Source organism: Oncorhynchus mykiss, chromosome 6, assembly GCF_013265735.2.
Source record: "Oncorhynchus mykiss isolate Arlee chromosome 6, USDA_OmykA_1.1, whole genome shotgun sequence".
NCBI lineage: Eukaryota > Metazoa > Chordata > Actinopteri > Salmoniformes > Salmonidae > Oncorhynchus > Oncorhynchus mykiss.
Genome location: NC_048570.1, coordinates 98,575,736 through 98,647,824, shown reverse-complemented (window position 1 = coordinate 98,647,824; position 72,089 = coordinate 98,575,736). Strand labels below are relative to the sequence as shown.

Genomic DNA, 72,089 nt, shown 5'->3' with positions numbered 1-72,089 from the left:
GGACGCTGGACTCGGCGAACTGAGATGAGAACAGCGGAGGCTGGTACCCGAGGCTACTCTGAAAAGGAGATAGCCCAGTCGCAGACGAAGGAAGCGAGTTGTGGGCGTATTCTGCCCAGGGGAGCTGTTCTGACCAAGACGCAGGGTTGCGAAAAGAAAGACTGCGTAAGATGCGACCAATAGTCTGATTGGCCCGTTCTGCTTGACCGTTAGACTGGGGGTGAAAGCCGGAAGAGAGACTGACGGAAGCCCCAATCAAACGGCAAAACTCCCTCCAAAATTGAGACGTGAATTGCGGACCTCTGTCCGAAACGACGTCTGACGGAAGGCCATGAATTCTGAAAACATTCTCGATGATGATTTGTGCCGTCTCTTTAGCAGAAGGAAGCTTAGCAAGGGGAATAAAATGAGCCGCCTTAGAGAACCTATCGACAACCGTAAGAATAACAGTCTTCCCCGCTGACGAAGGCAGTCCGGTGACAAAATCTAAGGCGATGTGAGACCACGGTCGAGAGGGAATGGGAAGCGGCCTGAGACGGCCGGCAGGAGGGGAGTTACCGGACTTAGTCTGCGCGCAGACCGAACAAGCAGCCACGAAACGACGCGTGTCATGCTCCCGGGTGGGCCACCAAAAACGCTGGCGAATGGAAGCAAGCGTACCCCGAACGCCAGGGTGGCCGGCTAACTTGGCAGAGTGAGCCCACTGAAGAACGGCCAGACGAGTAGGAACGGGAACGAAAAGAAGGTTCCTAGGACAAGCGCGCGGCGACGGAGTGTGAGTGAGTGCTTGCTTTACCTGCCTCTCAATTCCCCAGACAGTCAACCCGACAACACGCCCCTCAGGGAGAATCCCCTCAGGGTCAGTGGAGGCTACTGAAGAACTGAAGAGACGAGATAAAGCATCAGGCTTGGTGTTCTTAGAGCCCGGACGATAAGAAATCACGAACTCGAAACGAGCGAAAAACAGCGCCCAGCGCGCCTGACGCGCATTAAGTCGTTTGGCAGAACGGATGTACTCAATGGTACATACCTATACCCTATGGTCAGTCCAAACGACAAAAGGAACGGTCGCCCCCTCCAACCACTGCCATTCGCCTAGGGCTAAGCGGATGGCGAGCAGTTCGCGGTTTCCCACATCATAGTTACGTTCCGACGGCGACAGGCGATGAGAAAAATACGCGCAAGGGTGGACCTTGTCGTCAGAGAGGGAGCGCTGAGAAAGAATGGCTCCCACGCCCACCTCTGACGCGTCAACCTCGACAACGAACTGTCTAGAGACGTCAGGTGTAACAAGGATAGGTGCGGATGTAAAACGATTCTTGAGGAGATCAAAAGCTCCCTGGGCGGAAACGGACCACTTAAAGCACGTCTTGACAGAAGTAAGGGCTGTGAGAGGAGCTGCCACCTGACCGAAATTACGGATGAAACGACGATAGAAGTTCGCGAAGCCGAGAAAGCGCTGCAGCTCGACGCGTGACTTAGGGACGGGCCAATCAATGACAGCTTGGACCTTAGCGGGATCCATCTTAATGCCTTCAGCGGAAATAACAGAACCGAGAAATGTGACGGAGGAGGCATGAAAAGTGCACTTCTCAGCCTTCACAAAAAGACAATTCTCTAAAAGGCGCTGGAGGACACGTCGAACGTGCTGAACATGAATCTGGAGTGACAGTGAAAAAATCAGGATATCGTCAAGGTAAACGAAAACAAAGATGTTCAGCATGTCTCTCAGGACATCATTGACTAATGCCTGAAAGACAGCTGGAGCGTTAGCGAGGCCGAAAGGAAGAACCCGGTATTCAAAGTGCCCTAACGGAGTGTTAAACGCCGTCTTCCACTCGTCCCCCTCCCTGATGCGCACGAGATGGTAAGCGTTACGAAGGTCCAACTTAGTGAAAAACCTGGCTCCCTGCAGGATCTCGAAGGCTGAAGACATAAGAGGAAGCGGATAACGATTCTTCACTGTTATGTCATTCAGCCCTCGATAATCTATGCAGGGGCGCAGGGACCCGTCCTTCTTCTTAACAAAAAAAAACCCCGCTCCGGCGGGAGAGGAGGAGGGGACTATGGTACCGGCGGCAAGAGCTACAGACAAATAATCTTCGAGAGCCTTACGTTCGGGAGCCGACAGAGAGTATAGTCTACCCCGGGGGGGAGTGGTTCCCGGAAGGAGATCAATACTACAATCATACGACCGGTGTGGAGGAAGAGAGGTGGCCCTGGACCGACTGAACACCGTGCGCAGATCGTGATATTCCTCCGGCACCCCTGTCAAATCACCAGGCTCCTCCTGTGAAGAAGAGACAGAGGAAACAGGAGGGACAGCAGACATTAAACATTTCACATGACAAGAGACGTTCCAGGAGAGGATAGAATTACTAGACCAATTAATAGAAGGATTATGACAAACTAGCCAGGGATGGCCCAAAACAACTGGTGTAAAAGGTGAACGAAAAATTAAAAAAGAAATGGTTTCGCTATGATTACCAGAGACAGTGAGGGTTAAAGGTAGCGTCTCACGCTGAATCCTGGGGAGAGGACTACCATCCAAGGCGAACAAGGCCGTGGGCTCCCTTAACTGTCTGAGAGGAATGTCATGTTCCCGAGCCCAGGTCTCGTCCATAAAACAGCCCTCCGCCCCAGAGTCTATCAAGGCACTGCAGGAAGCTGACGAACCGGTCCAGCGTAGATGGACCGACAAGGTAGTGCAGGATCTTGAAGGAGAGACAGGAGTAGTAGCGCTCACCAGTAGCCCTCCGCTTACTGATGAGCTCTGGCTTTTACTGGACATGAAGTGACAAAATGACCAGCGGAACCGCAATAGAGACAGAGGCGGTTGGTGATTCTCCGTTCCCTCTCTTTAGTCGAGATGCGGATACCTCCCAGCTGCATAGGCTCAGCACCCGAGCCGGCAGAGGAAGATGGTAGTGATGCGGAGAGGGGGGCAACGGAGAACGCAAGCTCCTTTCCACGAGCTCGGTGACGAAGATCAACCCGTCGCTCAATGCGAATAGCGAGTTCAATCAAGGAATCCACGCTGGAAGGAACCTCCCGGGAGAGAATCTCATCCTTTACCTCTGCGCGGAGACCCTCCAGAAAACGAGCGAGCAAAGCCGGCTCGTTCCAGCCACTGGAGGCAGCAAGAATGCGAAACTCAATAGAGTAGTCTGTTATGGATCGATTACCTTGACATAGGGAAGACAGGACCCTGGAAGCCTCCTCCCCAAAAACAGATCGATCAAAAACCCGTATCATCTCCTCCTTAAAGTCCTGATACTGGTTAGTACACTCAGCCCTTGCCTCCCAGATTGCCGTGCCCCACTCACGAGCCCGTCCAGTAAGGAGAGATATGACGTAGGCGATACGAGCAGTGCTCCTGGAGTAAGTGTTGGGCTGGAGAGAAAACACAATATCACACTGGGTGAGGAACGAGCGGCATTCAGTGGGCTCCCCAGAGTAACACGGCGGGTTATTGATTCTGGGCTCCGGAGATTCGAAAGCCCTGGAAGTGGCCGGTGGATCGAGGCGGAGATGGTGAACCTGTTCTGTGAGGTTGGAGACTTGGGTGGCCAGGGTCTCAACGGCATGTCGAGCAGCAGACAATTCCTGCTCGTGTCTGCCTAGCATCGCTCCCTGGATCTCGACGGCTGAGTGGAGAGGATCCGAAGTCGCTGGGTCCATTCTTGGTCGGATTCTTCTGTCAGGTGCGTGAATGAGGACCCAAAAGCGAATTAACAAAACAGAGTTTCTTTAATGACGAAACACACGTAGGCTCAGATGGACAGGCAGATTCCGACAGGACAGGACAAGGTTAGATGAACAGGCAGATTCCGACAGGACAGGACAAGGTTGCAGCAAACACGACGATAGTCTGGTTCAGGCATGAGTAACACAAACGAGAATCCGACAAAGACAGAAGCAGAAACAGAGAGAGATATAGAGACCTAATCAGAGGGAAAAAGGGAACAGGTGGGAAAAGGGGTGTACGAGGTAGTTAGGGAAGACAAGGAACAGCTGGGGGAAAGAGGGGAAGAAAAGATAACCTAATACGACCAGCAGAGGGAGACAGGGTGAAGAGAAAGAACAGGAACAAGACACAACATGACAATACATGACACTTCCATGGAAGTTCCTGTATTAAATAGACCTACTGTCAGGCTGATGGTGGTTCCATGGCTGGTAATGTATTAAACTGACCTACTGTCAGGCTGATGGAGATTCCATGGAAGGTCCTGTATTAAATAGACCTACTGTCAGGCTGATGGTGGTTCCATGGCTGGTAATGTATTAAATTGACCTACTGTCAGGCTGATGGAGCTTCCATGGCTGGTCCTGTATTAAATAGACCTACTGTCAGGCTGATGGAGCTTCCATGGCTGGTCCTGTATTAAATAGACCTACTGTCAGGCTGATGGAGGTTCCATGGCTGGTCCTGTATTAAATAGACCTACTGTCAGGCTGATGGAGCTTCCATGGCTGGTCCTGTATTAAATAGACCTACTGTCAGGCTGATGGAGGTTCCATGGCTGGTCCTGTATTAAATAGACCTACTGTCAGGCTGATGGAGCTTCCATGGCTGGTCCTGTATTAAATAGACCTACTGTCAGGCTGATGGAGCTTCCATGGCTGGTCCTGTATTAAATAGACCTACTGTCAGGCTGATGGAGCTTCCATGGCTGGTCCTGTATTAAATAGACCTACTGTCAGGCTGATGGAGTATCCATGGAAGGTCCTGTATTAAATAGACCTACTGTCATGATGATGGAGATTCCATGGAAGGTCCTGTATTAAATATATCTACTGTCAGGCTGATGGAGATTCCATGGAAGGTCCTGTATTAAATAGACCTACTGTCAGGCTGATGGAGCTTCCATGGCTGGTCCTGTATTAAATAGACCTACTGTCAGGCTGATGGAGGTTCCATGGCTGGTCCTGTATTAAATAGACCTACTGTCAGGCTGATGGAGCTTCCATGGCTGGTCCTGTATTAAATAGACCTACTGTCAGGCTGATGGAGATTCCATGGAAGGTCCTGTATTAAATAGACCTACTGTCATGCTGATGGAGATTCCATGGAAGGTCCTGTATTAAATATACCTACTGTCAGGCTGATGGAGATTCCATGGCTGGTAATGTATTAAATAGACCTACTGTCAGGCTGATGGAGCTTCCATGGATGGTCCTGTATTAAATAGACCTACTGTCAGGCTGATGGAGCTTCCATGGCTGGTCCTGTATTAAATAGACCTACTGTCAGGCTGATGGAGGTTCCATGGCTGGTCCTGTATTAAATAGACCTACTGTCAGGCTGATGGAGCTTCCATGGCTGGTCCTGTATTAAATAGACCTACTGTCAGGCTGATGGAGGTTCCATGGCTGGTCCTGTATTAAATAGACCTACTGTCAGGCTGATGGAGGTTCCATGGCTGGTCCTGTATTAAATAGACCTACTGTCAGGCTGATGGAGCTTCCATGGCTGGTCCTGTATTAAATAGACCTACTGTCAGGCTGATGGAGGTTCCATGGCTGGTCCTGTATTAAATAGACCTACTGTCAGGCTGATGGAGGTTCCATGGCTGGTCCTGTATTAAATAGACCTACTGTCAGGCTGATGGAGCTTCCATGGCTGGTCCTGTATTAAATAGACCTACTGTCAGGCTGATGGAGCTTCAAGCTACAGATGGACTTTCCAAAATAATGTGACCGTTCCTCAATATTTTATTATTTGTTTACCATAATTATGCATTAATTTATTATCATTATTGTTTGTTGTTATTTGCTAGAGAAAAACATCCATACTAAGTTACCCAGCAGGTAAACCAATCGTTACCACAGCCAATCGTAACCACAGCCAATCGTTACCACAGCCAATCGTAACCACAGCCAATCGTTACCACAGCCAATCGTTACCACAGCCAATCGTAACCACAGCCAATCGTAACCACAGCAAATCGTTACCACAGCCAATCGTTACCACAGCCAATCGTTACCACAGCCAATCGTTACCACAGCCAATCGTTACCACAGCCAATCGTTACCACAGCCAATCGTTACCACAACCAATCGTTACCACAGCCAATCGTTACCACAGCCAATCGTTACCACAGCCAATCGTAACCACAGCCAATCGTAACCACAACCAATCGTTACCACAACCAATCGTAACCACAGCCAATCGTTACCACAGCCAATCGTAACCACAGCCAATCGTAACCACAGCCAATCGTTACCACAGCCAATCGTTACCACAACCAATCCTTACCACAGCCAATCGTTACCACAGCCAATCGTTACCACAGCCAATCGTTACCACAGCCAATCGTTACCACAGCCAATCGTAAGCACAGCCAATCGTAACAACAGCCAATCGTAACCACAGCCAATCGTTACCACAGCCAATCGTAACCACAACCAATCGTTACCACAGCCAATCGTAACCACAGCCAATCGTTACCACAACCAATCGTAACCACAGCCAATCTTAACCACAGCAAATCGTTACCACAGCCAATTGTTAACACAGCCAATAGCAACCACAACCAATCGTTACCGCAGCCAATCGTTACCGCAGCCAATCGTTACCACAGCCAATCGTTACCACAGCCAATCGTAACCACAACCAATCGTTACCACAGCCAATCGTAATCACAACCAATCGTAACCACAGCCAATCGTTACCACAACCAATCGTAACCACAGCCAATCGTTACCACAGCCAATCGTAACCACAGCCAATCGTTACCACAACCAATCGTTACCACAGCCAATCGTAACCACAGCCAATCGTAACCACAGCCAATCGTAACCACAGCCAATCGTTACCACGGCCAATCGTTACCAGGGCCAATCGTTACCACGGCCAATCGTTACCACAGCCAATCGTTACCACAGCCAATCGTTACCACAGCCAATCGTAACCACAGCCAATCGTAACCACAGCCAATCGTAACCACAGCCAATCGTAACCACAGCCAATCGTTACCACAGCCAATCGTTACCACAGCCAATCGTTACCACAGCCAATCGTAACCACAACCAATCGTTACCACAGCCAATCGTAACCACAACCAATCGTTACCACAGCCAATCGTAACCACAACCAATCGTAACCACAGCCAATCGTTACCACAGCCAATCGTTACCACAGCCAATCGTTACCACAGCCAATCGTTACCGCAGCCAATCGTTACCGCAGCCAATCGTAACCGCAGCCAATCGTAACCACAGCCAATCGTAACCGCAGCCAATCGTTACCACAGCCAATCATAACCACAGCTAATCGTAACCACAGCCAATCGTTACCACAGCCAATCGTTACCACAGCTAATCATAACCACAGCCAATCGTAACCACAGCTAATCGTTACCACAAACAATCGCTACCACAGCTAATCGTTACCACAGCCAATCGTTACCACAGCCAATCGTAACCACAGCTAATCGTTACCACAGCTAATCGTAACCACAGCCAATCGTAACCACAGCTAATCGTAACCACAGCCAATCATTACCACAGCCAATCGTTACCACAGCTAATCGTAACCACAGCCAATCATTACCACAGCCAATCGTTACCACAGCCAATCGTTGCCACAGCCAATCATTACCACAGCCAATCGTTACCACAGCCAATCGTTGCCACAGCTAATCGTTACCACAGCTAATCGTAACCACAGCTAATCGTAACCACAGCCAATCGTAACCACAGCTAATCGTAACCACAGCCAATCGTAACCACAGCTTATCGTAACCACAGCTAATCGTAACCACAGCTAATCGTAACCACAGCTAATCGTTACCACAGCCAATCGTAACCACAGCTAATCGTAACCACAGCCAATCGTAACCACAGCTAATCGTAACCATAGCCAATCGTAACCACAGCCAATCGTAACCACAGCTAATCGTAACCACAGCCAATCGTAACCACAGCCAATCGTAACCATAGCCAATTGTAACCACAGCCAATCGTAACCACAGCCAATCGTAACCACAGCCAATCGTAACCACAGCCAATCGTAACCACAGCCAATTGTAACCACAGCCAATCGTAACCACAGCCAATCAAGACCAGCGTTATAATAATCCCACCTGAATCATATCTCAACTGTACTGGGATTCCATCCGTCTGACCAACCTTCCATGTGATGTTCCATCATCTGAATATAAACACTCAGGTCAGAGACATTCGGAAAACGGTTGACTTTGTTGACGTTTTGTACAAGTTCTGTATAAGTGCTACTGCTAACATTTAGGGGTCATTTTCATGATTGTTGTTGTTGTTGTTGTTGTTGTTGTTTTACCATGAATGTGAAATATGCCATATTTCTGTTGATTTTGAAGGATATGAATAACTTTGAACTGTCATATTTGATGAATATAAAACATGTGAAAAACCTGTTAATGCTGGAGCAGCACTATGGCTGGTCCTGTTAACCTGTTAATGTTGGAGCAGCACTATGGCTGGTCCTGTTAACCTGTTAATGTTGGAGCAGCACTATGGCTGGTCCTGTTAACCTGTTAATGTTGGAGCAGCACTATGGCTGGTCCTGTTAACCTGTTAATGTTGTCATTTCATCATTTGCAAAGAAAAGATAAAACATTTGAAGTTGAAAAAGTATATTTATACTCATTCATTATAATTATTAAGTTGTGTTTTCACAAAACTATATTTTCTTGTGACCTTTGAGCATACTACTGTCCATCTGACCTTCTGGAGGTACTGATGAGGAGTTTACCAAGACACACATCTGACCTTCAGGAGGTACTGATGAGGAGTTTACCAAGACACACATCTGACCTTCAGGAGGTACTGATCAGGAGTTAACCATCACACATCAGACCTTCAGGAGGTACTGATGAGGAGTTAACCAGACACACATCTGACCTTCAGGAGGTACTGATCAGGAGTTAACCATCACACATCTGACCTTCTGGAGGTACTGATCTGTCCCAATACCCTCACAACCATATGTTCCAACCTGTCCCAATACCCTCACAACCATATGTTCCAATCTGTCCCAATACCCTCACAACCATATGTTTCAATCTGTCCCAATACCCTCACAACCATATGTTTCAATCTGTCCCAATACCAACAGTTTCAATCTGTCCCAATACCAACAGTTTCATTTTGTCCCAATACCGTCACAACCATATGTTTCAATCTGTCCCAATACCAACAGCTTCAATCTGTCCCAATACCCTCACAACCATATGTTTCAATCTGTCCCAATACCAACAGTTTAAATCTGTCCCAATACCCTCACAACCATATGTTCCAATCTGTCCCAATACCCTCACAACCATATGTTTCAATCAGTCCCAATACCAACAGCTTCAATCTGTCCCAATACCCTCACAACCATATGTTTCAATCTGTCCCAATACCGTCACAACCATATGTTCCAATCTGTCCCAATACCCTCACAACCATATGTTTCAATCTGTCCCAATACCAACAGCTTCAATCTGTCCCAATACCCTCACAACCATATGTTTCAATCTGTCCCAATACCGTCACAACCATATGTTCCAATCTGTCCCAATACCCTCACAACCATATGTTTCAATCTGTCCCAATACCCTCACAACCATATGTTCCAATCTGTCCCAATACCAACAGCTTCAATCTGTCCCAATACCCTCACAACCATATGTTCCAATCTGTCCCAATACCCTCACAACCATATGTTTCAATCTGTCCCAATACCAACCGTTTCAATCTGTCCCAATGCCCTCACAACCATATGTTCCAATCTGTCCCAATACCCTCACAACCATATGTTTCAATCTGTCCCAATACCAACCGTTTCAATCTGTCCCAATACCCTCACAACCATATGTTCCAATCTGTCCCAATACCCTCACAACCATATGTTCCAATCTGTCCCAATACCCTCACAACCATATGTTTCAATCTGTCCCAATACCAACCGTTTCAATCTGTCTCAATGCCCTCACAACCATATGTTTCAATAGTCCAGCAAAGTTAAGGTATATTCTCCTTTAAGGTGGTGGCAGCTCACTTCATTTTAACAGTGCACCCTATTCCCTATATAGTGCACTACTTTTGACCAGAGCCTTATGGAATAGGGTGCCATTTGGGATGCAAGACGAGTCATGCCTAGCAGTGTGCACCGTGTTCAGTCTTGCATGCTGGAGAAACAGGTTGCCGAAAGAGATTAGGCACTTTGCCATAATGATCTGGCTCTACTATTGTTTAATAAACCTTTTCCCATAGTTCAGTGGTCTCACGTCACAGCCCAATAGTTCATTTGGTTCTGGGTGGTGAAACAGTTCAGTGAAGCAGCACTTTTCTGTTCGGGGGGGGGGGGGGGGGGGGGGGTTTAGCCTCAAAGAGCAGCCAGACCTGTGGCAGCTGGCCGCAGCACAGACAGTGATAACTGGTCACAGATCATAGATCTGATCCCAGTCTAGGTCCAGATGGCTATTAGAAACACCTCCCCTGCTTCCCAAATGGGTTTGAATGTAGTCGACCTGGAGCCATTTCCTTTAGGTTAATCACCTGTTCTAACTTCCCAAAGGGGTTTGAATGTAGTCGACCTGGAGCCATTTCCTTTAGGTGAATCACCTGTTCTAACTTCCCAAAGGGTTTTGAATGTAGTCGACCTGGAGCCATTTCCTTTAGGTGAATCACCTGTTCTAACTTCCCAAAGGGTTTTGAATGTAGTCGACCTGGAGCCATTTCCTTTAGGTGAATCACCTGTTCTAACTTCCCAAAGGGGTTTGAATGTAGTCGACCTGGAGCCATTTCCTTTAGGTGAATCACCTGTTCTAACTTCCCAAAGGGGTTTGAATGTAGTCGACCTGGAGCCATTTCCTTTAGGTGAATCACCTGTTCTAACTTCCCAAAGGGTTTTGAATGTAGTCGACCTGGAGCCATTTCCTTTAGGTGAATCACCTGTTCTAACTTCCCAAAGGGTTTTGAATGTAGTCGACCTGGAGCCATTTCCTTTAGGTGAATCACCTGTTCTAACTTCCCAAAGGGGTTTGAATGTAGTCGACCTGGAGCCATTTCCTTTAGGTGAATCACCTGTTCTAACTTCCCAAAGGGGTTTGAATGTAGTCGACCTGGAGCCATTTCCTTTAGGTGAATCACCTGTTCTAACTTCCCAAAGGGTTTTGAATGTAGTCGACCTGGAGCCATTTCCTTTAGGTGAATCACCTGTTCTAACTTCCCAAAGGGGTTTGAATGTAGTCGACCTGGAGCCATTTCCTTCAGGTTAATCACCTGTTCTAATTTCCCAAAGGGGTTTTGAATGTAGTCGACCTGGAGCCATTTCCTTTAGGTGAATCACCTGTTCTAACTTCCCAAAGGGTTTTGAATGTAGTCGACCTGGAGCCATTTCCTTTAGGTGAATCACCTGTTCTAACTTCACACTCTCTTCCGTCAGCACCGTGTCCACACAGGTGAAAGTTATTATATTATATTATTACATACTTCTAGGCTAACAGAGGAGTTGAACTGAGAATGTAATATCACCAGTACCATGTTCCTCCCACAACTCTGGTTAGGTCTACAATATAATGTACTGGCATATCAGACTGACTGGTTAGGTCTACAATATAATGATGTACTGGCAGATCAGACAGACTGGTTAGGTCTACAATATAATGATGTACTGGCAGATCAGACTGACTGGTTAGGTCTACAATATAATGATGTACTGGCAGATCAAACAGACTGGTTAGGTCTATAATATAATGATGTACTGGCAGATCAGACAGACTGGTTAGGTCTACAATATAATGATGTACTGGCAGATCAGACTGACTGGTTAGGTCTATAATATAATGATGTACTGGCAGATCAGACAGACTGGTTAGGTCTACAATATAATGATGTACTGGCAGATCAGACAGACTGGTTAGGTCTACAATATAATGATGTACTGGCAGATCAGACTGACTGGTTAGGTCTACAATATAATGATGTACTGGCAGATCAGACTGACTGGTTAGGTCTACAATATAATGATGTACTGGCAGATCAGACAGACTGGTTAGGTCTACAATATAATGATGTACTGGCAGATCAGACTGACTGGTTAGGTCTACAATATAATGATGTACTGGCAGATCAGACAGACTGGTTAGGTCTATAATATAATGATGTACTGGCAGATCAAACTGACTGGTTAGGTCTACAATATAATGATGTACTGGCAGATCAGACTGACTGGTTAGGTCTACAATATAATGATGTACTGGCAGATCAGACTGACTGGTTAGGTCTACAATATAATGATGTACTGGCAGATCAGACAGACTGACTGGTTAGGTCTATAATATAATGATGTACTGGCAGATCAGACAGACTGACTGGTTAGGTCTACAATATAATGATGTACTGGCAGATCAGACTGACTGGTTAGGTCTATAATATAATGATGTACTGGCAGATCAGACAGACTGGTTAGGTCTACAATATAATGATGTACTGGCAGATCAGACTGACTGGTTAGGTCTACAATATAATGATGTACTGGCAGATCAGACTGACTGGTTAGGTCTACAATATAATGATGTACTGGCAGATCAGACAGACTGGTTAGGTCTATAATATAATGATGTACTGGCAGATCAAACTGACTGGTTAGGTCTACAATATAATGATGTACTGGCAGATCAGACTGACTGGTTAGGTCTACAATATAATGATGTACTGGCAGATCAGACAGACTGACTGGTTAGGTCTACAATATAATGATGTACTGGCAGATCAGACAGACTGACTGGTTAGGTCTACAATATAATGATGTACTGGCAGATCAGACAGACTGACTGGTTAGGTCTACAATATAATGATGTACTGGCAGATCAGACTGACTGGTTAGGTCTATAATATAATGATGTACTGGCAGATCAGACAGACTGGTTAGGTCTACAATATAATGATGTACTGGCAGATCAGACTGACTGGTTAGGTCTACAATATAATGATGTACTGGCAGATCAGACTGACTGGTTAGGTCTACAATATAATGATGTACTGGCAGATCAGACTGACTGGTTAGGTCTATAATATAATGATGTACTGGCAGATCAGACAGACTGGTTAGGTCTACAATATAATGATGTACTGGCAGATCAGACTGACTGGTTAGGTCTACAATATAATGATGTACTGGCAGATCAGACTGACTGGTTAGGTCTATAATATAATGATGTACTGGCAGATCAGACAGACTGGTTAGGTCTACAATATAATGATGTACTGGCAGATCAGACTGACTGGTTAGGTCTATAATATAATGATGTACTGGCAGATCAGACAGACTGACTGGTTAGGTCTACAATATAATGATGTACTGGCAGATCAGACAGACTGACTGGTTAGGTCTACAATATAATGATGTACTGGCAGATCAGACTGACTGGTTAGGTCTACAATATAATGATGTACTGGCAGATCAGACTGACTGGTTAGGTCTATAATATAATGATGTACTGGCAGATCAGACTGACTGGTTAGGTCTACAATATAATGATGTACTGGCAGATCAGACTGACTGGTTAGGTCTACAATATAATGATGTACTGGCAGATCAAACAGACTGGTTAGGTCTATAATATAATGATGTACTGGCAGATCAAACAGACTGACTGGTTAGGTCTACAATATAATGATGTACTGGCAGATCAAACAGACTGGTTAGGTCTACAATATAATGATGTACTGGCAGATCAGACAGACTGGTTAGGTCTACAATATAATGATGTACTGGCAGATCAGACTGACTGGTTAGGTCTACAATATAATGATGTACTGGCAGATCAGACTGACTGGTTAGGTCTATAATATAATGATGTACTGGCAGATCAGACTGACTGGTTAGGTCTACAATATAATGATGTACTGGCAGATCAGACTGACTGGTTAGGTCTACAATATAATGATGTACTGGCAGATCAGACTGACTGGTTAGGTCTACAATATAATGATGTACTGGCAGATCAGACTGACTGGTTAGGTCTACAATATAATGATGTACTGGCAGATCAAACAGACTGGTTAGGTCTACAATATAATGATGTACTGGCAGATCAGACTGACTGGTTAGGTCTACAATATAATGATGTACTGGCAGATCAAACAGACTGGTTAGGTCTACAATATAATGATGTACTGGCAGATCAGACAGACTGGTTAGGTCTATAATATAATGATGTACTGGCATATCAAACAGACTGACTGGTTAGGTCTACAATATAATGATGTACTGGCAGATCAGACTGACTGGTTAGGTCTACAATATAATGATGTACTGGCAGATCAGACTGACTGGTTAGGTCTACAATATAATGATGTACTGGCAGATCAGACAGACTGGTTAGGTCTATAATATAATGATGTACTGGCAGATCAGACTGACTGGTTAGGTCTACAATATAATGATGTACTGGCAGATCAGACTGACTGGTTAGGTCTACAATATAATGATGTACTGGCATATCAAACAGACTGGTTAGGTCTACAATATAATGATGTACTGGCAGATCAGACAGACTGGTTAGGTCTACAATATAATGATGTACTGGCAGATCAAACAGACTGACTGGTTAGGTCTACAATATAATGATGTACTGGCAGATCAAACAGACTGGTTAGGTCTACAATATAATGATGTACTGGCAGATCAGACTGACTGGTTAGGTCTACAATATAATGATGTACTGGCAGATCAGACAGACTGGTTAGGTCTACAATATAATGATGTACTGGCAGATCAGACTGACTGGTTAGGTCTACAATGTAATGATGTACTGGCAGATCAGACAGACTGGTTAGGTCTACAATATAATGATGTACTGGCAGATCAGACTGACTGGTTAGGTCTACAATGTAATGATGTACTGGCAGATCAGACAGACTGGTTAGGTCTACAATATAATGATGTACTGGCAGATCAGACAGACTGGTTAGGTCTACAATATAATGATGTACTGGCAGATCAAACAGACTGACTGGTTAGGTCTACAATATAATGATGTACTGGCATATCAGACTGACTGACTGGTTAGGTCTACAATATAATGATGTACTGGCAGATCAGACTGACTGGTTAGGTCTACAATATAATGATGTACTGGCAGATCAGACAGACTGGTTAGGTCTATAATATAATGATGTACTGGCAGATCAGACTGACTGGTTAGGTCTATAATATAATGATGTACTGGCATATCAAACAGACTGGTTAGGTCTACAATATAATGATGTACTGGCAGATCAGACAGACTGGTTAGGTCTATAATATAATGATGTACTGGCAGATCAAACAGACTGGTTAGGTCTACAATATAATGATGTACTGGCAGATCAGACTGACTGGTTAGGTCTACAATATAATGATGTACTGGCAGATCAGACAGACTGGTTAGGTCTACAATATAATGATGTACTGGCAGATCAGACTGACTGGTTAGGTCTACAATATAATGATGTACTGGCAGATCAGACAGACTGGTTAGGTCTACAATATAATGATGTACTGGCAGATCAGACTGACTGGTTAGGTCTACAATATAATGATGTACTGGCAGATCAGACTGACTGGTTAGGTCTATAATATAATGATGTACTGGCAGATCAGACTGACTGGTTAGGTCTACAATATAATGATGTACTGGCAGATCAGACAGACTGGTTAGGTCTACAATATAATGATGTACTGGCAGATCAGACTGACTGGTTAGGTCTATAATATAATGATGTACTGGCAGATCAGACTGACTGGTTAGGTCTATAATATAATGATGTACTGGCATATCAAACAGACTGACTGGTTAGGTCTACAATATAATGATGTACTGGCAGATCAAACAGACTGACTGGTTAGGTCTACAATATAATGATGTACTGGCATATCAAACAGACTGACTGGTTAGGTCTACAATATAATGATATACTGGCATATCAAACAGACTGGTTAGGTCTATAATATAATGATGTACTGGCAGATCAGACTGACTGGTTAGGTCTACAATATAATGATGTACTGGCAGATCAAACAGACTGGTTAGGTCTACAATATAATGTACTGGCATATCAGACAGACTGGTTAGGTCTATAATATAATGATGTACTGGCATATCAAACAGACTGGTTAGGTCTATAATATAATGATGTACTGGCATATCAAACAGACTGGTTAGGTCTATAATATAATGATGTACTGGCATATCAAACAGACTGGTTAGGTCTACAATATAATGATGTACTGGCATATCAAACAGACTGGTTAGGTCTACAATATAATGATGTACTGGCAGATCAGACTGACTGGTTAGGTCTACAATATAATGATGTACTGGCAGATCAGACTGACTGGTTAGGTCTATAATATAATGATGTACTGGCAGATCAGACTGACTGGTTAGGTCTACAATATAATGATGTACTGGCAGATCAGACTGACTGGTTAGGTCTACAATATAATGATGTACTGGCAGATCAGACAGACTGGTTAGGTCTACAATATAATGATGTACTGGCAGATCAGACTGACTGGTTAGGTCTACAATATAATGATGTACTGGCAGATCAGACTGACTGGTTAGGTCTACAATATAATGATGTACTGGCAGATCAGACAGACTGGTTAGGTCTACAATATAATGATGTACTGGCAGATCAGACAGACTGGTTAGGTCTACAATATAATGATGTACTGGCAGATCAGACTGACTGGTTAGGTCTACAATATAATGATGTACTGGCATATCAGACTGACTGGTTAGGTCTATAATATAATGATGTACTGGCAGATCAGACTGACTGGTTAGGTCTACAATATAATGATGTACTGGCAGATCAGACTGACTGGTTAGGTCTACAATATAATGATGTACTGGCAGATCAGACTGACTGGTTAGGTCTACAATATAATGATGTACTGGCAGATCAAACAGACTGGTTAGGTCTACAATATAATGATGTACTGGCAGATCAGACTGACTGGTTAGGTCTACAATATAATGATGTACTGGCAGATCAGACTGACTGGTTAGGTCTATAATATAATGATGTACTGGCAGATCAGACAGACTGGTTAGGTCTATAATATAATGATGTACTGGCAGATCAGACTGACTGGTTAGGTCTACAATATAATGTACTGGCAGATCAGACTGACTGGTTAGGTCTACAATATAATGATGTACTGGCAGATCAGACTGACTGGTTAGGTCTATAACATAATGATGTACTGGCAGATCAGACTGACTGGTTAGGTCTACAATATAATGATGTACTGGCAGATCAGACTGACTGGTTAGGTCTATAACATAATGATGTACTGGCAGATCAGACAGACTGGTTAGGTCTACAATATAATGATGTACTGGCAGATCAGACTGACTGGTTAGGTCTACAATATAATGATGTACTGGCAGATCAGACTGACTGGTTAGGTCTACAATATAATGATGTACTGGCAGATCAGACTGACTGGTTAGGTCTACAATATAATGATGTACTGGCAGATCAGACAGACTGGTTAGGTCTACAATATAATGATGTACTGGCATATCAGACAGACTGGTTAGGTCTATAATATAATGATGTACTGGCAGATCAGACAGACTGGTTAGGTCTATAATATAATGATGTACTGGCAGATCAGACTGACTGGTTAGGTCTACAATATAATGATGTACTGGCAGATCAAACAGACTGGTTAGGTCTACAATATAATGATGTACTGGCAGATCAGACTGACTGGTTAGGTCTATAATATAATGATGTACTGGCAGATCAAACAGACTGGTTAGGTCTACAATATAATGATGTACTGGCAGATCAGACTGACTGGTTAGGTCTACAATATAATGATGTACTGGCAGATCAGACTGACTGGTTAGGTCTACAATATAATGATGTACTGGCAGATCAGACTGACTGGTTAGGTCTACAATATAATGATGTACTGGCAGATCAGACTGACTGGTTAGGTCTACAATATAATGATGTACTGGCAGATCAAACAGACTGGTTAGGTCTACAATATAATGATGTACTGGCAGATCAGACTGACTGGTTAGGTCTACAATATAATGATGTACTGGCAGATCAGACTGACTGGTTAGGTCTACAATATAATGATGTACTGGCAGATCAAACAGACTGGTTAGGTCTACAATATAATGATGTACTGGCAGATCAAACAGACTGACTGGTTAGGTCTACAATATAATGTACTGGCAGATCAAACAGACTGACTGGTTAGGTCTATAATATAATGATGTACTGGCATATCAGACTGACTGGTTAGGTCTACAATATAATGATGTACTGGCAGATCAAACAGACTGACTGGTTAGGTCTACAATATAATGATGTACTGGCAGATCAGACAGACTGGTTAGGTCTACAATATAATGTACTGGCAGATCAAACAGACTGACTGGTTAGGTCTACAATATAATGATGTACTGGCAGATCAGACAGACTGGTTAGGTCTACAATATAATGTACTGGCAGATCAGACTGACTGGTTAGGTCTACGATATAATGATGTACTGGCAGATCAGACAGACTGGTTAGGTCTACAATATAATGATGTACTGGCAGATCAGACAGACTGGTTAGGTCTACAATATAATGATGTACTGGCAGATCAGACTGACTGGTTAGGTCTACAATATAATGATGTACTGGCAGATCAGACAGACTGGTTAGGTCTACAATATAATGATGTACTGGCAGATCAGACAGACTGGTTAGGTCTACAATATAATGATGTACTGGCAGATCAGACAGACTGGTTAGGTCTACAATATAATGATGTACTGGCAGATCAGACAGACTGGTTAGGTCTACAATATAATGATGTACTGGCAGATCAAACAGACTGGTTAGGTCTACAATATAATGATGTACTGGCAGATCAAACAGACAGACTGGTTAGGTCTACAATGTAATGATGTACTGGCAGATCAGACAGACTGGTTAGGTCTACAATATAATGATGTACTGGCAGATCAAACAGACAGACTGGTTAGGTCTACAATATAATGATGTACTGGCAGATCAGACTGACTGGTTAGGTCTACAATATAATGATGTACTGGCAGATCAGACTGACTGGTTAGGACTACAATATAATGATGTACTGGCAGATCAGACAGACTGGTTAGGTCTACAATATAATGATGTACTGGCAGATCAGACAGACTGGTTAGGTCTACAATATAATGATGTACTGGCAGATCAGACTGACTGGTTAGGTCTACAATATAATGATGTACTGGCAGATCAGACAGACTGGTTAGGTCTACAATATAATGATGTACTGGCAGATCAGACTGACTGGTTAGGTCTACAATATAATGATGTACTGGCAGATCAGACAGACTGGTTAGGTCTACAATATAATGATGTACTGGCAGATCAGACAGACTGGTTAGGTCTACAATATAATGATGTACTGGCAGATCAGACTGACTGGTTAGGTCTACAATATAATGATGTACTGGCAGATCAGACAGACTGGTTAGGTCTACAATATAATGATGTACTGGCAGATCAGACTGACTGGTTAGGTCTACAATATAATGTACTGGCAGATCAGACTGACTGGTTAGGTCTACAATATAATGATGTACTGGCAGATCAAACAGACTGGTTAGGTCTACAATATAATGTACTGGCAGATCAGACAGACTGGTTAGGTCTACAATATAATGATGTACTGGCAGATCAGACAGACTGACTGGTTAGGTCTACAATGTAATGATGTACTGGCATATCAAACAGACTGACTGGTTAGGTCTACAGTATAATGATGTACTGGCATATCAAACAGACTGACTGGTTAGGTCTACAATATAATGATGTACTGGCAGATCAGACAGACTGGTTAGGTCTACAATATAATGATGTACTGGCAGATCAGACTGACTGGTTAGGTCTACAATATAATGATGTACTGGCAGATCAGACAGACTGGTTAGGTCTACAATATAATGATGTACTGGCATATCAAACAGACTGACTGGTTAGGTCTATAATATAATGATGTACTGGCAGATCAGACAGACTGGTTAGGTCTACAATATAATGATGTACTGGCAGATCAGACTGACTGGTTAGGTCTACAATATAATGATGTACTGGCAGATCAGACTGACTGGTTAGGTCTACAATATAATGATGTACTGGCAGATCAGACAGACTGGTTAGGTCTACAATATAATGATGTACTGGCATATCAAACAGACTGACTGGTTAGGTCTACAATATAATGATGTACTGGCAGATCAGACAGACTGGTTAGGTCTACAATATAATGATGTACTGGCAGATCAGACAGACTGGTTAGGTCTACAATATAATGATGTACTGGCAGATCAGACTGACTGGTTAGGTCTACAATATAATGTACTGGCAGATCAGACTGACTGGTTAGGTCTACAATATAATGATGTACTGGCAGATCAGACTGACTGGTTAGGTCTACAATATAATGATGTACTGGCAGATCAAACAGACTGGTTAGGTCTACAATATAATGATGTACTGGCAGATCAAACAGACTGGTTAGGTCTACAATATAATGATGTACTGGCAGATCAGACTGACTGGGTAGGTCTACAATATAATGATGTACTGGCAGATCAGACTGACTGGTTAGGTCTACAATATAATGATGTACTGGCAGATCAGACTGACTGGTTAGGTCTACAATATAATGATGTACTGGCAGATCAGACTGACTGGTTAGGTCTACAATATAATGATGTACTGGCAGATCAGACTGACTGGTTAGGTCTACAATATAATGATGTACTGGCAGATCAGACAGACTGGTTAGGTCTACAATATAATGATGTACTGGCAGATCAGACTGACTGGTTAGGTCTACAATATAATGATGTACTGGCAGATCAGACTGACTGGTTAGGTCTACAATATAATGTACTGGCAGATCAGACAGACTGGTTAGGTCTACAATATAATGTACTGGCAGATCAGACAGACTGGTTAGGTCTACAATATAATGATGTACTGGCAGATCAGACAGACTGGTTAGGTCTACAATATAATGATGTACTGGCAGATCAAACAGACTGGTTAGGTCTACAATATAATGATGTACTGGCAGATCAGACTGACTGGTTAGGTCTACAATATAATGATGTACTGGCAGATCAGACTGACTGGTTAGGTCTATAATATAATGATGTACTGGCAGATCAGACTGACTGGTTAGGTCTACAATATAATGATGTACTGGCAGATCAGACTGACTGGTTAGGTCTACAATATAATGATGTACTGGCAGATCAGACTGACTGGTTAGGTCTATAATATAATGATGTACTGGCAGATCAGACTGACTGGTTAGGTCTACAATATAATGATGTACTGGCAGATCAGACAGACTGGTTAGGTCTACAATATAATGATGTACTGGCAGATCAGACTGACTGGTTAGGTCTACAATATAATGATGTACTGGCAGATCAGACAGACTGGTTAGGTCTACAATATAATGTACTGGCAGATCAGACAGACTGGTTAGGTCTACAATATAATGATGTACTGGCAGATCAGACTGACTGGTTAGGTCTACAATATAATGATGTACTGGCAGATCAGACAGACTGGTTAGGTCTACAATATAATGATGTACTGGCAGATCAGACAGACTGGTTAGGTCTACAATATAATGATGTACTGGCAGATCAGACTGACTGGTTAGGTCTACAATATAATGATGTACTGGCAGATCAGACTGACTGGTTAGGTCTACAATATAATGATGTACTGGCAGATCAGACTGACTGGTTAGGTCTACAATATAATGATGTACTGGCAGATCAGAATGACTGGTTAGGTCTACAATATAATGATGTACTGGCAGATCAGACAGACTGGTTAGGTCTACAATATAATGATGTACTGGCAGATCAGACAGACTGGTTAGGTCTACAATATAATGATGTACTGGCAGATCAGACTGACTGGTTAGGTCTACAATATAATGATGTACTGGCAGATCAGACAGACTGGTTAGGTCTACAATATAATGATGTACTGGCAGATCAAACAGACTGGTTAGGTCTACAATATAATGATGTACTGGCAGATCAGACTGACTGGTTAGGACTACAATATAATGATGTACTGGCAGATCAGACTGACTGGTTAGGTCTACAATATAATGATGTACTGGCAGATCAGACTGACTGGTTAGGTCTACAATATAATGATGTACTGGCAGATCAAACAGACTGGTTAGGTCTACAATATAATGATGTACTGGCAGATCAGACAGACTGGTTAGGTCTACAATATAATGATGTACTGGCAGATCAGACTGACTGGTTAGGTCTACAATATAATGATGTACTGGCAGATCAGACTGACTGGTTAGGTCTATAATATAATGATGTACTGGCAGATCAAACAGACTGACTGGTTAGGTCTACAATATAATGATGTACTGGCAGATCAGACAGACTGGTTAGGTCTATAATATAATGATGTACTGGCAGATCAGACTGACTGGTTAGGTCTACAATATAATGATGTACTGGCAGATCAGACAGACTGGTTAGGTCTACAATATAATGATGTACTGGCAGATCAAACAGACTGGTTAGGTCTATAATATAATGATGTACTGGCAGATCAGACTGACTGGTTAGGTCTACAATATAATGATGTACTGGCAGATCAGACTGACTGGTTAGGTCTATAATATAATGATGTACTGACAGATCAGACTGACTGGTTAGGTCTATAATATAATGATGTACTGGCAGATCAGACTGACTGGTTAGGTCTACAATATAATGATGTACTGGCAGATCAGACTGACTGGTTAGGTCTACAATATAATGATGTACTGGCAGATCAGACTGACTGGTTAGGTCTACAATATAATGATGTACTGGCAGATCAGACTGACTGGTTAGGTCTACAATATAATGATGTACTGGCAGATCAGACTGACTGGTTAGGTCTACAATATAATGATGTACTGGCAGATCAGACTGACTGGTTAGGTCTACAATATAATGATGTACTGGCATATCAAACAGACTGGTTAGGTCTACAATATAATGATGTACTGGCAGATCAGACTGACTGGTTAGGTCTACAATATAATGATGTACTGGCAGATCAGACTGACTGGTTAGGTCTACAATATAATGATGTACTGGCAGATCAGACTGACTGGTTAGGTCTACAATATAATGATGTACTGGCAGATCAGACTGACTGGTTAGGTCTACAATATAATGTACTGGCAGATCAGACAGACTGGTTAGGTCTACAATATAATGATGTACTGGCAGATCAGACAGACTGGTTAGGTCTACAATATAATGATGTACTGGCAGATCAGACTGACTGGTTAGGTCTACAATATAATGATGTACTGGCAGATCAGACAGACTGGTTAGGTCTACAATATAATGATGTACTGGCAGATCAGACAGACTGGTTAGGTCTACAATATAATGATGTACTGGCAGATCAAACAGACTGGTTAGGTCTACAATATAATGATGTACTGGCAGATCAGACTGACTGGTTAGGTCTACAATATAATGATGTACTGGCAGATCAGACAGACTGGTTAGGTCTACAATATAATGATGTACTGGCAGATCAAACAGACTGGTTAGGTCTACAATATAATGTACTGGCAGATCAAACAGACTGGTTAGGTCTACAATATAATGATGTACTGGCAGATCAGACTGACTGGTTAGGTCTACAATGTAATGATGTACTGGCAGATCAGACTGACTGGTTAGGTCTACAATATAATGATGTACTGGCAGATCAGACTGACTGGTTAGGTCTACAATATAATGATGTACTGGCAGATCAGACAGACTGGTTAGGTCTACAATATAATGATGTACTGGCAGATCAGACTGACTGGTTAGGTCTACAATATAATGATGTACTGGCAGATCAGACTGACTGGTTAGGTCTACAATATAATGATGTACTGGCAGATCAGACAGACTGACTGGTTAGGTCTATAATATAATGATGTACTGGCAGATCAGACTGACTGGTTAGGTCTACAATATAATGATGTACTGGCAGATCAGACAGACTGGTTAGGTCTACAATATAATGATGTACTGGCAGATCAGACAGACAGACTGGTTAGGTCTACAATATAATGATGTACTGGCAGATCAGACTGACTGGTTAGGTCTACAATATAATGATGTACTGGCAGATCAGACTGACTGGTTAGGTCTACAATATAATGATGTACTGGCAGATCAGACAGACTGGTTAGGTCTACAATATAATGATGTACTGGCAGATCAGACTGACTGGTTAGGTCTACAATATAATGATGTACTGGCAGATCAGACTGACTGGTTAGGTCTACAATATAATGATGTACTGGCAGATCAGACTGACTGGTTAGGTCTACAATATAATGATGTACTGGCAGATCAGACAGACTGACTGGTTAGGTCTATAATATAATGATGTACTGGCAGATCAGACTGACTGGTTAGGTCTACAATATAATGATGTACTGGCAGATCAGACTGACTGGTTAGGACTACAATATAATGATGTACTGGCAGATCAGACTGACTGGTTAGGTCTACAATATAATGATGTACTGGCAGATCAGACTGACTGGTTAGGTCTACAATATAATGATGTACTGGCAGATCAAACAGACTGGTTAGGTCTACAATATAATGATGTACTGGCAGATCAGACTGACTGGTTAGGTCTACAATATAATGATGTACTGGCAGATCAAACAGACTGACTGGTTAGGTCTACAATATAATGATGTACTGGCATATCAGACTGACTGGTTAGGTCTACAATATAATGATGTACTGGCAGATCAAACAGACTGACTGGTTAGGTCTACAATATAATGATGTACTGGCAGATCAAACAGACTGACTGGTTAGGTCTACAATATAATGATGTACTGGCAGATCAGACTGACTGGTTAGGTCTACAATATAATGATGTACTGGCAGATCAGACTGACTGGTTAGGTCTACAATATAATGATGTACTGGCATATCAGACTGACTGACTGGTTAGGTCTACAATATAATGATGTACTGGCAGATCAGACTGACTGGTTAGGTCTACAATATAATGATGTACTGGCAGATCAGACAGACTGGTTAGGTCTACAATATAATGATGTACTGGCAGATCAGACTGACTGGTTAGGTCTACAATATAATGATGTACTGGCAGATCAGACAGACTGGTTAGGTCTACAATATAATGATGTACTGGCAGATCAGACAGACTGGTTAGGTCTACAATATAATGATGTACTGGCAGATCAAACAGACTGGTTAGGTCTACAATATAATGATGTACTGGCAGATCAGACTGACTGGTTAGGTCTACAATATAATGATGTACTGGCAGATCAGACTGACTGGTTAGGTCTACAATATAATGATGTACTGGCAGATCAAACAGACTGGTTAGGTCTACAATATAATGATGTACTGGCAGATCAGACAGACTGGTTAGGTCTACAATATAATGATGTACTGGCAGATCAGACAGACTGGTTAGGTCTACAATATAATGATGTACTGGCAGATCAGACTGACTGGTTAGGTCTACAATATAATGATGTACTGGCAGATCAGACTGACTGGTTAGGTCTACAATATAATGATGTACTGGCAGATCAGACTGACTGGTTAGGTCTACAATATAATGATGTACTGGCAGATCAGACAGACTGGTTAGGTCTACAATATAATGATGTACTGGCAGATCAGACAGACTGACTGGTTAGGTCTACAATATAATGATGTACTGGCAGATCAGACTGACTGGTTAGGTCTACAATATAATGATGTACTGGCAGATCAGACAGACTGGTTAGGTCTACAATATAATGATGTACTGGCAGATCAGACTGACTGGTTAGGTCTACAATATAATGATGTACTGGCAGATCAGACTGACTGGTTAGGTCTACAATATAATGATGTACTGGCAGATCAGACTGACTGGTTAGGTCTACAATATAATGATGTACTGGCAGATCAGACTGACTGGTTAGGTCTACAATATAATGATGTACTGGCAGATCAGACTGACTGGTTAGGTCTACAATATAATGATGTACTGGCAGATCAGACAGACTGGTTAGGTCTACAATATAATGATGTACTGGCAGATCAGACAGACTGGTTAGGTCTACAATATAATGATGTACTGGCAGATCAGACAGACTGGTTAGGTCTACAATATAATGATGTACTGGCAGATCAGACTGACTGGTTAGGTCTACAATATAATGATGTACTGGCAGATCAAACAGACTGGTTAGGTCTACAATATAATGATGTACTGGCAGATCAGACTGACTGGTTAGGTCTATAATATAATGATGTACTGGCAGATCAGACAGACTGGTTAGGTCTACAATATAATGATGTACTGGCAGATCAGACTGACTGGTTAGGTCTACAATATAATGATGTACTGGCAGATCAGACTGACTGGTTAGGTCTACAATATAATGATGTACTGGCAGATCAGACTGACTGGTTAGGTCTATAATATAATGATGTACTGGCAGATCAGACTGACTGGTTAGGTCTACAATATAATGATGTACTGGCAGATCAGACTGACTGGTTAGGTCTATAATATAATGATGTACTGGCAGATCAGACAGACTGGTTAGGTCTACAATATAATGATGTACTGGCAGATCAGACTGACTGGTTAGGTCTACAATATAATGATGTACTGGCAGATCAGACTGACTGGTTAGGTCTATAATATAATGATGTACTGGCAGATCAGACAGACTGGTTAGGTCTACAATATAATGATGTACTGGCAGATCAAACAGACAGACTGGTTAGGTCTATAATATAATGATGTACTGGCAGATCAGACAGACTGGTTAGGTCTACAATATAATGATGTACTGGCAGATCAAACAGACAGACTGGTTAGGTCTATAATATAATGATGTACTGGCAGATCAGACAGACTGGTTAGGTCTATAATATAATGATGTACTGGCAGATCAAACAGACTGACTGGTTAGGTCTACAATATAATGATGTACTGGCAGATCAGACTGACTGGTTAGGTCTACAATATAATGATGTACTGGCAGATCAGACTGACTGGTTAGGTCTACAATATAATGATGTACTGGCAGATCAGACAGACTGGTTAGGTCTACAATATAATGATGTACTGGCAGATCAGACTGGCTGGTTAGGTCTATAATATAATGATGTACTGGCAGATCAGACTGACTGGTTAGGTCTACAATATAATGATGTACTGGCAGATCAAACAGACTGGTTAGGTCTACAATATAATGATGTACTGGCAGATCAAACAGACTGACTGGTTAGGTCTACAATATAATGATGTACTGGCAGATCAGACTGACTGGTTAGGTCTATAATATAATGATGTACTGGCAGATCAAACAGACTTAAAATCAACTAGAAGACTAAGTCTGTGTCCCAAATGGCACCCTATTCCCTATATAGTGCACTACTTTTAAACAGAGCCCTATGGCACCCTATTCCCTATATAGTGCACTACTTTTAAACAGAGCCCTATGGCACCCTATTCCCTATATAGTGCACTACTTTTAAACAGAGCCCTATGGCACCCTATTCACTATGTAGCGCACTACTTTTAAACAGAACCTTATCCGCCCTGGTCAATAGTAGTACACTATAAAAGGGAATAGGGTCCCATTTGGGACACATCCTGTCGTCCTGGAAATGTGCTTTTGGGGTGACATTAAAAAAAAGATCTAACTCTTATTCAAACACCAAAGTGTCTGTAGGGACACAGAGGTCAGACCTAATACACTCCCTGTTATGAGCACGAGGACCGTAATTTGCTACCTAACGGGCCGAGCCAAGAACCATTTTATTTGCGTGACTCGGCAATCCTTCCCAAGCCTTTCATAACACCAATCATCTGTCTCCCTCCCTTTGTCTAACATATTATATCGTAGCAAGACAGGAGACAAGAGGTAGCCCACCTCATCACTGACCCTGTCGTCAACGCGCCACAAGAGAAACAAGAGAGACATTTATTTGAGACTGAACCCTGTCTTTATTTCCATTTGTCAAAGGCATCGTTTACAGGGAAAGTCTGAATTACCCATACTGAGAACCAGCCTTCTGTTTAGTCAGTCTCCCGATACCTTGTTACAGCGCAGCTTTTGGGACGTCATTGATTTCCTACATTTCACCGGGAAACCAAATGTTTCCCATCATAAACGAAAAGTGCTTGACATACTGTAGCTCGGTACGGTCATTATCGAACACTCATTTAAATTAATAGGCTAAACGAACCACTCATAGACTACCTCCCAAAGGGCACAATGTATAACCAGAGGCCCAAAAGTAGTGCACTATATAGGGTTATAGGGTGCCATTTGGGAATCAGACATACTGTAGGTCAGAGTGAAATATCAATGTTATCCTGTAGTCTTGGTCGCCATGGTTATAATCATATGTCCAATGCCCATGAGCTTGCTAGTGTAAGTCTTGGTTGCCATGGTTATAATAATATGTCCAATGCCCATGAGCTTGCTAGTGTAAGTCTTGGTTGCCATGGTTATAATTATATGTCCAATACCCATGAGCTGGCTAGTGTAACGAACAGTTATTGTCATGAAGGACGTGCTTAGACCTCAGTTCAACTGGTTAATAGCCTCCCTGAATGGTTCGTTCATTTGGGATGATCAAATCAAATCACTTCAACTTCCCACTGAAGATGGCTCCTCTTCCTGTTCGGGTGGCGCTCGGCGGTCGTCGTCACCGGTCTACTAGCTCCCACCGAAGATGGCTCCTCTTCCTGTTCGGGTGGCGCTCGGCGGTCGTCGTCACCGGTCTACTAGCTGCCACCGAAGATGGCTCCTCTTCCTGTTCGGGTGGCGCTCGGCGGTCGTCGTCACCGGTCTACTAGCTGCCACCGAAGATGGCTCCTCTTCCTGTTCGGGTGGCGCTCGGCGGTCGTCGTCACCGGTCTACTAGCTCCCACCGAAGATGGCTCCTCTTCCTGTTCGGGTGGCGCTCGGCGGCCGGTCTACTAGCTCCCACCGAAGATGGCTCCTCTTCCTGTTCGGGTGGCGCTCGGCGGTCGTCGTCACCGGTCTACTAGCTGCCACCGAAGATGGCTCCTCTTCCTGTTCGGGTGGCGCTCGGCGGTCGTCATCACCGGTCTACTAGCTGCCACCGAAGATGGCTCCTCTTCCTGTTCGGGTGGCGCTCGGCGGTCGTCGTCACCGGTCTACTAGCTCCCACCGAAGATGGCTCCTCTTCCTGTTCGGGTGGCGCTCGGCGGTCGTCGTCACCGGTCTACTAGCTGCCACCGAAGATGGCTCCTCTTCCTGTTCGGGTGGCGCTCGGCGGTCGTCGTCACCGGTCTACTAGCTGCCACCGAAGATGGCTCCTCTTCCTGTTTGGGTGGAGCTCGGCGGTCGTCGTCACCGGTCTACTAGCTCCCACCGAAGATGGCTCCTCTTCCTGTTCGGGTGGCGCTCGGCGGTCGTCGTCACCGGTCTACTAGCTCCCACCGAAGATGGCTCCTCTTCCTGTTCGGGTGGCGCTCGGCGGTCGTCGTCACCGGTCTACTAGCTGCCACCGAAGATGGCTCCTCTTCCTGTTCGGGTGGCGCTCGGCGGTCGTCGTCACCGGTCTACTAGCTCCCACCGAAGATGGCTCCTCTTCCTGTTCGGGTGGCGCTCGGCGGTCGTCGTCACCGGTCTACTAGCTCCCACCGAAGATGGCTCCTCTTCCTGTTCGGGTGGCGCTCGGCGGTCGTCGTCACCGGTCTACTAGCTGCCACCGAAGGTGGCTCCTCTTCCTGTTCGGGTGGCGCTCGGCGGTCGTCGTCACCGGTCTACTAGCTCCCACCGAAGATGGCTCCTCTTCCTGTTCGGGTGGCGCTCGGCGGTCGTCGTCACCGGTCTACTAGCTGCCACCGAAGGTGGCTCCTCTTCCTGTTCGGGTGGCGCTCGGCGGTCGTCATCACCGGTCTACTAGCTCCCACCGAAGATGGCTCCTCTTCCTGTTCGGGTGGCGCTCGGCGGTCGTCGTCACCGGTCTACTAGCTGCCACCGAAGATGGCTCCTCTTCCTGTTCGGGTGGCGCTCGGCGGTCGTCGTCACCGGTCTACTAGCTGCCACCGAAGATGGCTCCTCTTCCTGTTCGGGTGGCGCTCTGCGGTCGTCGTCCCCGGTCTACTAGCTGCCACCGATCCCTTATCCTTTTCTGTTGGTTTTGTCTTATTAGTTAGACCTGTTTCTTGTCTAGGTTTTTAGTTGAGCTACTTAAAGGCCTGCTTGCTCTTTGTGCGGGCTTATTTTCCCCACTGTGTTTACGTGTAGATAGTGCATCTCGTTTTTGGGTTTTCCTCCGGACTTGTTAGGTCCTGGTTTTGGCCTTGTTAGGTCCTGGTTTTGGGCGATCGTGTATGTGCGCCCAGTATCTTGGCATGTACGATTTTCCCTGTGCATAAATAAAGCATTGTCCTTCTGCCTCCTGCGCCTGACTCTGCACCCACTACTACGCCCAAGTGCAAATACAACAGGTGTAGTGGACCTTACAGTGAAATGCTGAATACAACAGGTGTAGTAGACCTTACAGTGAAATGCTGAATACAACAGGTGTAGTAGACCTGACAGTGAAGTGCTGAATACAACAGGTGTAGTAGACCTCACAGTGAAATGCTGAATACAACAGGTGTAGGCAGACCTCACAGTGAAATGCTGAATACAACAGGTGTAGTAGACCTTACAGTGAAATGCTGAATACAACAGGTGTAGTAGACCTCACAGTGAAATGCTGAATACAACAGGTGTAGTAGACCTCACAGTGAAATGCTGAATTCAACAGGTGTAGTAGACCTTACAGTGAAATGCTGAATACAACAGGTGTAGTAGACCTCACAGTGAAATGATGAATACAACAGGTGTAGTAGACCTCACAGTGAAATGCTGAATACAACAGGTGTAGTAGACCTCACAGTGAAATGCTGAATACAACAGGTGTAGTAGACCTTACAGTGAAATGTTGAATACAACAGGTGTAGTAGACCTCACAGTGAAATGCTGATGTCAATGTAAATAGTTTGGGTGGCCATTTGATTAACAGTTCAGCAGTCTTATGGCTTGCAACCGGTCAGGATGCTCTCGATGGTGCAGCTGTAGAACTTTTTGAGGACCTGAGGACCCACGCCAAATCTTTTCAGTCTCCTGAGGGGGAAAAAGTGTTGTCCTGCCCTCTTCACGACTTTATTGGTGTGGTTGGACCATGATAGTTTGTTGGTGATGTGGACACCAAGGAACTTGAAACTCTTGACCCGCTCCACTACAGCCCCGTCGATGTTAATGGGGGCCTGTTCGGCCCGCTGTAGTCCACGATCAGCTCCTTTGTCTTGCTCACATTGAGGGAGAGGTTGTCACGGCTTCTAGGAGTAGTGGGTGGAGGAGTCAGGCGCAGAGAGCAGGGGGTAGTTCAATCGTGGTCGTTTATTCCAGAACAACAAGTAACGGTAACGTCATACACTAAGGTGCATCACTTAAACCAGCCCAACAGCAGGACCAAACAGTCCGGAGAAAAGAGTCCACGAGAATCCACACACACATGAACAGGAAAAACAAGCCCGCACAAAAGCAGGCGGCCATACCGGGTTTAAATAGCCCAAATCAAAACCCAAACAAGAAACAGGTGAGACTAATCAGACAAAACAAACTGAAACAGGTGAGACTAATCAGACAAAACAAACTGAAACAGGTAAGACTAATCAGACAAAACAAACTGAAACAGGTGAGACTAATCAGACAAAACAAACTGAAACAGAAAAAAGAGGATCGGTGGCAGCAAGTAGGCCGGCGACGACGACCGCCGAGCGCCGCCCGAACAGGAACCACCTTCGGCGGGATTCGTGACAGAGGTTGTTGTCCTGGCACCACTGTCTCATCGTTGTCGGTAATCAGGCTGTTGTGTCGTCAGCAAACTTAACGATGATGGTGTTGGAGTCGTGTTTGGCCACGCAGTCGTGGGTGAAAAGGGAGTACGGGAGGGGACTAAGCACGCACCCCTGAGGGGTCCCAGTGTTGAGGATCAGCATGGCAGACATGTTGTTGCCTACCCTTACCACCTGCGGGGCGGCCCGTCAGGAAGTACAGAATCCAGTTGCAGAGGGAGGTGTTTAGTCCCAGGGTCCTGGGAGCACTATGGTGTTGAACGCTGAGCTTGGGTGGAAACAAGAAATTAGGAATGTCTGACGAGTCAATAAGTTTTGAATTTGCAGTCAATCCTCGCCCTGCCTCCACGAGAAAGACAACACACAATAGCTAATGACAAAAATACATAACATTTTGAAAGGGACAACTGATCATTGTCAGAAATTATTTGGGATGAATCCTTTACAGATAAGTGATGAAGTCAGGTCCTGATGAAGACAGAGCAAGACGTGAACGGGTTCTGAACGTATGGCCACAGTAGCAACAAGAAGGGAACTGGTTCTGAACGTATGGCCACAGTAGCAACAAGACGTGAACTGGTTCCGAATGCATGGTCTCCGTAGCAACAAGACGTGCACTAGTTCCGAATGCATGGTCTTCGTAGCAACAAGATGTGAACTGGTTATGAATGCATGGCCTCAGTAGCAACAAGATGTGAACTGGTTATGAATGCATGGCCTCAGTAGCAACAAGATGTGAACTGGTTATGAATGCATGGCCTCAGTAGCAACAGCCAATATGCAATTATGTTCATCTCACATTGAAGGCACTGAAGCAGACAATATGACAACAACAGGGTTAACAGCTAATGTACTTTCCAGAAAATCAAATATGTATATTGCAATGAATAAATCTCTGCTTTAAAATGACTAATACCGTTAGTCCATGATGGTTATGGGAAATTAATGCAAAAGTTACATTCTATATTGCTACTTTAGATTGACGTTATATATGGAGGGTGAATACAAGATAAAACAAAAACAGAGGGTGAACACAGACCGCTGATATAACAGTTACAACAACAACCTCCAACCAGGACCCCAGCCCTCACCAAGCTGCTCTCTCACTGTCCTCTGGTAACATCTCAAACCGTGACCCCAGGCCTCACCAAGCTGCTCTCTCACTGTCCTCTGGTAATACCTCCAACCGTGACTCCAGCCCTCACCAAGCTGCTCTCTCACTGTCCTCTGGTAATACCCCCAACCGTGACTCCAGCCCTCACCAAGCTGTCCTCTCACTGTCCTCTGGTAATACCTCCAACCACGACCCCAGGCCTCACCAAGCTGCTCTCTCATTGGTAATATCTCCAACCGTGACCCCAGGCCTCACCAAGCTGCTCTCTCATTGGTAATATCTCAAACCAGGACCCCAGGCCTCACCAAGCTGCTCTCTCACTGGTAATATCTCAAACCAGGACCCCAGACCTCACCAAGCTGCTCTCTCATTGGTAATATCTCAAACCAGGACCCCAGGCCTCACCAAGCTGCTCTCTCACTGTCCTCTGGTAATACCTCCAACTGTGACCCCAGGCCTCACCAAGCTGCTCTCTCACTGTCCTCTGGTAACACCTCCAACCGTGACCCCAGCCCTCACCAAGCTGCTCTCTCACTGTCCTCTGGTGACTTCTCCAACCGTGACCCCAGCCCTCACCAAGCTGCTCTCTCACTGTCCTCTGGTAACTTCTCCAACCGTGACCCCAGCCCTCACCAAGCTGCTCTCTCAGTGGTAATATCTTAAACAGTGACCCCAGCCCTCACCAAGCTGCTCTCTCACTGTCCTCTGGTAACATCTCCAACAGTGACCCCAGCCCTCACCAAGCTGCTCTCTCACTGTCCTCTGGTAACATCTCCAACAGTGACCTCAGCCCTCACCAAGCTGTACTCTCACTGTCCTCTGGTAATATCTCAAACCGTGACCCCAGCCCTCACCAAGCTGCTCTCTCACTGTCCTCTGGTAATATCTCAAACCGTGACCTCAGCCCTCACCAAGCTGCTCTCTCACTGTCCTCTTGTAATATCTCAAACCGTGACCCCAGCCCTCACCAAGCTGCTCTCTCACTGTCCTCTGGTAATATCTCCAACCGTGACCCCAGCCCTCACCAAACTGCTCTCTCATTGTCCTCTGGTAATATCTCAAACCGTGACCCCAGCCCTCACCAAGCTGCTCTCTCATTGTCCTCTGGTAATATCTCCAACCATGACCCCAGCCCTCACCAAGCTGCTTTCTCATTGGTAATATCTCCAACCGTGACCCCAGCCCTCACCAAGCTGCTCTCTCATTGTCCTCTGGTAATATCTCCAACCAGGACCCCAGCCCTCACCAAGCTGCTCTCTCATTGGTAATATCTCAAACCGTGACCCCAGCCCTCACCAAGCTGCTCTCTCACTGTCCTCTGGTAATATATTTTACACCCTGGGTTGCTACTCCTGTTCAGCATCGTTCCGTTTCTCCAAACGTCAAATGTCCAACTGAAGGGTTAAGGTTTTGGGGTTAGAGTTAAAACATAATGATAAATATCTACCACTGGGATTGAACACACACCTTTTGGATCCAAAGTCATGGGAAGGAGGGATAAAGGGAGGAGGAAGAGGGAGGGATGGAGAGAGGGATGGAGGGAGAGAGAGAAATAATTGCCTTCCGCCACCTCTACCCTAGTCCTCACCCTGCTGCCCGGCTGCCTCGCTCCCCCTCTGGCTTTCAATTATACCTCTGCTGGAGAGGATCCTGTTCAGCCACAGGGAAACTATTAAAGGCACAATGCAGATTATTTTTTTTTTATCTCAATATCAAATAATTTTTTGGCTAACAATTAAGTATACCTTACCGTAATTATTTTTTCAATTAAAAACAGGGGAAGAAATAAATAGCAAAAAGCTTTTTCTCAAGCAAGAATTTTGCCAAGATTGTCTGGGAGGAGTCTGAGTGTGGGACCTACTGTAATTGGAGGAGCCTAATGGGAGGGATATGTAACCTGAATTAAAACGATCTGTTATTGGCAGAGAGGTTTGAAACTCTCTTTGTTATTGGTTGGCAGGTAGCCTAGTGGTTAGAGCATTGAGCCAGTAGCTGAAAGGTTGCTAAACTCAGCAAAAAAAAAAGAAATGTCCTCTCACTGCCTACTGCGTTTATTTTTCATCACACTTAACATGTGTGAATATTTGTATGAACATAACAAGATTCAACAACTGAGACATAAACTGAACAAGTTTCACAGACACGTGACTAACAGAAATTGAATAATGTGTCCCTGAACAAAGAGGGGTCAAAATCAAAAGTAACAGTCAGTATCTGGTGTGGCCACCAGCTGCATTAAGTACTGCAGTGCATCTCCTCCTCATGGACTGCACAAGATTTGCCAGTTCTTGCTGTGAGAGGTTACCCCACTCTTCCACCAAGGCACCTGCAAATTCCCGGACATTTCTGGTGGGAATGGTCCTAGCCCTCACCCTCCAATCCAACAGGTCAATGGGATTGAGATCCGGGCTCTTCGCTGGCCACGGCAGAACACTGACATTCCTGTCTTGCATGAAATCACGCACAGAACCGTATGGCTGGTGGCATTGTCATGCTGGAGGTCATGTCAGGATGAGCCTGCAGGAAGAGTACCACATAAGGGAGGAGGATGTCTTCCCTGTTACGCACAGCGCTGAGATTGACTGCAATGGCAAGCTCAGTCTGATGATGCTGTGACATACCGCCCCAGACCATGACGGACCCTCCACCCTCAAAAATCGATCCCGCTCCAGAGTACAGGCCTCAGTGTAACGCTCATTCCTTCGACGATAAACGCGAATCCGACCATCACTGCTGGTGAGACAAAACCGCGACCCGTCAGTGAAGAGCACTTTTTGCCAGCCCAGTCTGGTCCAGCAACGGTGGGTTTGTGCCCATAGGTGACGTTGTTACCGGTGATGTCTGGTGAGGACCTGCATTACAACAGGCCAACAAGCCCTCAGTCCAACCTCTCTCAGCTTATTGCGGACAGTCTGAGCACTGATGGAGGGATTGTGCGTTCCTGGTGTAACTCAGGCAGTTGTTGTTACCATCACGTACCTGTCCCACAGGTGTGATGTTTGGAAGTACCGATCCTGTGCAGGTGTGCCACTGTGAGAACGATAAGCTGTCCGTCCTGTCTCCCTGTAGCTCTGTCTTAGGCGTCTCACGACATTTAAATGCATTTCCCTGGCCACATCTGCAGTCCTCATGCCTCCTTGCAGCATGCCTAAAGCACGTTCACGCCGATGAGCAGGGACCCTGGGCATCTTTCTATTGGTGTTTTTCAGAGTCAGTAGAAAGGCCTCTTTAGTGTCCTAAGTTTTCATAACTGTGACCTTAATTTCTGTAAGCTGTTAGTGTCTTAACGACCGTTCCACAGGTGCATGTTCATTAATTGTTTATGGTTCATTGAACAAGCAGGGGAAACAGTGTTTAAACCCTTTTTACAAATGATCTTTGAAAGACAGAATCCTGAAAAAGGGACGTTTCTTTTTTTTGCTGAGTTTGGATCGAATCCCCGTAGCTGACAAAGTATAAATCTGTCCTTCTGCCCCCTGAACAAGGCAGTTAACCCACTGTTCCCCGGTAGGCCGTCATTGTAAATATGAATTTGTTCTTAACTGACTTGCCTAGTTAATTAAAGGTTAAATAAAAAATATATATTTAAAAAATGATCTATTAATTTATACCACCTGGTGAAGACAAGACTCCGCACATGGAAAACAGGCTTACATTTCAGTCTGTCTTTTCAAAAACCTTTTACACTAAAAGGTGATCATTTTCATAATTTCACAGTATTATTCCAACCTCATAGTGTGGAAATATATATTGAGTGTAGAAAACATTAAGAACACATTCCTAATATTGAGTTTGACCTTTTTAAAACAATTTAATATGGCTTAGTAGTACCCCCCCCCCCCCCTGGCTTAGACAGGGCTTAGACTGTTATGGGTGAAAACCCAGAAACCACGAGGAGGATTATACAGCCATCTAGTCTTTACAATGAGTCATGTCTGCTTTCTGTCTCCCTTCCTCCCTCATTCCCTCATTCCCTCACCTCACTCACTCACTCACTCACTCACTCACTCACTCCCCACCTCCCTCACTCACTCACTCCGTCCCTCCTTCACTCCTCCCTCCCTCACGCCTTCCCTCCTCTGTGTCCGTCGCTCTCTCCCTCCCTCAACCCTTCCCTCCTTCTCTCCCTACCTCCTCTGTCTCCCTCCCTCCCTCCTCTGTCTCCCTCCCTCCCTCCTCTGTCTCCTTCCCTCCTCTGTCTCCTTCCCTCCTCTGTCTCCTTCCCTCCTCTGTCTCCTTCCCTCCCTCCCTCCCTCCCTCCCTCCTCTTTAAATTTGCTACAAGTTGCCCCTCAGTTCCTTATTCACTTCAAAAGACAATAGAGATGTTACCATGGCAACGCGCGTTGTAGAGGAAATGGGTTCACTTCGAGATGGAAGGTTGCGTTGTGAAAAAACACCTCATGTCACCTTATTGATCTGATTATATCGGTAAAGGGATGTGCATTTCCTTCATTCATGTAGTTTCTTAACACAGAAAAAGCATCTCTAATTACTGCGTCAGCAACCAAGTGATGTTTCACACATCGTCATTTACGGGTCATGGCGTATCACTAGGTGATGTTTCATATATCATGGTCGTGGCGTACAGCAAGTCAGCCACCAGGGGGAGACTCGTCGAGGCCTGGTGACAGACAGAGTCTTCATCACGAGGAGATGGCTCCATCTGCTGGACGTAACAGGTCTCGACGGGCTCTCCATGCCAGGACGAATTGGGGCTGATTGTGGTTGGTGGGTAATCAATGGGATGATTGTGGTTGGTGAGTAATCAAGGGGATGATTGTGGTTTGTGAGTAATCAAGGGGCTGATTGTGGGTTGTGAGTAATCAAGGGGATGATTGTGGTTGGTGAGTAATCAAGGGGCTGATTGTGGGTTGTGAGTAATCAAGGGGATGATTGTGGTTGGTGAGTAATCAAGGGGCTGATTGTGGTTTGTGAGTAATCAAGGGGATGATTGTGGTTGGTGAGTAATCAAGGGGATGATTGTGTAGGTGAGTAATCAAGGGGATGATTGTGTAGGTGAGTAATCAAGGGGATGATTGTGTAGGTGAGTAATCAAGGGGCTGATTGTGGTTGGTGAGTAATCAAGGGGCTGATTGTGTTGGTGAGTAATCAAGGGGATGATTGTGGTTGGTGAGTAATCAAGGGGCTGATTGTGGTTGGTGAGTAATCAAGGGGATGATTGTGGTTTGTGAGTAATCAAGGGGATGATTGTGGTTGGTGAGTAATCAGGGGGATGATTGTGGTTGGTGAGTAATCAAGGGGATGATTGTGTAGGTGAGTAATCAAGGGGATGATTGTGGTTAGTGAGTAATCAAGGGGCTGATTGCGGTTGGTGAGTAATCAAGGGGCTGATTGTGGTTGGTGAGTAATCAAGGGGATGATTGTGTTGGTGAGTAATCAGGGGGATGATTGTGGTTGGTGAGTAATCAAGGGGATGATTGTGTAGGTCAGCCACCAGGGGGAGACTCATCGAGGCCTGGTGACAGACAGAGTCTTCATCACGAGGAGATGGCTCCATCTGCTGGACGTAACAGGTCTCGACGGGCTCTCCATGCCAGGACGAATTGGGGCTGATTGTGGTTAGTGAGTAATCGAGGGGATGATTGTGTAGGTGAGTAATCAAGGGGCTGATTGTGGTTGGTGAGTAATCAAGGGGATGATTGTGGTTGGTGAGTAATCAGGGGGATGATTGTGTAGGTGAGTAATCAAGGGGATGATTGTGGTTGGTGAGTAATCAAGGGGCTGATTGTGGTTTGTGAGTAATCAAGGGGATGATTGTGGTTGGTGAGTAATCAAGGGGATGATTGTGTAGGTGAGTAATCAAGGGGATGATTGTGTAGGTGAGTAATCAAGGGGATGATTGTGTAGGTGAGTAATCAAGGGGATGATTGTGTAGGTGAGTAATCAAGGGGCTGATTGTGGTTGGTGAGTAATCAAGGGGCTGATTGTGTTGGTGAGTAATCAAGGGGATGATTGTGGTTGGTGAGTAATCAAGGGGCTGATTGTGGTTGGTGAGTAATCAAGGGGATGATTGTGGTTGGTGAGTAATCAAGGGGATGATTGTGGTTGGTGAGTAATCAGGGGGATGATTGTGGTTGGTTAGTAATCAAGGGGATGATTGTGTAGGTGAGTAATCAAGGGGATGATTGTGGTTAGTGAGTAATCAAGGGGCTGATTGTGGTTGGTGAGTAATCAGGGGGATGATTGTGGTTGGTGAGTAATCAAGGGGATGATTGTGTAGGTGAGTAATCAAGGGGCTGATTGTGTAGGTGAGTAATCAAGGGGCTGATTGTGGTTGGTGAGTAATCAAGGGGATGATTGTGTAGGTGAGTAATCAAGGGGATGATTGTGGTTGGTGAGTAATCAAGGGGATGATTGTGGTTGGTGAGTAATCAAGGGGCTGATTGTGTAGGTGAGTAATCAAGGGGCTGATTGTGGTTGGTGAGTAATCAAGGGGATGATTGTGGTTGGTGAGTAATCAAGGGGATGATTGTGTAGGTGAGTAATCAAGGGGATGATTGTGTAGATGAGTAATCAAGGGGATGATTGTGGTTGGTGAGTAATCAAGGGGATGATTGTGGTTGGTGAGTAATCAAGGGGATGATTGTGTAGGTGAGTAATCAAGGGGATGATTGTGGTTGGTGAGTAATCAAGGGGATGATTGCTCTCCAGCTGGACGAGTCCCATAAAGGGATACGCCACCTGGCCTATCACTGGGTGATGTTTCATATATCATGGCCTATCACTGGGTGACGTTTCATATATCATGGCCTATCACTGGGTGACGTTTCATATATCATGGCCTATCACTGGGTGACGTTTCATATATCATGGCCTATCACTGGGTGACGTTTCATATATCATGGCCTATCACTGGGTGACGTTTCATATATCATGGCCTATCACTGGGTGACGTTTCATATATCATGGCCTATAACTGGGTGACGTTTCATATATCATGGCCTATCACTGGGTGACGTTTCATATATCATGGCCACTCACTGGGTGACGTTTCATATATCATGGCCTATCACTGGGTGACGTTTCATATATCATGGCCTATCACTGGGTGACGTTTCATATATCATGGCCACTCACTGGGTGACGTTTCATATATCATGGCCTATCACTGGGTGACGTTTCATATATCATGGCCTATCACTGGGTGACGTTTCATATATCATGGCCTATCACTGGGTGACGTTTCATATATCATGGCCTATCACTGGGCGACGTTTCATATATCATGGCCTATCACTGGGTGACGTTTCATATATCATGGCCTATCACTGGGTGATGTTTCATATATCATGGCCTATCACTGGGTGACGTTTCATATATCATGGCCTATCACTGGGTGACGTTTCATATATCATGGCCTATCACTGGGTGACGTTTCATATATCATGGCCTATCACTGGGTGATGTTTCATATATCATGGCCTATCACTGGGTGACGTTTCATATATCATGGCCTATCACTGGGTGACGTTTCATATATCATGGCCTATCACTGGGTGACGTTTCATATATCATGGCCTATCACTGGGTGACGTTTCATATATCATGGCCTATCATTGGGTGACGTTTCATATATCATGGCCTATCACTGGGTGACGTTTCATATATCATGGCCTATCACTGGGTGACGTTTCATATATCATGGCCTATCACTGGGTGACGTTTCATATATCATGGCCTATCACTGGGTGACGTTTCATATATCATGGCCTATCACTGGGTGACGTTTCATATATCATGGCCACTCACTGGGTGACGTTTCATATATCATGGCCTATCACTGGGTGACGTTTCATATATCATGGCCTATCACTGGGTGACGTTTCATATATCATGGCCTATCACTGGGTGACGTTTCATATATCATGGCCTATCACTGGGTGACGTTTCATATATCATGGCCTATCACTGGGTGACGTTTCATATATCATGGCCTATCACTGGGTGACGTTTCATATATCATGGCCTATCACTGGGTGACGTTTCATATATCATGGCCTATCACTGGGTGACGTTTCATATATCATGGCCTATCACTGGGTGACGTTTCATATATCATGGCCTATCACTGGGTGACGTTTCATATATCATGGCGTATCACTGGGTGACGTTTCATATATCATGGCCTATCACTGGGTGACGTTTCATATATCATGGCCTATCACTGGGTGACGTTTCATATATCATGGCCTATCACTGGGTGACGTTTCATATATCATGGCCTATCACTGGGTGATAGGTAGACAGGGAGGGAAGGAGACAGAGAGGGAGGGAGACATGGTGGAAGACAGGGAGGGAGTTAGCGAGACAGGGAGGGAGTTAGCGAGACAGGGAGGGAGTTAGCGAGACAGGGAGGGAGTTAGCGAGACAGGGAGGGAGTTAGCGAGACAGGGAGGGAGTTAGCGAGACAGGGAGGGAGTTAGCGAGACAGGGAGGGAGTTAGCGAGACATGGAGGGAGTTAGCGAGACATGGAGGGAGATAGCGAGACATGGAGGGAGATAGCGAGACATGGAGGGAGATAGCGAGACATGAAGGGAGATAGCGAGACAGGGAGGGAGTTAGCGAGACATGGAGGGAGATAGCGAGACATGGAGGGAGATAGCGAGACATGGAGGGAGATAGCGAGACAGGGAGGGAGTTAGCGAGACAGGGTGGGAGTTAGCGAGACAGGGTGGGAGTTAGCGAGACATGAAGCGAGATAGCGAGACATGAAGGGAGTTAGCGAGACATGAAGGGAGATAGCAAGACATGAAGGGAGATAGCGAGACAGGGAGACAGGGAGATAAGAACAATGAGACATAACTATGATCAGAACAATGAGACATTATAACTATGATCAGAACTATGAGACATTATAACTATGATCAAAACTCAGAACAATGAGACATTGTAACTATGATCAGAACTCAGAACAATGAGACATTGTAACTATGATCAGAACAATGAGACATTATAACTATGATCAGAACTCAGAACAATGAGACATTGTAACTATGATCAGAACAATGAGACATTATAACTATGATCAGAACTCAGAACAATGAGACATTGTAACTATGATCAGAACAATGAGACATTATAACTATGATCAGAATTCAGAACATTGAGACATTGTAACTATGATCAGAACAATGAGACATTATAACTATGATCAGAACAATGAGACATTTTAACTATGATCAGAACAATGAGACATTATAACTATGATCAGAACAATGAGACATTATAACTATGATCAGAACAATGAGACATTATAACTATGATCAGAACAATGAGACATTTTAACTATGATCAGAACAATGAGACATTATAACTATGATCAGAACTATGAGACATTATAACTATGATCAGAACTATGAGACATTATAACTATGATCAGAACTCAGAACAATGAGACATTGTAACTATGATCAGAACAATGAGACATTATAACTATGATCAGAACTCAGAACAATGAGACATTGTAACTATGATCAGAACAATGAGACATTATAACTATGATCAGAACTCAGAACAATCAGACATTGTAACTATGATCAGAACAATGAGACATTATAACTATGATCAGAACTCAGAACAATGAGACATTGTAACTATGATCAGAACAATGAGACATTATAACTATGATCAGAACAATGAGACATTATAACTATGATCAGAACAATGAGACATAACTATGATCAGAACAATGAGACATTATAACTATGATCAGAACAATGAGACATTGTAACTATGATCAGAACAATGAGACATTATAACTATGATCAGAACTCAGAACAATGAGACATTATAACTGTGATCAGAACAATGAGACATAACTATGAGACTAAACTATGATCAGAACTCAGAATAATGAGACATTATAACCATGATCAGAACAATGAGACATAACTATGATCAGAACAATGAGACATTATAACTATGATCAGAACAATGAGACATTATAACTGTGATCAGAACAATGAGACATTATAGCTATGATCAGAACAATGAGACATTATAACTATGATCAGAACAATGAGACATTACAACTATGATCAGAACAATGAGACATTATAACTATGATCAGAACAATGAGACATTATAACTTTGATCAGAACAATGAGACATTATAACTATGATCAGAACAATGAGACATTATAGCTATGATCAGAACTATGAGACATTATAACTATGATCAGAACAATGAGACATTATAACTATGATCAGAACAATGAGACATTATAACTATGATCAGAACAATGAGACATAACTATGATCAGAACAATGAGACATTATAACTATGATCAGAACTATGAGACATTATAACTATGATCAGAACAATGAGACATTATAACTATGATCAGAACAATGAGACATAACTATGATCAGAACAATGAGACATTGTAACTATGATCAGAACAATGAGACATTATAGCTATGATCAGAACTCAGAATAATGAGACATTATAACCATGATCAGAACAATGAGACATAACTATGAGACTAAACTATGATCAGAACTCAGAATAATGAGACATTATAACCATGATCAGAACAATGAGACATAACTATGATCAGAACAATGAGACATTATAACTGTGATCAGAACAATGAGACATTATAGCTATGATCAAAACTCAGAACAATGAGACATTACGTTGATGTTCAGGCCAGCGGGGGTGGCCAGCTTGATCAGGGTGACGCAGCCTGGGAACAGGACATGGAGTCAAGTCAGTGTTAATTTTAAAATGCATTTTTACATGGGTCACAACAACACATCATTACACAGGAATACAAGGAGGTAGGGAAATGTGGGAAGGGGGACATGGAGATGATATGGAGGAGATGTTTACATATCTGTAGTAACGATTCCCCTAAGCTCATGATACAATATAACAGGGAATGTTTCTACAGTTAGCTCTGTTTAAAGGGCCAATCAGCATCATGTAATATAACAGGGAATGTTTCTACAGTCAGCTCTGTTTAAAGGGCCAATCAGCATCATGTAATATCACAGGGAATGTTTCTCCAGTTAGCTCTGTTTAAAGGGCCACTCAGCATCATACAATATCACAGGGGATGTTTCTCCAGTCAGCTCTGTTTAAAGGGCCACTCAGCATCATACAATATAACAGGGAATGTTTCTACAGTTAGCTCTGTTTAAAGGGCCAATCAGCATCATGTAATATCACAGGGAATGTTTCTACAGTTAGCTCTGTTTAAAGGGCCAATCAGCATCATACAATATCACAGGGAATGTTTCTACAGTCAGCTCGGTTTAAAGGGCCAATCAGCATCATGTAATATCACATGGAATGTTTCTCCAGTTAGCTCTGTTTAAAGGGCCAATCAGCATCATGTAATATCACAGGGAATGTTAATATTTTTTTGACTTAATACATTTAATAATATGTACCCATCGATTCTTGAAAACTAAATGTCTCATGAGCTTAGTTCACCTGTTGTACCCCATCATAACCCAACACATATATTCTATATAAAGTACATGTAAACAAACACTGTATAGCCTTAAAAACATGGTTAAACTACAATGTTGATATCATGGCTGGTCAGTCCTTGTATCAATAGCTCTGTCTATGAATTTGAACATTTCACCGGGCCCTCCATCCCTCAGATTTTTTTTGCCCGGCAACAGGGGTGTGGAGAAAGCTCAGTTATTACCGATTGGAGTTTTAATGAAACATCCTCAACCATGGGTGTCTAACATCACGAGGGGCAGTAACACACAATATATCATAAAGAACATTAGTGGTCCAAGAACAGAGCCTTGAGGAAAACCAAACTTCATTTTAAGGGTTAGGCGGAGAAGATTGTAGCACAGGAGTCCCCAATTACTTTCAGCCGTGGGCCGGAAAGATAGTTATCAATCATTTGTAGACTGCAAATTGACTGCAAGAATCCTAAACAGATACAGTATGACATAAACATAATGATTTCAAACCTTGGTTACGTTGGGATACGATCGCATATCTTTCTATTTATGCGTGGGAATACTTGGGATCAGATTTCCAAAATTAAAATCACTCATTTCCTGGTGTTAATACAGTATTTCATGTCCAACAACTAAAATAAATTGGTTAAAACTATAATTTTGATATCATGGAGGGTCAGTCCTTGCATCAATAGGGGCAGCAGGGTAGCCTACTGGTTAGAGTGTCCCAGAGCTGACAAGGTACAAATCTGACGTTCTGCCCCTGAACATGGCAGTTAACCCACTGTTCCCCGGCAGGCTGTCATTTAAAATAAGAATTTGTTCTTGACTGACTAGTTTAAATAAAGGTTAAAAAATATATATATTAATAAAAAAATAAAATATAACTCTGTTCAGAAAGCTTGGGGGGGGCCAAACAAAATCCCTGGGCCGCCTTTTGGGGAACCCTGCTGTAGATGAAGTATAGAAGATTGATAACTGTAACTAAGAGTTAAAACCCGCCTGAGGAAAGGAGAGCAGACTGCAGGTGGACCCACCATAGGGAGGCGCTGACGAAATCCAGACAGGAGACGATCCAGAGGAACGCCACTGTCACCATTCTAAAGGACACTGACACCTTACTTATCCCCAAACCCCATCAGAGTCGAACCAGAAGGAGCCCAGGATATTGTCCACCTCAGCCCAGAACAGAGGGCAAGAACCGGTAGAATATTCACTCCAAAAAGGTTACTTATCCTGGGGGTGGGGGGGTTAATATATCCAGCTGCTTATCACTACTAGAGGAATGGAAAATTCTCAGCCCTGTACTGTACTGCATAGCAGGACAACCAGACCAGATTGATGTAGACAGGTCTGGTTGTACTGCTGTGCTCAGGACACATATTCATTTAAGGGCATCATGGGTAAATAGTGCTGATCTTGGATCAGTTTAGCCCTTTTAGATCATAATGAAAATCAGACTATACGGACAGATCCTAGATTAGCCCTTCATACTCTGAGACACTTTGTAGATGTGGGCCCTTTAGTGTCCTGAAGTGTTCAGAAGAGCAACGCGCTCCTCTAACTGTGTCAGAGGTCACTGGCTTCGGCAGACTCAACCCGAAACCTGCCCTAGACCTCTGCCATATTTTCCTACAACTCCCAGGATTCACTGCGATATGAAAAAAGCATTTCTTACAGCAATAACACTTTTCAAAAATACTGTACCATCCATGACAGTCTGACAGTCATGTTGTGTTATTCACCCATCTGACAGTCATGTTGTGTTAGTTATTTACCCATCTGACAGTCATGTTGTGTTAGTTAGTTACCCATCTGACAGTCATGTTGTGTTAGTTATTTCCCTATCTGACAGTCATGTTGTGTTATTTACCCATCTGACAGTCATGTTGTGTTATTTACCCACCTGACAGTCATGTTGTGTTATTTACCCATCTGACAGTCATGTTGTGTTAGTTAGTTACCCATCTGACAGTCATGTTGTGTTAGTTATTTACCTATCTGACAGTCATGTTGTGTTATTTACCTATCTGACAGTCATGTTGTGTTATTTACCCATCTGACAGTCATGTTGTGTTAGTTAGTTACCCATCTGACAGTCATGTTGTGTTATTTACCCATCTGACAGTCATGTTGTGTTATTTACCCATCTGACAGTCATGTTGTGTTATTTACCCATCTGACAGTCATGTTGTGTTATTTACCCACCTGACAGTCATGTTGTGTTATTTACCCATCTGACAGTCATGTTGTGTTAGTTATTTACCCATCTGACAGTCATGTTAGTTATTTACCCATCTGACAGTCATGTTGTGTTATTTACCCATCTGACAGTCATGTTGTGTTATTTACCCATCTGACAGTCATGTTGTGTTATTTACCCACCTGACAGTCATGTTGTGTTATTCACCCATCTGACAGTCATGTTGTGTTAGTTAGTTACCCATCTGACAGTCATGTTGTGTTAGTTATTTACCCATCTGACAGTCATGTTGTGTTATTTACCCATCTGACAGTCATGTTGTGTTATTTACCCACCTGACAGTCACGTTGTGTTATTTACCCATCTGACAGTCATGTTGTGTTATTTACCCATCTGACAGTCATGTTGTGTTATTTACCCATCTGACAGTCATGTTGTGTTATTTACCCAGCTGACAGTCATGTTGTGTTATTTACCCACCTGACAGTCATGTTGTGTTATTTACCCATCTGACAGACATGTTGTGTTATTTACCCACCTGACAGTCATGTTGTGTTATTTACCCAGCTGACAGTCATGTTGTGTTATTTACCCATCTGACAGTCATGTTGTGTTATTTACCCATCTGACAGTCATGTTGTGTTAGTTATTTACCCATCTGACAGTCATGTTGTGTTATTTACCCATCTGACAGTCATGTTGTGTTAGTTATTTACCCTTCTGACAGTCATGTTGTGTTAGTTATTTACCCATCTGACAGTCATGTTGTCTTATTTACCCATCTGACAGTCATGTTGTGTTAGTTATTTACCCATCTGACAGTCATGTTAGTTATTGACCCATCTGACAGTCATGTTAGTTATTTACCCATCTTACAGTCATGTGTTATTTACCCATCTGACAGTCATGTTGTGTTATTTACCCACCTGACAGTCATGTTGTGTTAGTTATTTACCCATCTGACAGTCATGTTAGTTATTGACCCATCTGACAGTCATGTTGTGTTATTTACCCATCTGACAGTCATGTTGTGTTATTTACCCACCTGACAGTCATGTTGTGTTATTTACCCACCTGACATTCATGTTGTGTTATTTACCCATCTGACAGTCATGTTGTGTTATTTACCCATCTGACAGTCATGTTGTGTTATTTACCCATCATGTTGTGTTATTTACCCACCTGACAGTCATGTTGTGTTATTTACCCATCTGACAGTCATGTTGTGTTAGTTATTTGCCCATCTGACAGTCATGTTAGTTATTTACCCATCTGACAGTCATGTTGTGTTATTTACCCATCTGACAGTCATGTTGTGTTATTTACCCACCTGACAGTCATGTTGTGTTAGTTAGTTACCCATCATGTTGTGTTATTTACCCACCTGACAGTCATGTTGTGTTATTTACCCATCTGACAGTCATGTTGTGTTAGTTATTTGCCCATCTGACAGTCATGTTAGTTATTTACCCATCTGACAGTCATGTTGTGTTATTTACCCATCTGACAGTCATGTTGTGTTATTTACCCACCTGACAGTCATGTTGTGTTAGTTAGTTACCCATCTGACAGTCATGTTAGTTATTTACCCATCTGACAGTCATGTTGTGTTATTTACCCATCTGACAGTCATGTTGTGTTAGTTATTTACCCATCTGACAGTCATGTTGTGTTAGTTATTTACCCATCTGACAGTCATGTTGTGTTATTTACCCATCTGACAGTCATGTTGTGTTATTTACCCACCTGACAGTCATGTTGTGTTAGTTAGTTACCCATCTGACAGTCATGTTAGTTATTTACCCATCTGACAGTCATGTTGTGTTATTTACCCATCTGACAGTCATGTTGTGTTAGTTATTTACCCATCTGACAGTCATGTTGTGTTAGTTAGTTACCCATCTGACAGTCATGTTAGTTATTGACCCATCTGACAGTCATGTTAGTTATTTACCCATCTGACAGTCATGTGTTATTTACCCATCTGACAGTCATGTTGTGTTATTTACCCACCTGACAGTCATGTTGTGTTATTTACCCACCTGACAGTCATGTTGTGTTAGTTATTTACCCATCTGACAGTCATGTTAGTTATTGACCCATCTGACAGTCATGTTAGTTATTTACCCATCTGACAGTCATGTGTTATTTACCCATCTGACAGTCATGTTGTGTTATTTACCCACCTGACAGTCATGTTGTGTTATTTACCCATCTGACAGTCATGTTGTGTTAGTTATTTACCCATCTGACAGTCATGTTGTGTTATTTACCCATCTGACAGTCATGTTGTGTTAGTTATTTACCCATCTGACAGTCATGTTGTGTTAGTTATTTACCCATCTGACAGTCATGTTGTGTTAGTTACCCATCTGACAGTCATGTTGTGTCAGTGGGATAATCTGAATATTTAGCTCTGGTTATTAGAGAACAGTCAGCCAACTGTTTTGAGATCTTGTGTTTACAGATCAATATTGATTTTGAATAATGTTTGTAGAATCAGAATAACAAACTCATTGTTCTTGTTATTGCCATACTGTATTGTGTATTGGTATTGTAGGGCATGAATTTGCTCTACACTTGTCCTTGGTTAGCCTAATACTCATCTATATTCTGACCCTAGCTTCCTTTCCCTCCCTACCTGACCCTAGCTTCCTTTCCCTCCCTACCTGACCCTAGCTTCCTTTCCCTCCCTACCTGACCCTAGCTTCCTTTCCCTCCCTACCTGACCCTAGCTTCCTTTCCCTCCCTACCTGACCCTAGCTTCCTTTCCCTCCCCACCTGACCCTAGCTTCCTTTCCCTCCCTACCTGACCCTAGCTTCCATTCTCTCACCACCTGACCCTAGCTTCCTTTCCCTCCCTACCTGACCCTAGCTTCCATTACCTCACCACCTGACCCTAGCTTCCTTTCCCTCCCTACCTGACCCTAGCTTCCTTTCCCTCCCTACCTGACCCTAGCTTCCTTTCCCTCCCTACCTGACCCTAGCTTCCACTCCCTCCCTACCTGACCCCAGCTTCCTTTCCCTCCCTACCTGACCCTAGCTTCCATTCCCTCCCCACCTGACCCTAGCTTCCTTTCCCTCCCTACCTGACCCTAGCTTCCTTTCCCTCCCTACCTGAACCTAGCTTCCATTACCTCACCACCTGACCCTAGCTTCCTTTCCCTCACCACCTGACCCTAGCTTCCTTTCCCTCACCACCTGACCCTAGCTTCCATTCCCTCCCTACCTGACCATAGCTTCCTTTCCCTCCCTACCTGACCCTAGCTTCCTTTCCCTCACCACCTGACCCTAGCTTCCTTTCCCTCACCACCTGACCCTAGCTTCCTTTCCCTCCCCACCTGACCCTAGCTTCCTTTCCCTCACCACCTGACCCTAGCTTCCATTCCCTCCCTACCTGACCCTAGCTTCCTTTCCCTCCCTACCTGACCCTAGCTTCCTTTCCCTCCCTACCTGACCCTAGCTTCCTTTCCCTCCCTACCTGACCCTAGCTTCCTTTCCCTCACCACCTGACCCTAGCTTCCATTCCCTCCCTACCTGACCCTAGCTTCCTTTCCCTCACCACCTGACCCTAAATTCGATTCCCTCCCTACCTGACCCTAGCTTCCTTTCCCTCCCTACCTGACCCTAGCTTCCATTCCCTCCCTACCTGACCCTAGCTTCCATTCCCTCCCTACCTGACCCTAGCTTCCTTTCCCTCCCCACCTGACCCTAGCTTCCTTTCCCTCCCTACCTGACCCTAGCTTCCATTCCCTCCCTACCTGACCCTAGCTTCCTTTCCCTCCCTACCTGACCCTAGCTTCCTTTCCCTCCCTACCTGACCCTAGCTTCCTTTCCCTCCCTACCTGACCCTAGCTTCCATTACCTCACCACCTGACCCTAGCTTCCTTTCCCTCCCTACCTGACCCTAGCTTCCTTTCCCTCCCTACCTGACCCTAGCTTCCACTCCCTCCCTACCTGACCCCAGCTTCCTTTCCCTCCCTACCTGACCCTAGCTTCCATTCCCTCCCCACCTGACCCTAGCTTCCTTTCCCTCCCTACCTGACCCTAGCTTCCTTTCCCTCCCTACCTGAACCTAGCTTCCATTACCTCACCACCTGACCCTAGCTTCCTTTCCCTCACCACCTGACCCTAGCTTCCTTTCCCTCACCACCTGACCCTAGCTTCCATTCCCTCCCTACCTGACCCTAGCTTCCTTTCCCTCCCTACCTGACCCTAGCTTCCTTTCCCTCCCTACCTGACCCTAGCTTCCTTTCCCTCACCACCTGACCCTAGCTTCCTTTCCCTCACCACCTGACCCTAGCTTCCTTTCCCTCCCTACCTGACCCTAGCTTCCTTTCCCTCCCTACCTGACCCTAGCTTCCTTTCCCTCCCCACCTGACCCTAGCTTCCTTTCCCTCACCACCTGACCCTAGCTTCCATTCCCTCCCTACCTGACCCTAGCTTCCTTTCCCTCCCTACCTGACCCTAGCTTCCATTCCCTCCCTACCTGACCCTAGCTTCCTTTCCCTCCCTACCTGACCCTAGCTTCCATTCCCTCCCTACCTGACCCTAGCTTCCTTTCCCTCACCACCTGACCCTAGCTTCGATTCCCTCCCTACCTGACCCTAGCTTCCTTTCCCTCCCTACCTGACCCTAGCTTCGATTCCCTCCCTACCTGACCCTAGCTTCCTTTCCCTCCCTACCTGACCCTAGCTTCCATTCCCTCCCTACCTGACCCTAGCTTCCTTTCCCTCCCCACCTGACCCTAGCTTCCATTCCCTCCCCACCTGACCCTAGCTTCCTTTCCCTCCCTACCTGACCCTAGCTTCCATTCCCTCCCCACCTGACCCTAGCTGTCCTGACCCCTTCTACTGGAAAAAGAGCAGAAGAGATCTGGGACCAGGTAACCTGACCCCTTCGACTGGAAAAAGAGGAGAAGAGATCTGAGACCAGGCTAACCTGACCCCTTCTACTGGAAAAAGAGCACAAGATATCTGGGACCAGGCTAACCTGACCCCTTCTACTGGAAAAATAGCACAAGAGATCTGGGACCAGGCTAAACTGACCCCTTCTACTGGAAAAAGAGCAGAAGAGACCTGGGACCAGGCTAACCTGACTCCTTGTACTGGATAAAGAGCAGAAGAGACCTGGGACCAGGCTAACCTGACTCCTTCTACTGGAAAAAGAGCAGAAGAGACCTGGGACCAGGCTAACCTGACTCCTTCTACTGGAAAAAGAGCTGAAGAGATCTGGGACCAGGTTAACCTGACCCCTTCTATTGGGAAAAAACAACAACCTTATCTGTGATTCCATAACCTGAGATAACAGCTGATAGATTCCCTCTCTCTCTCTCAGGGGTCTCTTGTGATTGGTGCATTTTATTTTTATTTCCATGTAATAGTAAGGAAGTAACTCCTCTACATGTCATTTTATTCAAATAATAAATAAATGCCCCTTTCTATGTTATTTGTTCATTCATCTGAACCAGGTTCAAGTGAATACGCTGTTTCCCATCTGCATTGTTTCGCCTGACGTGAATACTCATGGGTCAGTTTCTATGTTTATAGATCATGGTTGTTGTCAAACTTTTAAAACACTTAATTTAAGCGTACTTGTTTTGTGCAAAATGGGATATCTAATATTCTCTATATCCGTTGTCCAGGTGGACGGATTGTTCCATTTGGTTTTTGCCGCTGGTGCAAAAGTGACTCATTTAGGGACTACTTTAGGGACTACTTTAGTGACTACTTTAGTGACTAGACTACTTTAGTGACTACTTTAGTGACTCATTTAGGGACTCATTTAGTGACTACTTTAAGGTCTCATTTAGTGACTCATTTAGTGACTCATTTATCGACTCATTTAAGGACTCATTTAGGGACTCATTTAGGGACTCATTTAGGGACTACTTTAAGGACTCATTTAGCGACTCATTTAGCGACTCATTTAGCGACTCATTTAGCGACTCATTTAGCGACTCATTTAGCGACTCATTTAGCGACTCATTTAGGGACTCATTTAGGGACTCATTTAGCGACTCATTTAGGGACTCATTTAGCGACTCATTTAGGGACTCATTTAGGGACTCATTTAGGGACTCATTTAGCGACTCATTTAGTGACTCATTTAGGGACTCATTTAGTGACTCATTTAGTGACTCATTTAGTGACTCATTTAGTGACTCATTTAGGACTACTTTAAGGACTCGTTTAGTGACTCATTTAGTGACTCATTTAGGGACTCATTTAGGGACTACTTTAAGGACTCATTTAGTGACTCATTTAGGGACTCATTTAGGGACTCATTTAGGGACTCATTTAGGGACTCATTTAGTGACTCATTTAGTGACTCATTTAGCGACTCATTTAGCGACTCATTTAGCGACTCATTTCCATGATATTTGTCTGTTCAGTCCTAAGTGAGGTTTCTCTAAATATTTGTTCTACAGTTAGGAAGGTAATCAGAACCCTTATCTTATTCACAGAGCACCACAGTCATAAAACCCATAAAACCTAGCGGTTAAAAAGGGAAATGGTTCCTCCTGACCCCTCCTGTCTCAGCCTCCAGTATTTATGCTGCAGTAGGGTCAGTCATAGTAGTACGATAGGTGTTGTTTTACAGGGTCAGTCATAGTAGTGTGATAGGTGTTGTTTTACAGGGTCAGTCATAGTAGTACGATAGGTGTTGTTTTACAGGGTCAGTCATAGTAGTACGATAGGTGTTGTTTTACAGGGTCAGTCATAGTAGTATGATAGGTGTTGTTTTACAGGGTCAGTCATAGTAGTATGATAGGTGTTGTTGTACAGGGTCAGTCATAGTAGTACGATAGGTGTTGTTTTACAGGGTCAGTCATAGTAGTATGATAGGTGTTGTTGTACAGGGTCAGTCATAGTAGTATGATAGGTGTTGTTGTACAGGGTCAGTCATAGTAGTATGATAGGTGTTGTTTTACAGGGTCAGTCATAGTAGTACGATAGGTGTTGTTTTACAGGGTCAGTCATAGTAGTATGATAGGTGTTGTTGTACAGGGTCAGTCATAGTAGTACGATAGGTGTTGTTTTACAGGGTCAGTCATAGTAGTATGATAGGCGTTGTTGTACAGGGTCAGTCATAGTAGTATGATAGGTGTTGTTTTACAGGGTCAGACATAGTAGTGTGATAGGTGTTGTTTTACAGGGTCAGTCATAGTAGTATGATAGGTGTTGTTGTACAGGGTCAGTCATAGTAGTACGATAGGTGTTGTTGTACAGGGTCAGTCATAGGTGTTGTTTTACAGGGTCAGTCATAGTAGTATGATAGGTGTTGTTTTACAGGGTCAGTCATAGTAGTACGATATGTGTTGTTGTACAGGGTCAGTCATAGTAGTATGATAGGTGTTGTTTTACAGGGTCAGCCATAGTAGTATGATAGGTGTTGTTTTACAGGGTCAGTAGTATGATAGGTGTTGTTTTACAGGGTCAGTCATAGTAGTATGATAGGTGTTGTTTTAAAGGGTCAGTCATAGTAGTATGATAGGTTCAGTTTTACAGGGTCAGTCATAGTAGTACGATAGGTGTTGTTTTACAGGGTCAGTCATAGTAGTATGATAGGTGTTGTTTTACAGGGTCAGTCATAGTAGTATCAAATCAAAATCAAATCAAATGTTTTTATATAGCCCTTCGTACATCAGCTGATATCTCAAAGTGCTGTACAGAAACCCAGCCTAAAACCCCAAACAGCAAGCAATGCAGGTGTAGAAGCACGGTGGCTAGGAAAAACTCCCTAGAAAGGCCAAAACCTCGGAAGAAACCTAGAGAGGAACCAGGCTATGTGGGGTGGCCAGTCCTCTTCTGGCTGTGCCGGGTGGAGATTATAACAGAACATGGCCAATATGTTCAAATGTTCATAAATGACCAGCATGGTCGAATAATAATAAGGCAGAACAGTTGAAACTGGAACAGCAGCATGGCCAGGTGGACTGGGGACAGCAAGGACTCATCATGTCAGGTAGTCCTGAGGCATGGTCCTAGGGCTCAGGTCCTCCGAAAGAGAGAAAGAAAGAGAGAAAGAGAGAATTAGAGAGAGCATACTTAAATGCACACAGGACACCGGATAGGACAGGAGAAGTACTCCAGATATAACAAACTGACCCTAGCCCCCGACACATAAACTACTGAAGCATAAATACTGGAGGCTGAGACAGGAGGGGTCAGGAGACACTGTGGCCCCATCCGAGGACACCCCCGGACAGGGCCAAATAGGAAGTATATAACCCCACCCACTTTGCCAAAGCACAGCCCCCACACCACTAGAGGGATATCTTCAACCACCAACTTACCATCCTGAGACAAGGTCGAGTATAGCCCACAAAGATCTCCGCCACGGCACAACCCAAGGGGGGGGCGCCAACCCAGACAGGAAGATCGCGTCAGTAACTCAAACCACTCAAGTGACGCACCCCTCCTAGGGACGGCATGAAAGAGCCCTAGTAAGCCAGTGACTCAGTCCCTGTAATAGGGTTAGAGGCAGAGAATCCCAGTGGGAAGAGGGGAACCGGCCAGGCAGAGACAGCAAGGGCGGTTCGTTGCTCCAGAGCCTTTCCGTTCACCTTCCCACTCCTGGGCCAGACTACACTCAATCATATGACCCACTGAAGAGATGAGTCGTCAGTAAAGACTTAAAGGTTGAGACCGAGTTTGCGTCTCTCACATGGGTATATGTGATAGGTGTGATAGGTGCAGTTTTACAGGGTCAGTGTGACGCTTGTCGTGGGTGGAAGAAGAGGAGGACCAATGCGCAGCGTGGTAAGTGTTCATATTCTTTAATGAAACAACTGAACACTGGAAAAACAACAAAACGACAAACGAACAGTCCTGCAAGGTGAAGAAAAACACAGAACAGAAAATAATCACCCACACCACACAGGTGGGAAAAGGCTACCTAAGTATGATTCTCAATCAGAGACGAACGACACCTGCCTCTGATTGAGAACCATACCAGGCCAAACACAAAACCACAACATAGAAAAACGAACATAGACCTAACCCACCCCAACTCACGCCCTGACCATACTAAAACAAAGACATAACAAAATAACTAAGGTCAGAACGTGACAGTCAGCCATAGTAGTATGGCACCCCTGAATCAAATAAGGGTTAAGTGTCTAGGGCACATCAACAGATTTTTTTCACATTATCCGCTCAGGTATTTGAACCAGCAACGTTTCGGTTACTGGCCCAACACTCTAACTGCTAGACTACCTGCTGGTTACTGGCCCAACACTCTAACCACTAGGCTACTGCTGGTTACTGGCCCAACACTCTAACCGCTAGGCTACTGCTGGTTACTGGCCCAACACTCTAACCGCTAGGCTACTGCTGGTTACTGGCCCAACACTCTAACCGCTAGGCTACTGCTGGTTACTGGCCCAACACTCTAACCGCTAGGCTACTGCTGGTTACTGGCCCAACACTCTAACTGCTAGGCTACCTGCTGGTTACTGGCCCAACACTCTAACCGCTAGGCTACTGCTGGTTACTAGCCCAACACTAACCGCTAGGCTACCTGCTGGTTAATGGCCCAACACTAACTGCTAGGCTACCTGCCGCCCTTCATGAGTTGTCTAAGTAACACAGCTTTCATGCTTTCAGAGAGAGCGAGGATCTCCTATGGGGAATATTTACCACAAGCCAACATTGTCTCCATAATTTTTTTTCTATTGGTCTTTTTCAAGAAATATTCCAACAAACGACCTTTTCGTAACCCCATAATGTTCTGTAACGGTGTGAGAAAATGTCCCCTGTTATCTGCAGAGGGACAGGTGAGGTACACACACACACACACACACACACACACACACACACACACACGGGGTGGAGGGGAATGCAGAGTCAGAGCCTTGGTTCCTGTATAAAAGACCCCTGCTGTGTGCCTCACTCCATCACGCTGAAAACATGAACTGTCTGCTGATCCTCTCCTGCCTTGCCTTCGCCGGCGCAGCCTACGGTGAGAAAATGTCCATGTTTATGCCATTGTCTGCCTTGTAGGATACCTTGTAGGATACCTTGTAGGATACCATGTAGGATACCATGTAGGATACCATGTAGGATACCTTGTAGGATACCATGTAGGATACCATGTAGGATACCTTGTAGGATACCATGTAGGATTCCTTGTAGGATACCATGTAGGATACCATGTAGGATACCATGTAGGATACCATGTAGGATACCTTGTAGGATACCATGTAGGATACCATGTAGGATACCTTGTAGGATACCATGTAGGATTCCTTGTAGGATACCATGTAGGATTCCTTGTAGGATACCATGTAGGATACCTTGTAGGATACCATGTAGGATACCATGTAGGATACCTTGTAGGATACCTTGTAGGATACCTTGTAGGATACCATGTAGGATACCATGTAGGATACCATGTAGGATACCTTGGGTTGGCTTTTTAGTCGTTCTGGTTTTTATTGTTATTCTTGTTGTTTTTTTAATTCTCATATGTTTGTTGTGTTGTAAATATTTCAGTTTTAATTTGTTTCTTCCTGTGAAGCACGTTGTGTTGCATTGCCATGTCTAGAATGTGCTGTAGAAATAAAAAATTTCATTTGATTTATGTATCGGGTAAAATAAGTATTTGATGGTAGTTGACTGCTCTGGTCAATAACATTTCAGGTGGTACTACAATAGGCAGCGTTGTATTTATATTCTGTATGGACGTAATTCAGAAACTGTCTCTGTTAGAGCAGCCAAACTTGACCCCTGACCCATAACCTCTGTCTTTAGGCTGTGGTAAACCCGCCATCCAGCCTGTGGTGTCTGGTTACGCCCGCATCGTCAATGGTGAGGAGGCTGTGCCCGGCTCCTGGCCCTGGCAGGTGTCCCTCCAGGACTACACTGGATTCCACTTCTGCGGCGGCTCACTGATCAACGAGAACTGGGTTGTGACAGCTGCCCACTGCAGCGTGAAGTGAGTGCTAGCTGCTGAGCCATAACCTTCATAAGTGTAGCAATATGCTAACTAGCTAAAAAAACTAGCTAAAAATCTAGCTATTGCTCATACTAACTGGCTAAAAGCGAGCTATTGCTAACTAGCTAAAAGCTGGCTAATGCTAACTAACTAAAAACTAGATATAAACTAGATCATGCTAATGCTAATTAGCTCAAAGCCGGGCTAGCATATTGCTAATGTAGCTAAATTGTGTTTATTTTGTGAAACTATTTCAGGACCTCTCACCGTGTGATCCTGGGAGAGCACGATCGCTCGTCCAACGCTGAAAACATCCAGACCATCAAGGTTGGCCAGGTAAACAACCACACACACACACACACAACTATTACTACAATTTGAACATCTAGACTTTTATTTTGAAGTAAAGATAAAGATCAGTAAAAGTTCCACCTTTCCATCCCCACTGTCTCCTATATATCCCTACTGTCCCCTATATATCCCCATTGTTCCCTATATATCCCCACTGTCCCCTCTATATCCCCACTGTCCCCTATATATCCCTACTGTCCCCTATATATCCCCTATATATCCCCACAGTCCCCTATATATCCCTACTGTCTCCTATATATCCCTACTGTCCCCTATATATCCACATTGTTCCCTATATATCCCCACTGTCTCCTATATTACTACAATTTGAACATCTAGACTTTTATTTTGAAGTAAAGATAAAGATCAGTAAAAGTTCCACCTTTCCATCCCCACTGTCTCCTATATATCCCCAATGTCCCCTATATATCCCCACAGTCCCCTATATATCCCTACTGTCCCCTATATATCCCCACTGTCCCCTCTATATCCCCACTGTCCCCTCTATATCCCCACTGTCCCCTCTATATCCCCACTGTCCCCTCTATATCCCCACTGTCCCCTCTATATCCCCACTGTCCCCTATATATCCCTACTGTCCCCTATATATCCCTACTGTCCCCTATATATCCCCTATATATCCCCACAGTCCCCTATATATCCCTACTGTCTCCTATATATCCCTACAGTCCCCTATATATCCACATTGTTCCCTATATATCCCCACTGTCTCCTATATTACTACAATTTGAACATCTAGACTTTTATTTTGAAGTAAAGATAAAGATCAGTAAAAGTTTCACCTTTCCATCCCCACTGTCCCCTATATATCCCCACTGTCCCCTATATATCCCTACTGTCCCCTATATATCCCTACTGTCCCCTATATATCCCTACTGTCCCCTATATATCCCCATTGTCTCCTATATTACTACAATTTGAACATCTAGACTTTTATTTTGAAGTAAAGATAAAGATCAGTAAAAGTTCCACCTTTTTAAGTCACATCAACTCAAACGATAATGATCTGCTCAGCGGATTAACATTCAAACTAAATCTCAAAGGTTTTCCCCTTGTGTCCTTACTAGGTCTTCAAGCACCCCAATTACAACGGCTTCACCATCAACAACGACATCACCCTCATCAAGCTGGCCACGCCCGCCCTCTTGGGAACCCGTGTGTCCCCCGTGTGCGTTGCTGAGACCAACGATGACTTCCCCGGTGGCATGACGTGTGTGACCTCCGGCTGGGGTCTGACCCGCTACAACGGTAATCAATAATCACTACAGCTTTTCTAGGTCTTATTGTAAAGTCAGACAAACCTTGGTTAGTTTTTTTGACTAGCGGTATGCTTGGTATAGTTGAAAGTTTCCATTTCAGTTGGCTCAATGTATTTGAAAAATGACGTTTCAGTTGGGTCAATCTATTTCAAAAAGACGTTTCGGTTGACTCAATCTGTTTCAAAAATGACGTTTCGGTTGGCTCAATCTGTTTCAAAAATGAAGTTTCAGTTGGCTCAATCTGTTTCAAAAATGACGTTTCAGTTGGCTCAATCTATTTGAAAAATGACGTTTCAGTTGGCTCAATCTGTTTAAAAAAATTACTTTTCAGTTGGGTTTCGGTGTAGTCTTGAGTTGCTAGTAGTCTAATAATGTGAGAAAGATGGTGATTGGCTGACCGGTTTCTAAGAGTTACCTGACCCTTGGTGTCCTCTGGTTCCAGCTGCTGACACCCCTGCCCTACTGCAGCAGGCTGCTCTTCCCCTGCTGACCAAGGCTCAGTGCCAGAAGTTCTGGGGCTCCAAGATCACCGACCTCATGATCTGCGCTGGAGCCGATGGTGCCTCTTCCTGCATGGTGAGTAACACAAACCATAGGGTTGGAACATTCCGGTAAACTTCCAAAACATTGCCAGGGTTTTCAGACTTCCTAGTTGGAAGAGTCCCAGATTTTTGCAAGCCTACACAAAACATATGGCACCCTAACACACTGTTACAGGCTATGACACTGAACCTACCACCATCTGACTAATGGAAGAGTTCAATCTGAATTTGTACAGTTATTTACACTGGTTTAAACAGTCATTGCATCAATTAAAGCTTGGTGTTTCCTTAGTTCTTAATTTTTTTGGGAAACAGCTGAGCACAAACTCTGAACATAAAAAATAAATCCCTAGAGAGAGAGACTCTAACTCTTTCTGTTCTCCTTTTTGTGTTCCTCCAGGGTGACTCTGGTGGCCCCCTGGTCTGTGAGAAGGCTGGTGCCTGGACCCTGGTTGGTATTGTGTCCTGGGGCAGTGGAACCTGCACCACCACTATGCCCGGAGTGTACGCCCGCGTCACCGAGCTCCGCTCCTACATCGACCAGACCATCGCCTCCAACTAAGTTTTCAACTTCATCTCCATAAAAAAAAAATTAAAGTAGTTTCTAGTAACATGTTTGTTCCTTGGTGTTTCTTGAAAACGTGGGGTTTTGATAGTTAATGCAGCGATCAGCAGTTAACAGAATAACAAAGTGTTCTCTTGCATAGCCACATCATTCAACAGAAATACTCATCATAAAATGTAGATGATAATACAAGATATACACATGGAATTATAGATATACCTCTCCTTAATGCAACCGCTGTGTCAGATTTTGTTTTTGTAATTACGGAAAAAGAAACCCATGCAATAATCTGAAGTGAAAGTCACAGTAGCCGCAACGATGGCGTCAACATAAACAAGAAATTACATTCTAAATATTCCCTTACCTTTGATGATCTACATCAGAAAGCACTCCAGGAATCCCAGGTCCACAATAAATGTTTGTTTTGTTCGATGATGTCCGTTATTTATGTCCAAATACCTTCTTTTGTTAGCGCGTTTGGTACGCATATCCAAACGCTCATTCTGGTCAGCGTTACATCGGACAAAAACTTCAAAAAGTTATATTACAGGTCGAAGAAACACTTCAAACTAAGTACAGAATCAATCATTAGGATGTTTTTAACATATAGCTTCAATAAAGTTCCAACCGGAGTATTCCTTTGTGTCTTCATGCGCAATAGAACGCAAGTGGATACCATGAGTAATAAGCGTGATCAGAAAATGGCTGACTGCCAGACACCTGATAGATTCTGCTCTCATTCACTCCCACAACAACGTAGATGTTTCATTCAAATTTCCATAGATGGTTGACATCTAGTGGAACCCCTAGGCAGTGCAACATCATTAATATCTCAAGGGGATTTCATTGGGGACTTTGGTGAATACATACAAAGCTCAGATTTCTCACTTCCTGTTTTGATTTCTCCTCAGGATTTTGCCTGCCATATGAGTTCTGTTATACTCACAGACATCATTCAAACAGTTTTTAGAAAAGTTAGAGTGTTTTCAATCCAAAACTAATAATAACATGCATATATTAGCAACTGAGACTGAGGAGCAGGCCGTTTACTTTGGGCAACTTATTTATCTAAGCTACTCAATACTGCCCCCCAGCCAGAAGAAGTTTTAAAGAGTTATGTTCGCTTACCACACTGCGCCTCCTCTTTATGACGACCATGACAGAACAACCCACCATAACAGGACCAAGCAGCGTGAAAAGGAGCAGTATAATATAGTGATGGTATAATGTAGTGATGGTATAATGAAGTGATGGTATAATGTAGTGATGGTATAATGTAGTGATGGTATAATGTAGTGATGGTATAATATAGTGATGGTATAATGAAGTGATGGTATAATGTAGTGATGGTATAATGTAGTGATGGTATAATGTAGTGATGGTATAATATAGTGATGGTATAATGTAGTGATGGTATAATATAGTGATGGTATAATATAGTGATGGTATAATGTAGTGATGGTATAATATAGTGATGGTATAATGAAGTGATGGTATAATATAGTGATGGTATAATATAGTGATGGTATAATATAGTGATGGTATAATGAAGTGATGGTATAATGTAGTGATGGTATAATATAGTGATGGTACAATGTAGTGATGGTATAATATAGTGATGGTATAATGTAGTGATGGTATAATATAGTGATGGTATAATGTAGTGATGGTATAATGTAGTGATGGTATAATATAGTGATGGTATAATGTAGTGATGGTATAATGTAGTGATGGTATAATGTAGTGATGGTATAATGTAGTGATGGTATAATATAGTGATGGTATAATGTAGTGATGGTATAATGTAGTGATGGTATAATGTAGTGATGGTATAATGTAGTGATGGTATAATGTAGTGATGGTATAATATAGTGATGGTATAATATAGTGATGGTATAATGAAGTGATTGTATAATATAGTGATGGTATAATGTAGTGATGGTTTAATATAGTGATGGTACAATGAAGTGATGGTATAATATAGTGATGGTATAATGTAGTGATGGTATAATATAGTGATGGTATAATGTAGTGATGGTATAATATAGTGATGGTATAATGAAGTGATAGTATAATATACTGATGGTATAATGTAGTGATGGTATAATATAGTGATGGTATAATGTAGTGATGGTATAATGTAGTGATGGTATAATATAGTGATGGTATAATGTAGTGATGGTATAATGTAGTGATGGTATAATGTAATAAATTGGTATAATGTAGTGATGGTATAATGTAGTGATGGTATAATATAGTGATGGTATAATGTAGTGATGGTATAATGTAGTGATGGTATAATATAGTGATGGTATAATGTAGTGATGGTATAATGTAGTGATGGTATAATGTAATAAATTGGTATAATGTAGTGATGGTATAATGAAGTGATGGTATAATATAGTGATGGTATAATGTAGTGATGGTGCGGCCGACATTAAGCTCAAGTTATTTTTTAGTCTTAAACTTTCCATATGTAGGCTCTACGTCTCCGTGTTGAGATGTATGACATCACTGTATGACATCACTGTATGACATTACTATATGATATCACTGTATGACATCACTGTATGACATCATTGTATGACATCATTGTATGACATCACTGTATGACATCACTGTATGACATCACTGTATGACATCATTGTATGACATCATTGTATGACATCACTGTATGACATCACTGTATGACATCACTGTATGACATCACTGTATGACATCATTGAATGACATCACTGTATGACATCACTGTATGACACCGCAGTATTGAAATAGTCACGTAATGTAAACAGTAAGTATTATTTTTATATCAGTATACTTTTTTTTTAAGGGGATTGTCATGGTATATATTTAAACCAGGATAGTCAAGTACCCAAGTGTTGTCAGACAACTAACAGGACTTCATACCGCTCTGTGGTGTCTGGTTACGCCCACATCGTCAACGGGGAGGAGCCTGGGGTGTCTGGTTACGCCCATATCGTCAACGGGGAGGAGCCTGTGGTGTCTGGTTACGCCCACATCGTCAATGAGGAGGAGCCTGTGTTGTCTGGTTACGCCCACATCATCAACGGGGAGGAGCCTGTGCTGTCTGGTTACGCCCACATCGTCAACGGGGAGGAGCCTGTGGTGTCTGGTTACGCCCTCATCGTCAACGGGGAGGGGCCTGTGGTGTCGGGTTACGCCCGCCTGCAGGTGTCCCTCCAGGACAACACTGGATTTCTGCGGTGGCTCTCTGATCAACAATGGGTTGTGACTGCTGCCCACTGCATCGTGAAGTCAGCCTTGTATTGAACACAGCAATGGCAACACTCTCAATGCCAACACCTATTTTACACTCTCTATCCCCCGTGGGCAAAGCGGTTTGAAATGACTTCATTACAACGTGTTGACAATAAGATATTGATGTTGTAATGACGTCAATTGAAGTGGTTTTTGCCTGCTGGGTTGAAAGCATGAAATTGGAGTCTCATCCCATCCCCTTTTTTGTGTGTGTTTTTTGTAGTGACTATAATTGTTTGTTGCAGAACTTCTCGCCGTGTGATCCTGGGAGATCCGTTGGCTCCAACCCTGAGACATCCAGACCATTGTGTGGGCAAGGTGGGGACAGGCCACTAAATGTATTAAATACAAAACACAACATTTTGAAGTGAAGGTAGTATCCTGGGTGCCAGTAATGTTCCTGTTCTCTCACCAACTCCTCATCCCTTATCGTCATGTCAAACACGCTCGGTGACAAGATAGCAACAATATACGACATGACCAAATGTATGTGGACACCTGCTCATCGAACATTAATATGTAGTTGGGTCCCCCCTCCTTTGCTGCCATAAACAGCCTCCACTCTTCTGGGAAGGCTTTCCACTAGATGTTGGAACATTGCTGCTATAACAGCCTCTACTCTATTGGGAAGGCTTTCCACTAGATGTTGGAACATTGCTGCTATAACAGCCTCTACTCTACTGGGAAAGCTTTCCACTAGATTTTGGAACATTGCTGCAGGGGGACTTCCTTCCATTCAGCTACAAGAGCATTAGTGAGGTCGGGCACTGATGTTGGGCGATTAGGCCTGGCTTGCAGTCGGCTTTCCAAATCATCCCGAATGTGTTTGATGGGGTTGAAGTCAGGGCTCTGTGCAGGCCGGTAAAGTTCTTCCACACCGTTCTCGACAAACCATTTTGTGCACGGGGGCATTGTCACGTGAAAGGGTCTTCACCAAACTGTGGCCGCAAAGTTGGAAGCACAGAATCTTCTAGAATGTAATTTTATGCTGTAGCGTTAACATTTCCCCTTCACTTGGAACTAAGGAGCCCGAACCATGAAAAACAGCCCCAGACCAGTATTCCTCCTCCACCAAAACAATGTGGAGTTAGTAGTATGCATTGGGGCAGGAAGCGTTCTCCTGCCATCCGCCAAACCCAGATTTGCCAAACCCAGAGTTTCCACTGCTCCACAGTCCAATGGCGTCGGAGCTTTGCAACCCCTCCAGCCGACGCTTGGCATTACGTATGGTGATCTTAGGCTTGTGTGCGGCTGCTCGGCCATGGAAACCCATTTCATGAAGCTCCTGACCAACAGTTAGTGTGCTGATGTTGTGATTTTTACAAGCTACGCTCTTCAACACTCGGTCGTCCCGTTCTGTGAGCATGGGGGACCCATGTGTCCTCAGTACGCGTCGCTGAGTCCAACGATGACTTCCCCAGTGGCATGAAGTGTGTGACCTCTGGCTGGGGTCTGACCCGCTACAACGGTAACCAATCACTAGCTGAGTCCAACAATGACTTCCCCGGTGGCAGGAAGTGTGTGACTTAACAAAACAAGACCTCTGACGGTCCATGAGTTCAACAACAACGAAGACTTAACCAAACAAGACCTCTGACGGTCCATGAGTTTAACAACAACGAAGACTTAACCAAACAAGACCTCTGACGGTCCATGAGTTCAACAACAACGAAGACTTAGCCAAACAAGACCTCTGACGGTCCATGAGTTCAACAACAACGAAGACTTAACCAAACAAGACCTCTGACGGTCCATGAGTTCAACAACGACGAAGACTTAACAAAACAAGACCTCTGACGGTCCATGAGTTCAACAACGACGAAGACTTAACAAAACAAGACCTCTGACGGTCCATGAGTTCAACAACAACGAAGACTTAACCAAACAAGACCTCTGACGGTCCATGAGTTCAACAACAACAAAGACTTAACCAAACAAGACCTCTGACTGTCGATGAGTTCAACAACGACGAAGACTTAACAAAACAAGACCTCTGACGGTCCATGAGTTCAACAACGACGAAGACTTAACAAAACAAGACCTCTGACGGTCCATGAGTTCAACAACAACGAAGACTTAACCAAACAAGACCTCTGACGGTCCATGAGTTCAACAACAACAAAGACTTAACCAAACAAGACCTCTGACGGTCCATGAGTTCAACAACAACAAAGACTTAACCAAACAAGACCTCTGATGGTCCATGAGTTCAACAACAACGAAGACTTAACAAGACCTCTGACGGTCCATGAGTTCAACAACAACGAAGACTGAACCAAACAAGACCTGACAGTCCATGAGTTCAATAACAACGAAGACTTAACCAAACAAGACCTCTGACGGTCCATGAGTTCAACAACAACGAAGTCTTAACAAAACAAGACCTGTGACGGTCCATGAGTTCAACAACATCGAAGACTTAACCAAACAAGACCTCTGACGGTCCATGAGTTCAACAACAACGAAGACTTAACAAAACAAGACCTCTGATGGTCCATGAGTTCAACAACAACGAAGACTTAACCAAACAAGACCTCTGATGGTCCATGAGTTCAACAACAACAAAGACTTAACAAAACAAGACCTCTGATGGTCCATGAGTTCAACAACAACAAAGACTTAACAAAACAAGACCTCTGATGGTCCATGAGTTCAACAACAACGAAGACTTAACCAAACAAGACCTCTGATGGTCCATGAGTTCAACAACGACGAAGACTTAACAAAACAAGACCTCTGATGGTCCATGAGTTCAACAACAACAAAGACTTAACAAAACAAGACCTCTGATGGTCCATGAGTTCAACAACAACGAAGACTTAACCAAACAAGACCTCTGATGGTCCATGAGTTCAACAACGACGAAGACTTAACAAAACAAGACCTCTGATGGTCCATGAGTTCAACAACAACAAAGACTTAACCAAACAAGACCTCTGATGGTCCATGAGTTCAACAACAACAAAGACTTAACCAAACAAGACCTCTGATGGTCCATGAGTTCAACAACAACAAAGACTTAACAAAACAAGACCTCTGATGGTCCATGAGTTCAACAACAACAAAGACTTAACCAAACAAGACCTCTGATGGTCCATGAGTTCAACAACAACAAAGACTTAACAAAACAAGACCTCTGATGGTCCATGAGTTCAACAACAACGAAGACTTAACCAAACAAGACCTCTGATGGTCCATGAGTTCAACAACAACAAAGACTTAACAAAACAAGACCTCTGATGGTCCATGAGTTCAACAACAACAAAGACTTAGCCAAACAAGACCTCTGATGGTCCATGAGTTCAACAACAACAAAGACTTAACCAAACAAGACCTCTGACGGTCCATGAGTTCAACAACAACAAAGACTTAACCAAACAAGACCTCTGATGGTCCATGAGTTCAACAACAACAAAGACTTAACCAAACAAGACCTCTGACGGTCCATGAGTTCAACAACAACAAAGACTTAACCAAACAAGACCTCTGATGGTCCATGAGTTCAACAACAACAAAGACTTAACCAAACAAGACCTCTGACGGTCCATGAGTTCAACAACAACAAAGACTTAACCAAACAAGACCTCTGATGGTCCATGAGTTCAACAACAACAAAGACTTAACCAAACAAGACCTCTGACGGTCCATGAGTTCAACAACAACAAAGACTTAACCAAACAAGACCTCTGACGGTCCATGAGTTCAACAACAACAAAGACTTAACCAAACAAGACCTCTGATGGTCCATGAGTTCAACAACAACAAAGACTTAACCAAACAAGACCTCTGACGGTCCATGAGTTCAATAACAACGAAGACTTAACCAAACAAGACCTCTGACGGTCCATGAGTTCAATAACAACGAAGACTGAACCAAACAAGACCTGACAGTCCATGAGTTCAATAACAACGAAGACTTAACCAAACAAGACCTCTGACGGTCCATGAGTTCAACAACAACGAAGTCTTAACAAAACAAGACCTGTGACGGTCCATGAGTTCAACAACATCGAAGACTTAACCAAACAAGACCTCTGACGGTCCATGAGTTCAACAACGACGAAGACTTAACCAAACAAGACCTCTGATGGTCCATGAGTTCAACAACAACAAAGACTTAACCAAACAAGACCTCTGACGGTCCATGAGTTCAATAACAACGAAGACTTAACCAAACAAGACCTCTGACGGTCCATGAGTTCAATAACAACGAAGACTTAACCAAACAAGACCTCTGACGGTCCATGAGTTCAACAACATCGAAGACTTAACCAAACAAGACCTCTGACGGTCCATGAGTTCAACAACGACGAAGACTTAACCAAACAAGACCTCTGATGGTCCATGAGTTCAACAACAACAAAGACTTAACCAAACAAGACCTCTGACGGTCCATGAGTTCAATAACAACGAAGACTTAACCAAACAAGACCTCTGACGGTCCATGAGTTCAATAACAACGAAGACTTAACCAAACAAGACCTCTGACGGTCCATGAGTTCAACAACGACGAAGACTTAACCAAACAAGACCTCTGATGGTCCATGAGTTCAACAACAACAAAGACTTAACCAAACAAGACCTCTGACGGTCCATGAGTTCAATAACAACGAGGACTTAACCAAACAAGACCTCTGATGGTCCATGAGTTCAACAACGACGAAGACTTAACCAAACAAGACCTCTGATGGTCCATGAGTTCAACAACGACGAAGACTTAACCAAACAAGACCTCTGATGGTCCATGAGTTCAACAACGACGAAGACTTAACCAAACAAGACCTCTGACTGTCGATGAGTTCAACAACTTGTCATGTAACTTGTCTTGTTTTTGTGGACCCCAGGAAGAGCAGCTTCTGCCAAAGCTAATGGGGATCCCAATAACCAAATAGTAAACAACTATTATGAGAATGATTATTGAAAGACCCCTAAATAACTCAACTACAGTATATTCATAGTCACTCTCAAAGTCATTCAAAAGGACGAGGAGGAGTAGTAGGAAGGATCGGAGGACCAATGCGCAGCGTGGTAAAAGTGTCCATAATATTTAATAAGGATCATGAACACTGAACAAAAGAATAAACGACAACGTGACTGAACTAAACCGAAACCGTAGCGTGTGGACCAAACACTGACACGGAAAACAAACACCCACAACTCCAAAGAGAAACCAGGCTACCTAAGTCAGAGCATCAAGAGTCACTGCATCTCAGTGCTAGAGGCGTCACTACAGACCCTGGTTCAATTCCAGGCTGTATCACAGTGGTCTAAGGTACTGCATCTCAGGGCTAGAGGCGTCACTACAGACCCTTGTTCAATTCCAGGCTGTATCACAGCGGTCTAAGTCACTACTTCTCAGTGCTAGAGGCGTCACTACAGACCCTGGTGCAATTCCAGGCTGTATCACAGTGGTCTAAGGCACTGCTTCTCAGTGCTAGAGGAGTCACTACAGACCCCGGTTCCATTCCAGGCTGTATCACAACCAGCTGTGATCATGAGTCCCATAGGTCTGGCCGTGGGTAGGCCGTCATTGTAAAATAAGAATTTGTTCTAAACTGACTTGCCTAGTTTAAAAAAAACTGAGGCCTAACACTGTCTACCCATAAACCACCTGGGTTCAAATACTATTTAAAATCATTGAGCTGAACAACAGAATAGTTACAAAAAAAGGCAAACCCTGTCGAACTAGCACTCCAGGCAGGCTAGATTAAACGCTCAAAGGTATTTGACAGATATCAAATCATGTTTGAACCCAGGTCTTATTGAGAAGAAGATGTTTGATGTGTTTATTAGTGATGTAGTGAGGGTGTCAGCTGGTGGCCTACAAAAGCCCAGGGAGACATAAAGCATAAAGACTGCCTTGTTGACTCACCACATCAGACTTTGGTGTCATGTGAAGAGAACCAGTAGGGATACGCTAGGGAAATACCCAGAGTCATTGTCTCAGGGTGTTAGAGAATACCCAGAGTGGTTGTCTCAGGGTGTTAGAGAATACCCAGAGTGGTTGTCTCAGGGGTGTTAGAGAATACCCAGAGTGGTTGTCTCAGGGTGTTAGAGAATACCCAGAGTAGTTGTCTCAGGGTGTTAGAGAATACCCAGAGTGGTTGTCTCAGGGTGTTGGAGAATACCCAGAGTGGTTCTCTCAGGGTGTTAGAGAATACCCAGAGTGGTTGTCTCGGTGTGTTGGAGAATACCCAGAGTGGTTGTTTCAGGGTGTTAGAGAATACCCAGAGTGGTTGTCTCAGGGTGTTGGAAAATACCCAGAGGGGTTGTTTCAGGGTGTTAGAGAATACCCAGAGTGGTTGTCTCAGGGTGTTAGAGAATACCCAGAGAGGTTGTCTCAGGGTGTTAGAGAATACCCAGAGTGGTTGTCTCCGGGTGTTAGAGAATACCCAAAGTGGTGGTCTCAGGGTGTTAGAGAATACCCAGAGTGGTTGTCTCAGGGTGTTAGAGAATACCCAGAGTGGTTGTCTCAGGGTGTTAGAGAATACCCAGAGTGGTTGTCTCAGGGTGTTAGAGAATACCCAGAGTGGTTGTCTCAGGGTGTTAGAGAATACCCAGAGTCATTGTCTCAGGGTGTTAGAGAATACCCAGAGTGGTTGTCTCAGGGTGTTAGAGAATACCCAGAGTGGTTGTCTCAGGGTGTTAGAGAATACCCAGAGAGGTTGTCTCAGGGTGTTAGAGAATACCCAGAGTGGTTGTCTCCGGGTGTTAGAGAATACCCAAAGTGGTGGTCTCAGGGTGTTAGAGAATACCCAGAGTGGTTGTCTCAGGGTGTTAGAGAATACCCAGAGTGGTTGTCTCCGGGTGTTAGAGAATACCCAAAGTGGTGGTCTCAGGGTGTTAGAGAATACCCAGAGTGGTTGTCTCAGGGTGTTAGAGAATACCCAGAGTGGTTGTCTCAGGGTGTTAGAGAATACCCAGAGTCATTGTCTCAGGGTGTTAGAGAATACCCAGAGTGGTTGTCTCAGGGTGTTAGAGAATACCCAGAGTGGTTGTCTCAGGGTGTTACAGAATACCCAGAGTGGTTGTCTCATGGTGTTAGAGAATACCCAGAGTGGTTGTCTCAGGGTGTTAGAGAATACCCAGAGTGGTTGTCTCAGGGTGTTGGAGAATACCCAGAGTGGTTGTCTCAGGGTGTTAGAGAATACCCAGAGTGGTAGTGTTGACCTTTAGAGGGCAGATTGGTTGACCTTTAAGGGGCAGTAGTGTTGACCTTTAAGGGGCAGTAGTGTTGAACTTTAAGGGGCAGTAGTGTTGACCTTTAAGGGGCAGTAGTGTTGACCTTTAAGGGGCAGTAGTGTTGACCTTTAAAGGGCAGTAAGTGTTGACCGTATGGCTCCGATCCAGACTAGTGCGTTAGGCAGTGTGAGTGTGTTTATGAATGCCAAAGGAGATATCACCTAGAGGCCGCCATTTAGTGGAGATATCACCTAGAGGCCGCCATTTAGTGGTGATATCACCTAGAGGCTGCCATTTAGTGGAGATATCACCTAGAGGCTGCCATTTAGTGGAGATATCACCTAGAGGCTGCCATTTAGTGGAGATATCACCTAGTATATGATATAATGAATCATGTCAGTGTGTTTATGCATGCCAAAGGAGATATCACCTAGAGGCTGCCATTTAGTGGTGATATCACCTAGAGGATGCCATTTAGTGGAGATATCACCTAGAGGCTGCCATTTAGTGGTGATATCACCTAGAGGCTGCCATTTAGTGGAGATATCACATAGAGGCTGCCATTTAGTGGAGATATCACCTAGAGGCTGCCATTTAGTGGAGATATCACCTAGAGGCTACCATTTAGTGGTGATATCACCTAGAGGCTGCCATTTAGTGGTGATATCACCTAGAGGCTGCCATTTAGTGGAGATATCCCCTAGAGGCTGCCATTTAGTGGAGATATCACCTAGAGGCTACCATTTAGTGGAGATATCCCCTAGTATATGATGTTATGAATCATCACAGTGTGTTTATGAATGCCAAAGGAGATATCCCCTAGTATATGATGTTATGAATCATCACAGTGTGTTTATGAATGCCAAAGGAATGCCCTAGTTTTTTTTATTTTTTATTTTTTTTATTTTTTATTTTACCTTTATTTAACTAGGCAAGTCAGTTAAGAACAAATTCTTATTTTCAATGACGGCCTGGGTGGGTTAACTGCCTGTTCAGGGGCAGAACGACAGATTTGTACCTTGTCAGCTCAGGGGTTTGAACTCGCAACCTTCCGGTTACTAGTCCAACACTCTAACCACTAGGCTACCCTGCCCCATATCATCCCGTATCATCACAGTGTGTTTATGAATGCCAAAGGAGATAACCCCTAGTATATGATGTAATGTATCA

At 43.9% G+C, this 72,089-nt stretch overlaps 1 protein-coding gene and 1 long non-coding RNA gene across 2 annotated transcripts; one reads left to right on the top strand and one right to left on the bottom strand.

Annotated features, from left to right (window-relative positions):
- Positions 1–47,520: 47,520 nt before the first annotated feature.
- LOC118965094 lies at positions 47,521–48,578 on the bottom strand. The gene is made up of 2 exons (XR_005052428.1): positions 48,526–48,578; positions 47,521–47,911 (listed from the first exon to the last, which is right to left on the bottom strand). It is a non-coding gene; the product is annotated as an uncharacterized LOC118965094 (long non-coding RNA).
- An 8,052-nt stretch (positions 48,579–56,630) lies between these two features.
- Positions 56,631–60,504, top strand: LOC110515682 (chymotrypsin A-like). Its single transcript, XM_036981695.1, has 6 exons — positions 56,631–56,745; positions 57,537–57,720; positions 57,978–58,056; positions 59,160–59,340; positions 59,794–59,927; positions 60,294–60,504. The coding sequence occupies exons 1-6, from the start codon at positions 56,694–56,696 to the stop codon at positions 60,453–60,455; spliced, it is 792 nt and encodes a 263-aa protein (XP_036837590.1). The 5' UTR covers positions 56,631–56,693; the 3' UTR covers positions 60,456–60,504.
- The last annotated feature ends 11,585 nt before the right edge of the window (positions 60,505–72,089 follow it).

What these genes read in the sequence shown, in the direction of transcription:
- LOC110515682 (XM_036981695.1), top strand. Translation starts at nt 56,694, where the DNA reads ATGAACTGTCTGCTGATCCTCTCCTGCCTTGCCTTCGCCGGCGCAGCC. An exon ending in CTTCGCCGGCGCAGCCTACG is followed by an intron (nt 56,746 to 57,536) that starts GTGAGAAAATGT and finishes CTCTGTCTTTAG; the next exon opens with GCTGTGGTAAACCCGCCATC. An exon ending in GCTGCCCACTGCAGCGTGAA is followed by an intron (nt 57,721 to 57,977) that starts GTGAGTGCTAGC and finishes AAACTATTTCAG; the next exon opens with GACCTCTCACCGTGTGATCC.